Source organism: Dreissena polymorpha, chromosome 14 (assembly GCF_020536995.1).
Source record: "Dreissena polymorpha isolate Duluth1 chromosome 14, UMN_Dpol_1.0, whole genome shotgun sequence".
Taxonomy (NCBI): Eukaryota; Metazoa; Mollusca; class Bivalvia; order Myida; family Dreissenidae; genus Dreissena; species Dreissena polymorpha.
In genome coordinates this window covers 30,187,904-30,259,992 of record NC_068368.1, presented here as the reverse complement: position 1 = coordinate 30,259,992, position 72,089 = coordinate 30,187,904, and the positions used below count along the sequence as shown (strand labels likewise).

Below are 72,089 nucleotides of genomic sequence, written 5' to 3'. Positions count from 1 at the left end.
TACCCGGTAATTAATGTATTCAAATATAGTTAATGTTATTAATATTTTCCTCGAAATCCAATCTTTAAAACAATCATCGGGATATACGAAATACATGTATATTGCAAATTTTGTGGGGAAAATACCTATTAAAGACTTATACGAAACGCTGACTATTTTACTTACAAAAAGATTACTGTTGATCATTATTTTAAGTTACACACATGCATAGAATCGTATTTGTTAAAAACCTTGTATTTTCCAACAAAGTATTTTCCAAAGAAATTTCGGACTAAATATTTCAAACATAAATCGTTCCTGACATGAATTGTTATCTAATTCTCACATTCGGTGGGTATAATAAGCCTAGCGTTTTAGTTTACCCGTTTATAGATACAATTTCAGCTATTTAGCCTCCTTGATTGGACCAATTAGCGCCGAGTTGTGTTCCAATTATGACGTTTTACGCGTCAATTAGGACAAAATCTTGGCATTGTGCGTTCCGGCATAAATTACACAGAAATGCGAACCGCGGGCTCTTCTTGATGGGCTTCAAAATTAACCGTGTTTTGTTTTGGCGGTATCGAGCAGAATTAAGGGCGTAGTTGTTGAAAGGTTAACAAACACAGTTGTTTAACCCATTTATGCCTAGTGAACTCTCCCATCCTTCTAAATTGGCATCTAATGTATTTCCAAAATTATGGATGTCTAGTATAGTTCTTTCTATATTTAGAATATGTATTACAGAAATTTCTTTAAGCAAACAGCGCAGACCCTGATGAGACGCCGCATCATGCGGCGTCTTATTTGGGTTTACGCTGTTTGTCAAGGCCTTTTTTCTGGACGCTAGGCATAAATGGGTTAATAGAATACAAATCTCGAATGTGTCGCATCGATGGTTCACAGGTAGGAGTTTAATGTTGGCTGCTATTTCTCATTGGCGTGGTCTTTGAATTTGTTTGTCTTTGCATAAGAAGCATTTACGTTTAAAATTTACCGATTTTTTTTTCGTTGAAATTTTTTACAGAAGACAGTTCATACGTGTAAAAGTGTTGCAGCTTCCTTGGTTGACAACACATGCCGCCTTTTGTTCTACATTGGATACAAATATTTAAATGCGTTCTTTACATCTATGGATTCTCGAACCCGAATAGGGTTTGGGTGTTTCAAAGCAATAAATGTCACATGAAACAATCATTTGAAACCAGTTAGCAAAACAAAAACAAAACCAGGCTGAGCAATTAATCGATTCGCAGAAACGTCACCGGTGCAAGAATCGAAACCAGAGTGACACTTGTAGAACATTAAACGGTTAAACCCTAAATCACCGCCACCGCAATGCCAAAACAAACGCGCCACTCTCGGGTCGCTTAAGTTACTGCTAAATAAATATTTATTTTAGGAAAACAGAGGGGTGGATTAACACGTCTGTCAAAAACGCGTGGTGGGTGTTGTTTCGTAGTGTTGTTCTTCGTGGTCGAAGCGATGTGTGTCCGATATAATTATGAATTTTAGCCTACGTAACTAGAATATCACAAGTTTATATTCTCAGCCATATTTTAAAGTGATATGTACATTTTTATATAAGAAATAATTTTGAATTTTTTTTTTCTCCATTTAATGGTTTCAAAAGACTTCGCATTTGTGTTCAATATCGCGGAAATATCGATACTAAAACTGTGAAATTAAGTTTTATTTTATTTTTAATTTTATTAAATGGAGATTTGTTATAAAACTTAACTTATGAACAATAATGGTTAAAGATATATACATGAGTATCTTCGTATTTCGCATAAGAATGTTTGTTCTTACTATTACAAATCCATTAAATTAGAAATAACTTCAACGTTGAGTATTAAAAATTCACACTTAATAAAAAAAACACTTTAATTTGATAGCAAAAAAAGGTGATGATTTGAGCGTAACTAACTTCTAATATAGAGACTATTTCTAGCATCTCCTCAAAAATTCAGTGAACAAAAATCATTTTTGCGCTTTATCTTAGTGGACCATCTAATCCACGATCTCTCTAATCTCGAAGTGTCAGCGGTTAATGCCGTTATACGGTGTACGCAGGAATCCGGTGTTTAGGGTGTTAGTGTCTTATCATGATTGTTGTTTTATTTTTCTTGTACGCTAGGAGACGGCGCTTAAGCCCTTATCTCGATCTATGTTTTGAAAACGAATGTCTTAATAATGTCAGAATAAGTAGCGTTGAATGATGTGCTGTAATAAACGACAACAAAGTATGATTCTGTGTGTGCCTATATGATGCTATGAGTCACTAAGAAAACCTAGTGTAATGCAACATTAGTGGAGGGTTTCCAGTAAATAATGTCCGATAAAACGAACATAAAATAAGTATTATGTTTGTGTATGGGATTTACCTCCATTTACTTTAAATAAGTTTTCTTATCTGTTTTTACAAAACTAAAAATAGTAAAAAACTCTTACAATAAACAATTGTGTTACATATGATTTGGTCACGATATGCTCAGTGTATATAGTAGCCATTCATGAACGTAAGGTTATTTTGTCCTCGTACCGTAAAAACGCAGTATACGAAAGTAGTTATTGTTTATTATGTCTAGTGTTCACGGGGTTGTTGTGTGTTTCTATAGAGGCAAAAATTGCTACAATGCGTTGTAATCGTCAATTATTTGAGCCGCGTTCTGAGAAAACTGGGCATAATGCATGTGTGTACAGTGTCGTCCCAGATTAGCCTGTGCAGTCCGCACAGGCTATCAGGGACGACACTTTCGGCGCTTTATGGTATTTTTCGTTTCAAGGAAAGTCACTCCTTACCGAAAATCAAGTTTAGGCGGAAAGTGTTGTCCCTGACTAGCCTGTGCGGACTGCACAGGCTAATCTGGGATGACACTTTAAGCACATGCATTAAGCCCAGTTTTCTCAGAACAAGGCTCATTTCTTCTTGTGTTGTTGAGGTTATAGTCGCTGCTGTTTTCAAAGCCATTCATGCATTAATTATTAAAATGAACATTATTTATTTGTGGGATCCTATTAAAATTTTAGTCCAACTTAAATTATTTTTGTATGAAATAGAGAGAATACATGTGGGTTTCTCAAAGACCACAATGATTGATCCCCACGTTTTTCTGAGCGTCAATTTATTAATAACAAACGTCCGTTTTCATGACACCTTTACAGAATATTTATTGCCAACCATGGACTGCCTACTGACTGGAAATGTAAAGCATGTTTTCTTAATAGTACGGTACAGTATTTTGACACACAGACGCATGTTGTAATGTAAAACAAGCACCTGTTAGCGCGGATTCTCAGTAACCCGTCAAATGTTTGCCAGCAGACATTACGCAGACAAGTTTTCTGAACATAATGCTTTTATTTGCGATTTTGACGCGCACGTTTTATTTCAATCAACATAACTTATAATAACAACAATTTGAATAAATTATTTGTTAACAAATTTGAATTCATATGCACACGAATTAAACAACGAAAAATTAAGTTTGTCCGAACGTTCAAAAAAAAAACTCTTTGCGTACACACAAAAAGGAATTCGATTCAATTAATTTAACTATTTCTAATTTATCATTGCATTGGATGAGACAAGATTACGGAAAGTCTTTCAATAATGGGCCAAAAATAAGTAATCAGATATGTAATCACTCATAGTTTTCGGGTATTTTTTTTTTGATAAACACCCAACAAAACACTGCGCGTATTTTGTTATGAAACAAAGAACTATTGGAATGACTCCTCATACATACATAAATCACGTGCGCAGTTATACATTTGCAATGTAACGAGACATCAAGAAAACAGGTGCGAAAGGTGCATCGTAATAAATTACTTTTACATGCATATCACAAAGGCTCAAAGGATCGAATGGGCCTAGTACTCCCATGGGTTCGATATATGCGGGATAATAGTATCCCTTTGTCGGGTATAGAGAACAAATAATATACTGCCAATTATGTTTACTATATTTGCGAGTGCTTATCAGAGAGCCCTATACTCCTATAATTACATGTAGAAATATTGCGGACTAGAGCAGTTTTGTGTTTTTACGGTGCATTTATAATTACGTACTTAAACACATCACTCAAAACTCGTATTTAAAAGCCAATGCTAGCACTATCATTAAATTTTTCAGACTAATGATGAAAATAATAAACTCGATATCGGGAATTTGATATGGTCTATTCAATAAAATCGCGTGTATCCCATAATATCAGTTCCATTTCCATATACTCTCTTGTCATCATTTGGCAGAGCACACCTAAAAAGAAGAATGTGATAGCGTTATATATTTCAATACATTTTTTTTAGTTGAGTTCCATACATCAATTTTCGTAGTTCTGGTGCAGTACGTGTTTAAATAAGTCGATGATTTAGCAGTGATATTAATATAAATATAAGCTTTTTCATGCACATAGGCTGCTAAGAGATATTTATTTTCTAAATAGCTGATAAAAATACCACACGATAATTTTTAATAATTGCAGATAATATAAAAATGTTATGAAAACTTGTGTATATGACAAACTTCGGAACTAACTCTTTCTAATGAACACAGAATATTTTCGGTGTAGCTGGCTTTGCTCACTTTGGACTTAGATTTCTAGTAATAATTTATGCAGCTGCAATATTGAACGATTGATTTTTTTTTCAAATTTAGGATATGCGAACAGAACATATAGTTTATCTCGGCATATAATTCGTCAATTTTTTTGAAAGTATATACTGTAAACAGAGTTATTGTATTCTAAAACACATTGGACTTTTACGGAGAATTTTAATGTAAAAAAATGGTTATCTAAAACGAAACCGTTTTTAACGATGCACCGATATTCCCCGAATCTGTTAACTCTAATCCCGTTATTAAAAAACATATTTACGTTTAAGTTTTTTTAAAAAGCGTTTGTCGTCTTACAAAATATATATAGAAACATGTGGACACCAGAACATAGTCAGAGATCAGCGCAAACGTGTGTTATGCAGCCAAAATGATATCGAGGATGAATACATGAATCCCAAAGATTTATTTAGATCTCGTCCAAATATGTTCAAGTTTATCGAGCAACTTAATAGTTATAACAAAAAAGTGGTCATAAAAATAACCATTTTGTTTACAATACTTTTAAATGTGAGAAAATGTCTTACATATGTATGATGAAATCATTATATTTTAACTCTTTCAGTGCGGGAACCGAATTTTAAACGCCTTTGCAAACAGTTTGAATCCAGATGAGACGCCACAGAACGTGGCGTCTCATCTGGATCCAAACTGTTTGCTATTCTGATAGCATTCTTTGAGAAAAAAAAATGAAGAAAATGCTTATTTTACCAATTCAGCAGACGACATTTTAGCAGACGACAAATTTCCCAGCATGCAAAGGGTTAACGAAGACGACAAGCTCGGAATAACGTTATACTTGTTGCAATTATCAAACTACGTTTTGACATTATATGTTCACTATGTGTTAACCACAGCCATGTGGCATTTTCACGAAAACATGTTATATTTCATTATTTTTTTAATTGATCTTTTTTTAGAAAGGATATATGTTTTGTATTTAAATAAAAACGCATGCTGTTTATCATAGGTATGTTTATGACGATGAACTTTATCTGCGTAAGTTTAAACCGTTATGTTTTGATATGCGAACATACTGTAATTGTTTTACATGAACCAATAACCTTTGCATGATTCTTACAAACACACTATTATTTAAAACTAAGCAGTTGAAAATACCTTATCAGATATAAGAATGTTTTTAACCTACACAAGAACTAAACACAATTTTGAACAATTTTTTTAATATTTTTGTAATATTTTTGTGGCATATATTTTTGTTTACCAGCCACGAATAATAATGACGAAGCTGACATTGCAACTTCAATTGCAAAATGAACTAACGATTGCATTTCAGTAGTATGAAGCTGATGTTTTAAAGTGGCGGATTTTTGTATTTATAATGAAAAGGAGGAATAGCAAATTAAATGGTGTCGTATAACCTTGTGTTGAAACTGTTTTAAATAAAATACAAAAATGACAAAATAATCAGTAGGATGGTCTGTTGTAAAACATGTCTGGTTATTGTTCTTTGAACCTTGTGTCACATGAACATTTTCATATCAATATATTTTCATTTGACAGGACGCAACCACATGTATGTATCTTTGTATTTGTACCTTATGTAAATTGGCGGAGAAATCAGTGTTTACTTTCAACTATTTAAGATTAAAGCCCCGCGTGTTTGTCTGTCTACTCAATTAAGACGATTATCGTGTTTGTCTTTGATGAAACCCTGTTTCTGTCGGAAACGGCCTTTGATCCCTACACCTCTTAATGGTTTCGCTAATGAGAAGCCCTTATTTGTCGGACTAATTGTTTGATATTTTAAATGAATTACGGAACTTTTTTGTATATTGTTATTTATTATTGCTGTATTTAAAATGTTTCAGCAACATATTATTATTATTATCATTATTATTATTATTATTATCATTATTATTATTATTATTATTATTATTATTATTATTATTATTATTATTATTATTATTATTATTATTATTATTATTATTATTATTATTATTATTATTTTAGTATTATTATTATTTTAGTATTATTATTATTTTTATTATTATTATTATTATTATTATTATTATTATTATTATTATTATCATTATTTTATTTTTATTATTATTATTATTATTATTATTATTATAATTATTATTATTATTATTATTATTATTAATGAAATTTTTTTAATGTTTTTTAACATTTTGAATGAAAATAAAAATATTTATTTGAAATAGGATAATCGTTAAACAAATGTTTCAACGTCCTGGTTTAATGCCCTACAACTTATTTTATTTTCACATCGCATATCGAAATAAGTTTAAACATAGATACCAAATCATTGATAATAAAATAAGAACGTTCAATCATAAGTGTAATTCATATACAATCGAATAATTTGAGAAAAACCGAGGTTATAATTTATTTTTTATCTTGTCTATCAGTAAGACTTTAAATAGATAAACTTAACTAGTAAAGTATTGCTAAACAAAAAGAGATACGGACATTACTTAAAATGGAATGTACCCACATTCTAAAAGCTCAAGTGTTTCGGCACATCAAGAGGATTATGTTCTAATTACAACAGTCTTTATTTGTTTTCACACCTATTACTCGCCGCCATTGTCTTACGTTGCTCAAATTACCTATCAGCTGAACATTTTCGTGGATGCAAAACGGCTTACGTCAGCGCGTCCGATGTTACAAGACTTTTTATTGGTTGGAAATACAATCACGTGATACAATGTGAATCTGAAGCCATTTTCTATTGAAATAATGAATGAACATGCATCATCTTATCATTTCAGATAAGAATTCCCCTGAAGTTGCTGGCAACCACAACAGTATACGTTTCACAAGAATAATTGGACTTACATAGAAATTAATCACTTTTTACGTGTGTTCAAATGATGAAATATTAACCATTTAATCGTACATAAATTTCCCGTGCGTTGTAGTAGTATTAGGAAGTATTAACACTTGTGAGTGCTCTAAGCTCCCGACTATGTTGTATAAAGTACCGGAAGCCGGAGAGAATCAGACCTACCACAAGAAAATAGAAGCTGACGATAGCTACGACAAACTTTACACAAAACAGGAAACGGCGTCACCTGACATCAGCGCGGACACATCGGGTATGTTCTCCGCGTCACTCCCAAACATGACGTCGTCCCCCACTTCTTCACCATCGTATCAGGACGCTCAGTCGGTGAACAACCTCGGCTACCCCAGCTCCATGTACGTCCCGGGCTCGCGCTCGGTGCTTCCGTCCATGCAATACCTCAGCAACACAAATCAAATGTCGTCTGCCTCGTTCTGGGGTATGCAACCATCCGACCTGGGATACTCACATGGCGCTAACTCGGGTTCCCAACTCTCAAAGCCGTTCGCGTCGTTTGACGGCACTCAGACGTCCACCGCCACGTCACCGACGTCGCGAACCGATGGGATGGCGTACCCAGTACCCGGAAGTATCTCCCGACCGAATCCCTATCCGTCATACATGGGTGCCGCCGATATCTCGCCGTGGAGCATGGCGATTCAACAGGGTCTTCACAGAATCGGATCAGGTAAGACCTTATTACTTGTAATGACTGCAACAACTTGAACTTGTACCTTCCAACTTGCAGTTAGTGGATATTATATTTAGTTTTACCCATTTATGCGTAATGGACTCTTCCATAATTCTAAATTGGATCAATTTATATCCAAAATTATGGATGTCTAGTATATTTATTTCCATATTAAGATTTTTTCTTATGGAAATTCCTTTTAGCAAACAGCGCACACCCTGATGAGACGCCGCATCATGCCAAGGCCTTTTTTCTAGACGCTAGGCATAAATGGGTTAACTTAACAGCATTTAAATAAGTTTAGCTAATTAATATTGAAACAGTATTTTGTAGTTCTATGCTTCATATTTAAGCTTTGCTTTTACTTAAAAAGTTTTGATATTTTAAAAATAAAAATTACACAATTCAAAACCAATAGCGTTAAGAACTCATCAAACTTTTAACAACGCACACAAAGTGAAATACTACGCTAATGAATGAGCCTTGTTCTGAGATAACTGGGCTTAATGCATGTGCGTAAAGTGTCGTCCCAGATAAGCCTGTGCAGTCCGCACAGGCTAATCAGGGACGTAACTTTCCGCGCGTATGGTATTTTTAGTTTCAAGGAAGTCCCTTCTTACCGAAAAACAAGTTTAGGCGAAAAGTATCGTCCCTGATTAGCCTGTGCGGACTGCACAGGCTAATGTGGAATGATAATTTACGCACATGCATTAATCCCAGTTTTATCAGAACAAGGTTCAAATGGTCGACAACGCCTCATTCGCAACGTGAAATATATCCTTCAAATATTTTCCGAAACATTTATAATTTAAGACAACCATATATATTTTCAGACGGCCAGGAGTACTTCGCGGATATGGAGGCCCGGGAATGCGTCAACTGCGGAGCGATCTCGACCCCCCTCTGGCGGCGAGATGGGACCGGTCACTACCTGTGCAACGCCTGCGGACTATACCACAAGATGAACGGAGGCCTGAACCGGCCGTTGCTGAAGCCGCAGTCCAAGCGCTTGGTGAGTTAGATTAGCGTAGTGATGTTAAACCGCGCAGTCTATTGCTATCTTTCAATGGGCTGCCCTATTTGCACAGTGGCTGGGTAACGCGTTCTCACATCTGTAACCCGTTTTTAATTCCCTTTCTCGGGGCATTACAGTTTTGTACGTGTTCATCAAAACGGACGGGTGGGGCTCCGGATACTCCGGTGTAAGATATAGCACTAAACAAACCAAAATTAAATATCTTTATGATAAATAAAAATACTAAAAAGCTACAATTCCAAAATCGTCCCAACTTTCGGAATGGGACACAGGTACGGTCCTTAAATACCGTAATGCTGCTCCTTTCATCGACATTTGTACAGATGACATGGCACTAATATTATTGGAAACTTGTGTTTACATGACTGGAAAACGAACAAAACGCACTTAGTGCTAATTTACTTTGTATTTAGAAGGTGCGAATACATGATGTGTATAAAACACAACTGTTGTGCCATGATCTAGAATCATTGAATAATTTGCACAAATGCTACTGCCAGTAGCTTTATTCGATATATTATTATGCGAATTTCAGACAAAAGATATTATTTGATGATGTTGATCATGGGCATGATGAAAGTTGCATCCTTATTTTACTGATTTTGTTTGTCAAAGGAAATACTTTGTAATATCTTGATTATTAGCAACATAGCATATATTTTACCAGCCACTGGCCAATTTAATGAGACGCGTTCTGTGAAAACGGGGCTTGATGCACGTTCATTAAATGGCATTCCACAACAGCCTGTGTAGTCAAGTCCGCTTATAATGGGCGAAACTTTCCACCTTTTTCTAGATTTTCGTTTATAACATACCTTCTTAAAGCAAAACAGTTCCGCCGAAATTGTCGTCCCTGATAAGCCTGTGCTAAAATGAATATATTTCACACAGGGCGACGGCAATGATTACCAGTCGTTCTACCCGAGCCATCCGTACATGACGGGCATGGGGCCGTGGATGAACAACGGGCAGTTTATCAACCGAGGCAAGGTACGTACACTTGGGCAATGAAATAGCCAGTTAAAACCTTATATCAAGTTTCCAAACCGTTTTTTTATTTTGATATAAACCTTGGATCTTTTGTGAAGAAAAACGCGTTGTTTTTTCGAGAACAATACAAATAATTTGTTATATTTTATAATAAAAAGTTTTTGAATCCATACACCTGCGGGCAAAATAATTATTAATGAATGAACATGAACATGGGTATATGAGAACTCAGAGTTTATACTTTGTTACGGTTAAGTGTGTTTTGTTCATCAATTATAATTCCGTTTTGTTTGATTATTATAATAAGTAAATAAGTTCCTAACACCTGTACTAAGTGTTCGGTGGAACAGTGTTCCTGTGTACATTCCTTTGATGCTAAAGATAAGTCTATGTTTTGCGAAGGATCGTAATAACGTCATCATTTTGTTACAGAGCGCATCCCGGCGTGTAGGTTTGGCATGCGCTAACTGCCACACTACCACAACGACCCTCTGGCGGAGAAACAGCGAGGGCGAACCCGTGTGCAACGCCTGTGGACTCTACTACAAACTGCACGGGGTAGGTTTCGTATAAATCTTTCCCGTTTTTGTATATGGCTTTTTTCATTTGAGAGTACATGGACAGATTGCATAAGAGTAGGACTAGACTATCTCATGATATAAGGTCGTTTTAACTCATTCAGTGCTGGAACCGAATTTTGAAGGCCTTTGCAAACAGTTTGAATCCAGATGAGACGCCACAGAACGTGGCGTCTCATCAGGATCCAAACTGTTTGCTGTTCTGATAGTATTCTTTGAAAAAAAAATTCGAAGAAAATGCTAATTTAAGAAATTCAGCAGACGACATTTTAGCAGACGACAAAGTTCCCAGCATGCAAAGGGTAAAGCTGTCTAATCTGACTTAGCAATCACCTGATCACTGAGTATATCGAGCACCTGGCTATTCAAGTCTTTGTTTCGACTTAGTATAACAGTCATCTTACAATGAAGCGAGTAAATTTAGCTTAACCCATTTATGCCTAGTGGACTCTCCCATCCTTCTAAATTGGATCAATTTATTTCGAAATTATGGATGTCTAGTATAGTTTTTTCTATATTTAGAATATTTCTTACAGAAATTCCTTTAAGCAAACAGCGCAGACCCTGATGAGACGCCGCATCATGCGGCGTCTCATCTGGGTCAACGCTGTTTGCCTATGCCTTTTTTCTAGACGCTAGGCATAAATGGGTTAATCTGCATTGTTTCCACTTACCTCTTACATCTAAGCATCAATTGTGCGTTACATTATACGGCTAACAAATCTTATTTGTGGAACTTGTCCTATATATGATAAATGCGACACATTGAAAGAAAACAAATAATAAGATGTAACTGAAGTTTATTTTCTGAGATAATTAAAGGGAAATCTTCAAAATAACTCATTAGAGTATGTAACACGCTCTAAGTCATTATCTCGAATTTAATGACCGCTAGTTAGTTCTTACAACCTTAAACTAGTAATAAAAAAAGCTTAATATGGGTTTGAAAATAACGTTAACGAATCATTCTTTAAGTCAATTTTACATGTTGTCGGATTATGATTTCGGATAACAATGGGTTGTTCACAGCAATGCGTAGGTGTCTCGAACATAGTTGTATATGGGATGCATTTGACAAAATTTCTTCCAATTATAGATGGTGAAATATGACATGCATGTATCGATTTAGAAAAACAAACTCATACTATTTTGTTGACATTTTTGTAAACGCCTAATGTGCAATGTGGTAAAATTCAAAATAATATATATCCTTACTCCCCCAGGTTAACCGGCCACTTGCCATGAAGAAAGACGGCATTCAGACGCGCAAACGGAAACCAAAGAATGTTAAGACATCCAGCGGGAGTGGAGCCGGAAACTCTACCGAGAACGTGACCATAAAAACCGAAAGCAACGGTATGTACCGAATGTAGTATCACGTTTTAAGATTGCCTTTATTTCTAGGCATCGGTACTGCAAATCAGTTCATTTCTCAATAAACAAAGAAACAATTGACAATTATGAATGAAAGCTCTGCTGCAGTATTTCATTTAATTAATTTAGTTTTGCCAAATTCGGTTGACCAGTGTTATTGCAAGGACTCTAATCACTGCCACCACCGCTTTCATGATATGCCTTAATAATTAGAAAATGATACTTCCGAGTTTGCGCTAATGAAGTTATATTGGCTCGTTTTTACACACATCGCCAAAAAATGATGGTGCCAGTGATTAAAGGATGTGTATTGTTGGTTTTATATATTCAAATATAAATTTAAAGAGATTTTTTCTGCAAAGTTCAGTAATGTTTTTAAACACACAAGTTGATATAAATACACATGAATATATATATTATTGTTCAAAAGAAATTTCTAATATGATTTTTATTATGTTTGCGTATTGTATTGGATGCTCATCAAACCAAACAATATATACTAATTGTTGTGTAAATATATGCAAGTTTAATTAAATTGTAGAAAAGCGACACTCAGTTTCCCCGGCTGTAGACAACAACAATGCTTCTCACGACGTCAGCAGCGGCGACAACGCAATTTCCGGCAGAATGCAGCACCACATGGCGTCATATTCGGTCAGCAAAACCGACCGCGAAAGTCCAAAAGCCGCTCACAACGGCTACGCGTCCTCGTTTTTGACCCTCACCCCACCGAAAGGCCTCGGCGACTCACTGGACAAGGACGGACACTACCAGCACTTAAACGCGCATGCGCAGCAACTGTACACGAGTAACCAAGCAACCGGACTAAACATGGGAATTGTTGCGTCCTAAGACGTTAACTTTCTACCGTGCGCACAACTGTTCGAACCAGCATTAGCAGAACATGAAATCTATTGAAAGGCAGTAAACTTCTTCGAGTTTATATTTAATGAAAAGGTGAAAGGGCTAATGGTTGCCACCTATGTTTTCATAATTTCAGATGAACGGAGTTCCAATGCAATGTGCCTACGGATCTGACATTATGTGTTCTTATACTTCAGTATTATTAGTGAGCATCTTTACACCAGTGGCTTTCTTGTTAGATGCACGAGCTTACCTGATGTTAATCCGGAATGGGAGTTTCACGTGTATCTTGTTGTAAATATCATCAATTTATTGACAGCTGCATAATAGTGTCTGCTCTTTGCGTTTGTTTTTAACCCATTTATGCCTAGTGGACTCTCACATCCTTCTAAATTGGATCAATTTATTTCAAAAATTAGGGATGTCTAGTATATTTATTTCTATATTTAGAATATTTCTTACAGAAATTCCTTTAAGCAACCAGCGAAGACCCAGATGAGACGCCGCATCATGCGGCGTCTCATCTGGGTCTACGCTGTTTGCCAAGTCCTTTTTTCTAGACGCTAGGCATAAATGAGTTATATGTCTGTTACTGGATTTATGTATAAGCATTATTTGTTTCCTAAAAATATTATTCAATAGTAAGTAAGACTTAGTAAATTTAATGTCATTTTCAGAGAGGGAATTTTACGTATTGTTCAAACCATTTTTGGCGATGTTTCAAGCTTTGAAACATTGCTAGAAAATAAAAATAATATTAAGTATTGAAGTTTATTGGAAATAAAAGGCAATACAATTTTTCTATGAGACATATGTTAAAAGCAGCGCAATTAACATACTTATAGTATTAATAATATAGTTTAATTATTTGAAAGAGTTCAATAATTTAATTCAGTGCTCCAGCTAGGATTTGAAAAGGGCAGGGGGGCTTTTTTGTCAAAAGGGCACTTTCGACGCGCAGTATTTTGTCAAAAGGGCACTTTCGACGCGCAGTATTTTGTGAAAAGGGCACGTACGAGCGCGCGGGTGTTTCTGGAATGCTTCCTATTGCATGTGAATTTATATGTTATAAATAATTGTATTATTCCCATTATTATTAAACCATTTAGTATAATGTCTACAATGAGGATTAAAGTAATTACATTGTAATAAGAGATTTATGAATAATCATATGTAAAAAATAAATAATTTTTTTTTTTTTTTTTTTTTTTGGGGGGGGGGGGCAGGGCGGAGGTTCGGGGGGGCAGGGCGGAGGTTCGGGAGGGCAGGGCGCGGCGCCCTTCGATTTAGGCCTAGCTGGAGCACTGTAATTATTAACGATACCATTGTCTTTGCAGGTTGTATATAGTAATTTGTTTATGTCGGAATAAATTATGTGTGTGATATAACCTTTGTTGATAGATCTACTTTTCAGATGGACAAAATACTGTATTTGGCTACTTATTTATTGTAGCAGAATACATATGAATCAACATCGCATAACGACGTACACTATGATTGTTATATTATAGAGGTTGAAACTGGAAGAATAAAATGAAAGTAAAAAACATAAATACTCACACGTTGTTGATAAATTCATATACATGTATAAAAATACACGTCGTTTTATTGACATATTTTACTCCATCTATTGATTGTATTGTATTGAATATAAATCGATGGTTTGCTAGGTTAATTGTAATTTCAATGGTGTACTTTTTGTAGAGATTTTTTTAGATATATTCAGCCATAGTTTTGAGAAAATTGTTTTGGAACAATGTAAGAAAACTGTGTATACAGCCGTACAAAGTTATAATGTATATGTTGTTTATGTGCTTGTACTGGTCCGTGCTACAGGTGTTTTGCTGTTTTGAAATCTCATAATGTTTTTGAATGCCATTCTGATACAATATAACTGAATAAAGTAATTAAACTGTTTGACAATTGTTAATTTATTAATCTATTAAACGAGATCACATATATACAATAATGCACTCGCTCGTCTGTCTTTCATGCTGTTTAAGAAGACGAGGGATCTGTTTAATATTAAATGGAAAATCCTGCTTTGAACCCATGGTTGTATTTTCAAAGTGTTTATATTAATACATTCATAATTAATATTTTCTAACAAATCTCTAGAAATGATATGAGCCATGCTCTGTGAAAAGAGGGTTTAACGAATGTGCGTCGTCCCAGAATAGCCTGTGAAGTCCGCACAGGCTTATCTGGGACGACACTTTCCCCTACACTGGATTTTTGCTAAGAAAAGCCTTCTGTAAACGAAAAATATCATAAAAGAGTAAAGTGTCGTCTCTGATTAGACTGTGCGGACTGCGCATGCTTATCTGGGACGACACTTAGCGCACATTCATTAAACCCCGTTTTCACAAAGCACGGCCCATTTATTTTTATCCAATTTAAAATGGCGCACAAGGAGTATGGCTATACACTATGGCTGGGACTTCACAGATTGAAGTAATAGCAATAATCTGGAGGTAACACTAAATTCATCGAATACGTTGCTAATATGACTGGTAAAACATTGCTTCCAATCGGATGATTCCCTAATCTGGTGTGGTGGTTTGAGTGTCTCTTTGACCCGGAGAGCCATGCCGGCTAGAATGTAAACTTCTGAAGGAATCATAAGCTGAATTGTAAGTGTAAGGGACAGACGAATATGAGCCAATTCTCCTTGAAGCTATGAGGTATGAGAAGAATCACTCAGACAGAAGTCCAATTGCGGGAGACACACTAAGGCCATGGCTGTTATGTCTCACACGACAAAGAAAATCTTAAAATAAACCACTGCTGAAGACGGGTGCAATGAGCCTAATGCATAACGACGGCGCAACATGTTCCACTCCAATGATTGAGTTATCGACAAGAAGAAAACTATCTAATTGTTCCCATATAAAGAATGATTTCCTTGAGCTCATAAATAAGTTTATGTCATACACGTATGTATTCGTAATGGGCCTAATGCATAATGACGGCGCAACATGTTCCACTCCAATGATTGAGTTATCGACGAGAAGAAAACTATCTAATTGTTCCCATATAAAGAATGATTTCCTTGAGCTCATAAATAAGTTTATATCTTACACGTATGTATTCGTATATTTCGTATTTATACGAAAACAAGCACGATTGAATGTCATTATGTGTTGTAAAAAAATCACCAAATGACAAATAGATGAAAACGAGCTACAGCAATTAGCAAATACCGAAATATAAGTGCAGTTAATTGCATGAAATATGACATAAGCGTGGATAATTGTGTTATCTTCAATAAATTGTCTTATTTATTTGGGAAATGTTATATCAGAACAGAACAGAATACAGAACAGAACGTTAATTTACGACTTAAGCATATACAGCTCATCGTCACAACAATATGAACATAAAAAAATTCACATGCGTCAACAATACATGTCATTGTATACAGTATATCAGTTATATGCTAGCATGGCTTAATGCGAGAATGTCAGAATAATATGAGATAGTAAGATAGATAGATTTATTTCAGTATAATGATACAACATGATAAAAAATATCTACATACATGATAAAATAGTAAAACAATAAACATGTATGAGAAATGAAACCATGCCAATAACATTATACCAAGGATCACACAAACAAGAGAACTAAATCTCTTATTTCCATTGTGGTCCTTGGATATTGATGGTAGTGACATAGAGAGGCATGAGATGAATATCAGAGATTGGAGTTATAAAAGACAATTATTTGCATTAAAACGTAGATATATTAAAATGTGGACCAATTAAAAGCTATATACATGTAGATCTAAAGGAATGATTACATATTAAGAAGAGTGTGTTTTAACTGACAACTTAAAATTAGCTATACTTGTAATATTCCTAAAGGAGGAAGGTAGTTTGTTCCACAGAACACAAGCATTATATGCAAAAGATTTAGCACCAACACTTTTTACTTTGAGTAAAATATAGCACCCACTTTCACTTGTATGAATGAAGAGTGTCAAAGGGAACAAAGTTTTCACTCATATATTCAGGAGCCAAACCATTTTTGATTTTGAAAACATGACAAAGGGTAGCTTGCTTCACTCTCTTTTGAACAGGTAACCAGTTCAAAATCTTAAAATGTTCATCACCTATATGTGACATATGACCTAGATTGAGGACAAACCTTCTTAATTTATTTTGTGTGACCTGAAGTTTATCTTTCCAATATTTGGTAATACCAAGATACCAAAAAACAACATGCGTAATCGAAATGACATTGAATTAGAGCCATGATCAGAAGTTTCTTAGCGTGGAATGAGAGAAAATCACGTTTTCTATACAGAAACTTTAACTTTGTATTGGCCTTTTTAACAACAGAACTAGCAATGGAATCACCAGACAGAGGCTGATCAAGTGTAGCACCAAGGTATTTGACTGTAGAAATTTACTGAATATGAGTATCATTACAACTAACATTGACAGAAGCACCAGAATTTAACCTAGGTTTAGAACCAAATATAATTGTCTCTGTTTTACCTTAATGGCTCTTAATTTGCTAAGAGTATTAAAATGTAATATATTGACATAACGTTAAATTAATGGCGATATGCACAGTAACTTTTCCGCCGTCATTGACGGTTCAGTTAATATAAAGCTAACTCATTATATCGTGGTCCCAATACACAGTGAAGTACCTACCTAAATGCTACCTAAATCACGCTGTTGTTGTTTTTTTGTAATTGCATAACATAAAAAAACAAATAAATGTTAATGGTTTCAACTGCTTTAAAAATACGACAATTATTCGCCAACCGAAAGCAGACACTATCCTGAGAGCGAAAACGCATTAAACCATTTATGCCTAGTGGACTCTCCCATCCTTGTAACACAACCGATATAGAAGATGAATATCATTTTGTTTGTGTGTGCTCTAGATACCAAACAATAAGAACAAAATATATCAAAAGTAAATACTATATAAGGCCATCAGTTTATAAATATTTAGAATTACTTAAATCCAGTAACAGAGCTGAACTTATTAAAATATCACTTTTTATAAAAGAATCACTTACCATGCGCACTGAAAATTTAAATGCTCGTGATGTATTGAATACAAATTATGTTTGCTGATTTATTTATGTAAGGATACAAATGGAACAATTATTGGAATTTATTAATTGCAGCAAATGCTATTGGCATTTATTTCAAAATTGTTAGCTGTGTTAAAATAAACTTAGAGCAAATAATTGTATTTATTGTATTTATTTAAAAAACTGTTAATCTCATATGCATACATATGTTTTGAAAATTCAAAACATATTCGATATTTGCTCATCTCCACTATAGAAATGGTATGATCATTTATGTTAACTTAACACCTTTTTCACAACGGTTGATTTTTTGTTGTTATGTTTTTGTTTTGTTTTTTTTGTTTTGTTTTTCTCTTCACAAAATACGGAAATATGGATGTCTTAACATGTTGACATATTAGTTGTAAATATATGTGTTTAGACGATGAACTATGTGCAAGTCTTGAATAAAAAAAGTCTGTCTGTCTGTCTTCTAAATGGGATCAATTTATTTCTAAAATTAGGGATGTCTAGTATATTTATTTCTATATTGAGAATATTTCTTACAGAAATTCCTTTAAGCAAACAGCGCAGACCCAGATGAGACGCCGCATCATGCCAAGGCCTTTTTCTAGACGCAAGGCATAAATGGGTTAAAAGGTGGAACATAACTCGCTGCTGTATTATATAGCAGGTCGTACGTCTCGCAACAGACTAATGAAACGCATTACAATAAATAACCAAAAAAATGTTACTTAATCATAGTAAATAATATCCACTGCACGATTGTTCGGAGCTGGGCGGATTTGCCTCTAGCTGTGCGCTGTCAGCCTCAATTAGGGCGCTCCGGTTACCATCAAAAAGGGGCTTTTTAGCGGGCAATGTCAGTGTCAAATGTCATAGATAACTACAGCCCCAATTATCTCTTACCATTTGCTGTAATATGATCATAATAGCGCTGGGCTTATGAGCGGTGTATTACATAACGCTTGTTGTTTATTTAGTGTTTTAACATTTTTATTGCGACATTTCGTGACTGCTGAATTTGCGTCATCATCATCATCATCATAATCATCATCATCATCATCATCATCATCATCATAATCATCATCATCATCATCATCATCATCATCATCATCATCATCATCATCATCATCATCATCATCATCATCATCATCATCATCATCATCATCATCATCATCATCATCATCACCATCATCATCATCATCATCATTGCGGATTTAGTCAAGATATTGTGGACAGAAGGCATCCCTTGGTTGCAGTTGTTCAAACAGCAACCGTTACGTACATAGTTTTAAAAAGAGCGCTTGGTTTAAATCTAAACCAATATTTCCTCAATATTTCATATTCTTGCTTAATTTTTTTCCGATTCAAGAGAACGCTTTTAGCCTCCCGACAGTTAATAAGAATCGCGGATGCACCTGTGTACATAATGTATGAGACGTAATGAATTCGCTAATGCGTGCTTCACATGTATAAACGCATAACAATTAGCCAAATTGGCATTAATGCCAGTAAGATTTACGGCGTATGAAAAATACCAAGATACACCGGCAGAAAATATTCTAGACCCGCCTGTATGACTTCGGGGGGAAGCTATTATCCCATTTCTGCGTTGCGGTAGAAGCAATTAGCCAATCATCTTTTAATTAACTCCCGCCAAGTTAGGATAACCTTTCAACTTTCGCCAATACCAAAATCATTGGCACGGAACCCACCTTCTATGGCAGGTATTTAATAACTGATAACATGTTGTATCGGATTTATTGAAAACATGAGGTTCGTTCAGAAATCTTTCGGAAGAATTGCATTATTTGTGTGGTTTACACCTGACCCATTTATGCATGGCGTCTAGAAAAAAGCATTGGAAAACAGCGTAGACCCAGATGAAACGCCGCGTGATGCGGCGTCTCATCAGGGTCTGCGCTGTTTGCTTTAAGGAATTTCTGTAAGAAATATTCTAAATATAGAAATAAATATACTAGACAACCCTAATTTTGAAAATAAATTGATCCAATTGAGAAGGATGGGAGAATCCACTAGGCATAAATGGGTTAAATTAAAACAACGAACAATTGCTCATAGGTTAAGTATTCAGCCACAATCTACCGGCACAATAATTACAACCAAATTATTTGGACTCAAAGCCGATGAACCGTTTGGTGGGGTAATGAACTGCGGCGAATAATTTAAAGCCAGATAGCTATCATATTTTGCGTGTCATTCGGTTGGCGCGAACGTGTGACATAACGGTCGCGCAATACATCACTGTCCGAGAATATGGCCAGTTTTGTAATGAAGCATGCAGCGGACACGAACGATATGTAGGCCGAGCGTTTCGGTAATTTAGATTAATCGCGGACGTTCCAACGATGTTCATTTTAATCCTATTTTATTGGTTATGTTTGGAAGGCACATTGGCTGCTACTTGCGTTTATATACCGGGAACCCTTTTTTGATTCCTATGCGAGTTTTGTTAGCAACTTTTCCAGAACATTCCGTTATCCGGTTTCTCAAAGCGCAACAATTTAAAAACGGGCTTAAACGTGAATAAACGTATTACAGCAGTTACCAATTAACTTAATGTGGATTTCAATGAATATTTGAATCACAATGCACCTTTTGGACCTCTTATTGGTTTGTGGACGCGTTCGTTTCACATGTATGCCGTATGCACTGAGGTAGAAAGGAGAACCGTGTTGTATGTTCTTTATCAGACCTTTAATTATTTAACTGAGTTCCGTTTATTCTGTATTCTGAAATAACATTACACTATTTTTAATAAATGTACAAACATTATAACCCAATTATGCCCATAGATATGTGATTTATACTATGTTGTCACATGTAAATAAAAATGCGGAAGTATTACATATATACGATCAAAATGCATGTTTTGTGTCAATTTTCAATGCCATTCAAAACACATCATTCTGGGCGGGGTAATATACACACATTTTCAGCATTTTTGTCTTAAGCATTTTTGTCGATGTACAAACACGTATTTTATGTCAATTTCGCCTCACAACTGCACGTCTATTTACGCAATATTGGAAATGTCATGATAAGCCCCGCCAAGTCAAGTCCTGTCAAGTAGCACTGCCACCCACACGCGGTGATTTTTCAATCCTGAAATACATTTTAACCGTACAAACCGTCAAACGAATGGTGACGGAATTAATTCGTTTCTGTTTCCGGATACTGATGATATCCGAATTAACGTAAACTGTGTATGAGTTTTGCCGTTAATCTTTCAACAATCTGCTGAATGTGCGTCGAAATAGGTACCGTTTGAGAATCTTGATAAGAAATCGGTGCTGATAAAGTCCAAAAGCAGTTAGGGCGTGATTTTTTTTATATTATTTATATAAAATTGAGGCCATGGTATCCGAAAAAGAACCATCCGAGAATCATGATTGTCAAAGGAAGCCATACGCCGAATATCAAACTCATTTATAAGGCAGTTAATGCCATGTCGTTTTTTGAATGAATAGATAATGCAATTTTTTTTCGATGTCACTTAACACTGGAGATATACGATTAACACCACATTATTTATCTCATTATAACATACAGTCAATGTGAATCAAGTTTGCATTTGAAAGACATCATACGTCATGTATTGTTATGAGGTAGCATTAATATCAACGATAAATCGAATGCCTGCAATTCAATTGCATGACGTCATCACTACTACAACGTTAAATTGGATACAGGGATGTTTCATTTTGCCGTAGCGAATTAAATGCTTTGAGAAAAAACAAGCAGGTAACTATTTGTAAAATTTATTATTATTGTTTGCAAACGTGACTGTTATATTCAGGCGAACTATAATGCGATTGACGGACATTCGACGAAGCAGTATTGTGTTATTTATTAGGACATATTAAGGCATAATACTAACAAACAGGTACAGATTTGAGTCGACAGAAATGAAAGGTTATCCTTTCATGCCGATGTCTTATTCGGTGCGAAGCTATTAGAGCCGCGTCACGGGAAAAATTGTCATATACCGTCCCGCAGTCTGGTGAAGAGCTGCCATGTCCGTTATAAATCCATGCAAAGTTCCGTTGTGTCATGCGGATAGCACGCAGGGTTGGAGATAAGCTTGTCGCAAACGGCCTTAGACCACTTGTACGACGTCGCTCATTATAATGTATGCACACTCATATTACATGTACATTGTATATACAAATATAGAATGTTGCAAACACCGACGAAGCTTTTGGATGACGACATTGCATGTCAAAAAGCGATTTATATTGATATTGTATACACAGGTGCCTATAAAATATGTTAACGTTTTAATGACGAAACTGAGCTTTCGTTCAAAACATTCCAGCGAGAAGTAAGTAATCGCATCGTAAATCTGTTCATTTTAATAATAAACATTTTTCTCGGAGACTTGATTTAAAAGAAGGCCACACGACCTCTTCATAAATCGGGTATTTTATAACGCGGACTAATACAGATCCTGCTGTGCCCAAAGTGGCTATTAACTGAAATTGGTGATAAGGCACTGTTTGCGATCAGGAAGTTATTACGCGGAGAAAAAAATCCCGGAGAATACAGAGTGTGGTTGGGTTCATTTTTCGTGGCTCCAGAACGCGGTGTCCCAAACCCCGAGGAACGTGTACTGTTTTGTCGTATAAATATACATATTTCCAATGTAAAACTTGTAAGTGAGTTGATATAAAATAATGTTAAGTTTTAATACTTTGTCAAAGGCGTTTTTTCTCTTGACCTTTTTTGCTTTTTTTTCGTTCAGATAATTATGAGAAAACAATTATATAATAAAGTTAACATAAATGATGCCATTTCCAACAAATTGAACAAAATCATTTTGCAGGAATCTATCTCTGGACTTAGGATTCATAAGAACAGTTAGTCCCATTTATGATATATATAGGATATGGCACGAGTTATCATATCATACCATATTTTATAAAACGAGTTCAGGAATTTTGTCAGTAAGCGAGCCTTTGGCGATCTTACTAACGAATTTCCTGGACGATTTTAATAAAATATGGTATGATATGACAACGAGTGTCAGATCTTTTTATAACATGCTTTTAAATGAGCAAATTAAATAAATATTTACGCAAACATACTGATAAATTCCAAATGTTGTTTACATTTCGTGACGTCATTTGACGTTGCAACGTCATTTCAGCAAAATAACAAAATGCGATTGGTCAATAAACGAAAACTAAGCCAATGAAAACGCTTTAAAAAGTTGTATTACACATGTGTAATATAAAAAATATGTAATGGTTGTATTACATGGTCAACAGGGTATAGCATGTGATAAAGCCATATAAGTTTGCCCAGTTGCGTTATCAACCCCAATAAGCTGGTATTTTCCAATAACATAACAGGTAGGTTTGGCGGCTTTTATCGAAAACATTGTTCACGATACAAAAACATATTTATCAATATATATATATATATATATATATATATATATATATATATATATATATATATATATATATATATATATATATATATATATATATATATATATATATATATATATATAAATCGTCAATGACATAAATCGTCCATGTATTTATTCGCATTTCTTTCTTTTTAATTAAACGAATATGACTGTAGCAAACATGATGGAAAACTAAACAGGAAAACACCAAAAAATTAATGGTCGACATTCTTCGTGTTAGTGGAAAATTCAACTTAGACACGCCAAGTGCTTAATACGATGTAGAGTGGACGACTGATTGTTGCTTGAACAACAAAACACAGTAACTGTGACGCCCAAGTTTGTATAAAAAAGACAAGAGCCAAAAGACTGTAACCGTGTTCACTCCTGAGGCGGAATATATGTGGACAATGTGTATATATACAGTTTATAGTTCTTTTCTTATAATGCATTTTTCATTATATGAAAACCATGTCTTGCTATGTCGGTTTAAAATAACAATTCAATAGATGTAAGTTGTTTATTTAGAAATCGAACCGTTATTATGAAATTAACCCGTTTATGCCTAGCGTCTAGAAAACAATGCCTTGGCAAACAGCGTAGTCCCAGATGAGACGCCGCATAATGCGGCGTCTCATCAGGGTCTGCGCTGTTTTCGTAAAGGAATTTCTGTAAGAAATATTCTAAATAACGAAATAAATATACTAGACATCCCTATTTTGGAAATATATTGATCCACTTTAGAAGGATGGGGGAGTCCTACTAGGCATAAATGGGTTTAATGCATCCACATGGCAAACACGTTTTGTACATTTTTGTGTTGGATTACGTCTACACCAAAAAGTTAAAGCTTGTGATCAGATTAAGTATATTATTGCTTGCTCTCATGGCCTATGACAAGATCTTTTAGATATTGTTGGGGTTGTGAATAGCAATGACTGCTTCGTGATGACAGACGAAATTCTGGGAATTTCATTTATTGCCGATATGAGGGAAGATAGATATAATTAGAATTACAGCGAAATACGAAGATCACAGAGAGCGAATCAGCGACATCATGGCGGAATATTTCTCGGGCGCAATAAATTTAGCACGTGACCTATAAATCAGTCACGTGACGACAGCTGAACTAAAATGGCGGCACGTTTATGCAGTTGATAGTAATCAAGGTGTCAGATTCATAATTTATACACGGAATTTGATAGAAATGAACAGAAGCGGGGCAGTGTTTTTGGATTCTGGAACGAGTACAACCAGATTTAGAGGCATTGAGAATGTTAATCTGCCCCATTTGCCACTTTTGTGTCACGAGCTAATGACGATTTACCGTAGGTTTATTTATTCACGCGTATGTTTGGTTGATTGGCTTAATTTACGATACATATACACACTTCTGTTGTGGGATTATTGGCTTAATTAAAATCTCAGTTAAGTACATTAGCGTTTAGACACATTTGATTTTATGTGTGGTGAATATCATCTCTTGAGTTGACAGTTGGTAAAATACATAAACACATTCATAAATACAAAACAGATAAAATATTCTAAGAGCTACAGCACATGTGTCTTCACAAAAGTTTAACGCACTTTGTAGTGTTATTTAATAAATTCATTTCTAAGATAATTTATAGCTACGAATTCAAATGAGAATGCTTAAACGCTTAAAGTTTGAACCAGTCTTTGGCCACGAGACTTTATATCAGTTCTGACTTACATTGCGATGTAACTGTTCATTCACAGTCTATTCCATCGGATATCACAAACATACAGTTATACCTAAAACCACGAGGTTTACAGTTGGGATATAACTGTTCTCTACGAGAATATTAGTATAAGCCGATGTATTTTCCATCGCTAAAACACTTCTACATTTAAAATCGCTTTTCATTCATTCTCTGTCCCAGCGGACAAGTAGTAGCGACCCGTAGGTCGTTTTCCACTTAATCAAGCACTCATATAATAACTGATTCCCAAGAGTACAACCATTGTGCTGCAAATGTTATCAGGGATTCGCTCCAGCAACTTAGCCCCTTTGCCCGTGTGTGTCTCGTGCGCTCCGCGGACGCGCGATGCACGTGAAAAAGCCATCCGCGCGCCTCCCAATGTGTGTTGAATGGATTTTTTGATACTATCAGGGGATCGCTTATCTGAACCTATTTGCAACGCGATAGCAAGGTATATGTAGTATTTAGAATAATATTAAAATTCTCGCGCAATCTCGTTTTAAACAGTATACCACGCGATATATGAGATAATGTACCCGCTACCCGCAGCGGTTTCGAAAGTAATTTCAGTAATATTATCTGATTACATAACCATTCGTTCATTAAGAGCATTTCCCGGTAAAACACGGTATTCCGTGGGTTTCCATCTTAATCTGAAAACAGAGGTGAGAAATATATAATCCACATAATGCTTATTTTGTGTACATATTTGACATTGAAAAAACACTAGTATGTTTAACATCTAATGTATATTAACAGTTGTAACTCAATATATCAGGATTATTTTTAATTAACCCATTTATGCCTAGCGTCATTATGCGGCGTCTCATCTGGGTCGACACTGTTTGCTTAAAGGAATTTCTGTAAGAAATATTCTAAATAAAGAAATAAATATACTAGACATCCCTATTTTTTTAAATAAATTGATCCAATTTAGGAGGATGGGAGAGTCCACTAGACATAAATGGGTTACCGGTAATACTTTATTTTTGTCAATTCTCAATTTGACTATTCAATCATACCCCTGTTTAGTGTTAATGAGGATTCCTTTTCAACGCATATTTCTCTGTCGGTTCCTTTATATTTCTTTAAAATAAGTGTGTTTTTCTTTGCCAACGGAACAATTTGACAAGATTTGCAACCGCTTTTGAGAAGACCTACATATATTAAAAAAACAAGCTACGAGTAAAAAATCGTCTCTGCTGTTGAAACAGACGACATTTCTGGAACGCAGGAACATTTGCAGAGATCGCTTCTGTCTGAGTCTGTTTCGTGCAAAATCTTTGAAATTCCATCCGGGTCTTCGGGGATCACGTGACACGTAATCATGCGTGAAACAAGTGAAGAAAATGTTGGCACATATTCAGAGTTGGGTAGCGTTTTAGGAGAATGGTCTGAAACGAATTCCAAACAACGTTGAAAATTGTGTTTTATCCCGGTTTTATTTGATAAGAGCAATGAGCCATGCAAAACAGACAGCCATCTGCTGAGGCTGATCTGCGTTACTCAGGCGCTCTGCGATTGACAAGGTGCGTTGGTAAATAACTACCCGTGTAATCTGTTCAATGGTGTTGGTAAACTCGAAGCCTTGAAATGGAGGAACAGGCTTTAATAGTTGTGTTACTTCAATTTTTTAAATACACCGTGGGCCATCTTATGTTTTTTTCAAAATACTATGTACTTAGATTAGAAAGTATTTCGAGTTAAAAAACTTATGTAAATAGATTGTAGTTTTAGGTTAACGACTGCTATGTTTGTTCAAACGTTCGCTAGCCTACTGAGTGGCTGTAGGTCCTTTAATTCCTTTTTTTTTCGTTATTTTGCTTGCCTTTGTTGTACCTTACTTTATTAATACTGTTTTAGAACTGACTTGTTAACATGGGAAAATTTGGTTAAGTTTGTAAACGCATCGGGTACAACTAAATAACTTTAAGGCACCATTAAACAATTATTATTTATTTCAAAACAAATCTAAATTGATGGTTATGGTCCATATCATAGGTCCCTGTCTTCAAAGCGAAATCATTCGAAAGGAGCGCTTCTGCCACCCTGGCGGATTCCTCTGTTCGCCAGGTGTCCGGCCCGGCACAACGAAAAGGATGCGGTTTTCAGCGCAGATTCGCCTTGGCGAGATATAGATAGCATTTGAAAAGATAATGTTCAATCACTTTATCAGCCTCTCGGTGATAGGTAATCAGCAGCGTTCCATGTTGCAGATCTCGTCGCGGAAAATGGAGGAGATTACGTAATGAAAATCGTGTGGAACGCCGTATCCCGACTGCATTCTTGATAGATAAGGTGATGTATGGCTCTGGGTGTTTGATGAACAGAATTCGTCCTCTGAATGCAGAAGGTCCTATCAAAAGACGCGCAAGGAAAGCATATAAGACATACTGGCATTCACTAAGCACACGACAGCAAAAAAGAGTACGATTGGCTGTCACGCCATGACGCAAACAAGCGTATAACGGTATTTCATTTGCAGGGCCATATTCTTTTACAAATGCCATCGGTTCGTTAAAAGCCAGAGAGATATTCAGCATCAGCACAAAATAAGCATTTGAATAGGCGATCGATATACCATTTTGGCTCTTAACGCACGATTTCGTAATTAACGTACGTTAGTAAGTTTGTGCGATAGTGTGCGTGCACGTGCTTGTGCGTTTGTGTTTACACGTTTATGAGGTCCGTCCGCGCCAGCGGCTTCATTAAGAGAGGACCCAGAGAACGTACAAACATTTCTTTCTAATTTACTATCAAGACAAATTCAAGTTGGGAGATGTAAATGCAATTTCCAGGTATTAATTCTTGACTGAAATGCATTCAATGATTCCGGGAACAGGCGTTGAACCCGGGTTGCCTATGTGAGTAGTGCGTGTGTACAACCACTGCTAACCGGACAACCGGCAGGGGGATTGAACCCGGGCAAGCGCATATAGCAACCACTGCATATTTTCGAGCATCAAAAGAAGACATTGGCATGTTTGCAAAGCAGGCTGAAAAATCCAGTATTGCTATCAGTGGAGGACGAGCAAAAGAACGGCTTATATTCGGACCTTTTAAAGAAGTCAGACATCGTAAATTTCACTATTTGTACAATATTTTAAAAGGGTCCCATATGTTTTACTTGAGATCGGGATACCTGGGTTTGGCATTTGCGGACCATATATTGATTATTTAAAAATAACATGTTTATCGGGGTTAAGAACGCCGCGTTATTGGGCTACGAAAAATAAAATAAAAAACAACACGGTCTGTGTTTTTGAGATGTATATTTCATTCGCGTTTCAACATGCCTTGTCGAAAATATGGCACGCTGTAATAAACGCACACACATTCAATTAACACACTTTGGTGACCATAGATATATTTTTTAATACTACCTCTAAATGATTTTATACAAGTAAACTATGGATTATTTACGGCTTAATGTGCTCGTTTTAAGCCTACTCGCCTTAACCCAGCTACTACATGTACATTTTGGATTACTTATTTGGTCTTTCAGTTGCCGGTTATTAAGCCCATTAATGCCTAGCGTCCAGAAAAAAGGCCTTGGCAAACAGCGTAGACCCAGATTAGACGCCGCATGATGCGGCGTCTCATCAGGGTCTGCGCTGTTTGCTGAAAGGAGTTTCTGTAAGAAATATTCTAAATATAGAAATAAATATACTAGACATCCCTAATTTTGGAAATGAATTGATCCAATTTAGAAGGATGGGAGAGTCCACTAGGCTTAAATGGGTTAATCAAATAAAGTAAAGACATTCATACGATTTAACTCGTTAAAATGTATCAACATAATATTTGTTGGCAGAATAAAGTTCATCATTTGTTGTCATTTTTTTAAACATAGACAATAAATATAAACAAATACATATTACACTGAAGTACTGTTGTATGCTTAGATACAACGTTCAACAAGTCAACATTCGTTAACAACGATACATAAAATAAAAGTTTAAAATGAAGAAACACAAATTTCTGATAATATCTATAAGATCATAACTCCAACATCGTTTGGACTTATGTGATGCTAATAGATGTTGGATCACGCGAACAATTTACGTCACATTGCTTATGAAATGTCATTTGATGATTTAATAAAGTTGTAACGATTCGATACAAGGTTGGCCAATGATGACACATTTGACGCTGTAACTTCTACTGAAGTGGCCAGCATTCCAAATCATGAAATGAAGAAACAAGTTTAAGACATTGACATATCACTGTTCAAATTTTTTTTTGCCCCCCCCCCAAAAAAAAAAATTGAAGCAAAAACTTGAAATTAAAAACAGTAAACTATTCATGGCATGCAACGTCACATCCACCTTTTTGTCATCAACAAAACGGCGAACGGCAGATAATTTCAGTTATCTTACGATAATTCATAAAACTCGGATTAATTATAAAGAGATGTTTGTTTTGTTCGCCATTATAATGGTATCACTTAAAAGAAAAATATTATTTTCTGATATGCCATACATTCTTACAATATAGAATTTTTTTAAGTATTGTATAAAACAAATACAGTCGAAACCCGATAGGCTCGAACTCGTCGGGATTTTTATCTTCATTTTTTTATTATTTTGGAGTACGTAACCCTCCAATCTGCAGTAGAGAAAAATGGGGACCACTAACTAACCGAGCGCCAACCCAAACAATGTCCGTTTTTGACATCAATAACATCCGGAAAGTGCCGCTTTAGGTTTTCGCCACCCAAGGCGATTGGTGTCCTATTGCGGCCGACATTTGTTTGTTTTAAGTTTTAACTCAATGTGACCCAATGAATTCCTTTATACATTATGCCGAGGACTAAAGATTATGACAGGACCAGATTGCGATTGGTATGCCAAGCAAAGGGTATGGCACCAAGAAACATTAAGTCATGGTTCAACGCATGGCTGAGCAGTGCGAGCTAGACGGTCAGCGCATGACAAATCACTCTGTTTATAAGCGATTGGTTTTCTGCTCAGGGACGAAAACATGACATATGCTGACATTATAAAATTCACTTAAATTGCCATAAACACACCCAAGTTGTGCTCTAAATGATTTATTCATACTTGCAAACAGAGACCTTGAACTTTTTAATGAAAAGTAGTTGTTTCTTGTTACTAAACACTTCGTATTTTATGAAAACAATGCGTATTTCAGCTTGAATCAGTTTATATTATATGTTTACTCCTTTCGTTTTCAGCAAGTTGACGTTTAATATCAGAACTACATGTATTGCGCGTTCCTGCGCTAGAAAATTTACATATTTTAGTTTTTGCGTGATTTAAAATAAGCACGCTTCGCTGTGGGGCCGTCCATAAAGTATGTCACGCTTTTATGACCATTTTTACCCCCCCCCCTTCCCCCTGTCACAAACTGTCACAAAATCTTGGACCCCCCCCCCCCCCTAAAGTGCGTTACAAACTCACACTTTCGAACATATTTTTTTTAATTAATACCTATTTCTAAAGAATTTACTCGCATTTCCAACACTCATAACAAGCCGCGATCCTTTGGCCTCAGGCTTTTATGACTGTAGGGTTGTTACGGTGGGCAGTATGAATATTTATCCATGTGTTAACCTCTAATAAAAACGAAATTATAATTTAGATTTTCTTTCAACCATTTACTAACTAAAAAATGGAACAGTCCAATAAATTATTTCGTTATTTACTAATGAAATTTGCGTGGAGGTTGTGCCTATTGAATAAGCCGGCTCAGCCAAGGTGCCAATCAAAAATTCGAACAACTCATTCAGGAGATACGCAATTCGTCTTCTTTTGACAGAAAACTAATTCAAATGTTTCACTTGTTTGGAAATTATTTTTAAATTCCACTACAGAAATAAAAAATAAGTTAGAAACATTTTTTTTAATAAATGTGTGACAACACACATGGCCTGACCCCCCCCCCCCCCATCCCTCCCCATGTCACAAACTGTCACACTTTCTTACACCCCCTTCCCCTATCTGGAGCGTGACATACTTTATGGACGGCCCCTGTGTAACAATAGCCCAAAACTAACCTAGCGTAATAATATCAAAGTTATATGCATATGTATCCTTAAAACAAATTACTCAGATTTTCCTGTTAAAACTAAGCTAGTTTTCGGATATAATCAATAAAGCAATCGCAGTCTGACTTAAATATATATAGTATAGTGGGTATTTCCTATATCCTGTGTGTGTCTCAGTCTGCAACAATTTTGTGCAATTAATTGAAGATTAAATTTTGTGGAAACTTTTCAGTTGTTAGGGTCAAAATGTATTGTCTGAAGAAGAAACATGACCTTTTTCATATTTGACTTCTTTTCGAAGAGAAAATATCTATATTTAAATTGATATCAGGCCTGCAACATCTGATATAAGGATAAAGGCTAAATAAAGCATGGTTTGAAAGTTCGCCGTGTTATAATAAGACACTTATAAATTGATTTTCTGTGTATCCCGTCTGCATTGGTGATATAACATGTGCGTCTGTCAAAAATAAAATAAAAGTTATTTCAGAGTTTGCAAAGGTCCCACAATTCCGAAACTGTGTTATGGAAACGTATGTGATACTTATCCATTCGTTTCCTGGTGCAACAAATCTCGACGACTTTAGAGCGTGTCGTGCTTTAGAGCGTGTCGTGCTTTAGAGCGTGTCGTGCTTTAGTGCGTGTCGTGCTTTTTTGCCAATCATTAATTGCTGCTCTTGTTATGCTTCATTTATATTTAAGTGGCAGGAGGACATTTCTCACAGTGTTAAATTACTGTTGACACCGGCCTGACACGAGCGGTGTAATCGTAAGAATTAATACGGACATGGCGATAGCGATAGTTCCGGCAAATACATCAACCTGAGAAAAAATGTTCGATCACTTTAAGATTTCGAGTGTGACTCTTAAATCTCCATAACAAAATCGCGATACGTTATCAAACGAGCACTTCTAACCCCGATTACAACCTGTCTCCAACATTGTTAATAGAAAGTGGTCGCATGGGCGATCGAATGGTCGCCTAAATTACCTAAAGTCCCTTTCATATGAATATACGTTTAGAATCGTAATAAAGGCAATAACTCTTATAAAATTAAATAGTAGTGTTCTTATTTGAAATCCCGAATAACTTACAAAAATCATATCATGCAAGTCATACAGTTTGAGACCGCTTGGTAGGAATGGTTCATACAAAAATATATCAGTGTGCAGTTTAATGATCTCTGGAGTATACAATTAATTGTGAACACGGATTAACGTAAGATATCCATATACATCAACAGTTATCGCATTCTGGGAATTAACGATAGACGAAAAAAAATCCCTAAACGGGTCATCAGTAAGATTATTCAAAAGAAGCTAATAGAAATCTATTTGCGGGTTCAAAGCAGGGGAGCTAACCGCTACAGCACAGCTCGGCAAATAGAACAGCGGCAGGGGAATGTCACCGTAATGGAAATGACGGGCTTAATCTGTCACGTGACCCTTGTTATCGGTCGACAGGCACGGGTTATCTCCCGTTAATTAATGGTATTGTTTTACTAATAATCCCGACCATTATTTATTGCTGAGTGGCCAATTATACGCGAATTAATGGTTTTTTTGGAAGCCATGTGTTCTCTCGCCCAAACTTGTTTAATAGCGGTAGAAGTTATTAATTAGTGGGAAATATTCGTTTTTTTGGTTGCTCGTCTTAACAGGATTTCGGTTTGAGAACGCGCATTTTCTTCTCAGAAATAAAACATCAACCAAAAGAGAAGAACTCATGTCTCGCTGTGCCAAATGATTAAATTGTATATTAAGATAGTCAATGGCTTGTATCAAAGTGTTTGCATGAACCAAACCTTACTTAGTTTTCATTTCGCCGCATAAAATATGTCAATATAAATGCGATCGACTAATAGGACAATTTCAATATACGTGTACATTTTTTTCAACGATTTCTACTTCACATATGAAATAGTAAAAGCAAAGGCGCCTATATTTTCTAAGCCGGTAACTTGCTCACAGTATTTTGGATATCTGCATGAACTTTAAAACAATTATTTTCGCTGAGGGACACATTTTTAATACAATTTTGGACATCAGAATTAAACAATGCCGCACATCAACCAGTTACCCTTCTCCCCATGCACGTTATCATATTAATCTATATAATTGTCTACGTCATCATTACGGACAATATCCATATTACCCAATAATCTTCGATCTGCACGTATAATACGTATGACATTAGTCCCCAAATGTGCGTTAACCCATTTAAGCCGAGTGGACTCTCCCATCCTTCTTAATTTAAATCAATTTATTTCCAAAATTAGGGATATGTAGTATATTTATTTCTATATTTAGAATATTTCTTACAGAAATTCCTTTAAGCAAACAGCGCAGACCCTAATGAGACGCTACATCTACGCTGTTTGCCAAGGCCTTTTTTTAGACGCTAGGCATACATGGGTTAAAAAAGACAGTACTGCGGCGTACACGCCAATGGTCGCATTTACCATTTCGGAGACGTGCTCATGTGGATTAACATGGGTGTTTAACTTACAGGAAAAAGGAACAGAAAAGCCAGCGTTTGCTATAAGTGTTTATAGTCTTAAGCATGTATGAGCAAAAGACAGTTGGAAATTGGATACGCATGACGGCGAATACGAATTTGACTCACGCACCGTTTAATCAAGTTCATAAAGGCGCATGAACCAACATGTAGACGTAGTTTGTTTTATCGAACATAATTCCTAAAATATTACGAAACTGAGTAACCGATCCGTATTTATTTTTCAACGTTGCGCATTGTTCCACAAAATGTTGGATTTTACATGTCAAACCATCAAAATACGATGAATTAACTTCGAACGCAAACACGCTGCCATGTTTGTTTGGTTTGTTTAAAGGTAGGTAAAAATAATCACCGAAAGTCTACATCGTTATCGTCTGCAACACAAAACCGGGTAAGCTTTTTGGTGATGGCGTAGATTCGAATTCGACAATGCATTATGTTGGACCAAAAGTCGAAACAAAAGGTTATCGCGCCTTGCGACTATATCTGGTATTGTTCTGATAAATAATCAGAAAACAAACAGATTTAGATTGGGAAAGTTTAAAAGCAATTCAGACCGGACTTAGTATGTGGAACGTACCGCTCATTCAAAATCGCGTGCAATCGAGTTTAATCACGGTTTATCTCGCGTAATCTCGTACTGGGTTCGGCGAGACGATACGGACGTTGATACAGTGATAAAGTACGTCAAAATGAATCTATTTATTGGAATTGATGGCCAAATAACCACCGATATAGCGCGCGGGTTCGAAATCGCTTTCCCTAACAAAAATGAATACTTGGCATGTCAATGAAAAATTGGGACTGTTTACTCAAATCCATGTTTTGGCCGAAAAGCTGTCTGGTATTTTGGTTGTTGCTTTAAATGTTGTTTAAAAAACATACGCATTTCGTAGTGGTCATAACGAAAGCAACACACATCCTCTTAATTAAATATATGTGTAATATTAAATGACAGTTTAATGCTCAACCCATGTCAAATAGGTATTCAATAGGTTACTTTTTCATGTATGATGTGATCTTTTTGATTGAATGTGCTTTGATGATTATTTAAGATGTTATATATTAATACATACAATTTTAGATTTAATGCAATACACCAATTGAATATTCGGCAAATTGTACGTTCATTTATTATTTGTTATTAATTAACTGCACATCTGATCAATATTGAAAATTACGTGTGCATAAAATATAAACCATTTTCGTCATAGCTACATCTCAACAAGTGTGTTTATGTATAATTGTGCCATTGAAATGTTCTGAGATTTTTATCCCACCATTCATTGAAACTTCCTCAAGATTTCCCATGCTCCTATATTTCGGATCACTCTCATTCGTTAATTAGGCATTGCGACGTCTTTATCGAGCGTTATCGTTATTGCAACACAATGCGCGATAATTTCCGAGTATTCCGAATCGGCTCGATAAGGAAAAGATAACTCATCGATAAACCTTGTTCCGGAAGTGAGAAAAAAATCGCATTTGATCGACATTTTCGAAGGCAAGATCCATTCTCAGGTAAAAAAGTTAACGGGGAATACTTGTTCGGTATTTCCCAGACACACACTTTTGTATATGATTGAATGGCAAAATAAACATACAAAAGGTATATCCTTAAAATAGATGACATGTACTTTTGTAGAACAAGGCGAAGGAATAAATTTTGCAGCATCGTTTATTTATATACGTTTTGAATAAGCCGTAAAAGATGAGTGTTGACTAATGATTAGTTTATTTGAAAAGACTCAGAAAGCCCGTTGCAAGAACGTTTATACTTCGTAAACGCGTATCGAATATGTCATTTATTCAGTCATGGTGTATCTGTATCTCATGGTGTATTTTAATATGAAATTAGATTTTAAATAACGAAGCACCCAAACCGACATCCAACAAATGAGCAACACGTCGTCGTCATGTTGCAAGTTTTTGTTTGTTTTATTTTACGGTGCGTGAATAAATCTAACTTAATTTCGACTTTTTTCATACAAGTCATGTATATGATAGGAAATAAATTACATTCGTAATGATGACGAAAGACCGGTAGATGAGGCAAACCCGAATGTTTCCGTATCATAGGACCCAACAGGATGATATATTTTTACAAATAAACCCACTTGCGTTATTTATACATGCATATTTCAACATTATCTACCGGTAAGCTATAATGAAAGAAGATATGTGCGTTTTGAAATCCATATTACATTACTCTTGATATGCAAAATATTAAGCATCGAATACATGCACTTGTTCATCAGTGAATATGAAATTCAACTGTATCATCGGAATAATTTCCATTCAAAGAATTAAAAAACGACCAAATAACGAATATAATCGAGAATCGATCATGGTTATTTAATTTAACACAAAATTGGTTTACATGCGCACCAAAAATCATAATGGGTTGGACCTAAACGAATACATACACAATTTTATGCCACAAAGAAAACTTTGATGCAGCATGGGAATCCACGCAAACAACATAAAAAATAACGGAATCATATTTATGAGAAGTATAAATAAAAGTTCATTTAATTACACTGACCAGTGTTCAAAGCGTTATCTGCGCATGCCCAAAGCAATCGCCGTGATGCACTGCGTCCCTAGCAAAGGCAACGTCACGCGCGCAATGGTTTCACGCCCAGGAATGAATTTATGACAGACTCAAGGTGTCTGGTGAAATTGGGCTGGAATTTATTCATATTTCATGGCGGAATGTTATCAACTGGAGGCATGAAACCATTAATTGATGATGAACGACGCGCAGTTGCGGCCCATTTCAGACGAGCATCGTTTAATAATGGCGGAAAGGTTATTTATATCAATCCTGAAACTCAGTCCCCATTATGCACGGTTCTCATCAAACGGGCGGCGGATTTCGCACGATGTTCTGCGGTTTGTGCGGGAAAGGGCGTTACTTGTCCTCGTTGCCCACAACAAACCACTCCGCATACACGTATATTTTATAATTGCATGCACTGTGTTATACGGGATACTGCATATGTTACATTGCAATAGATATATTTTTAGTAACTTTTTGAGTACCGGTATTTTTTATTTATAATTATTATGAAATGCAAATAATATTATATATCTGCAATCTGTTTCTTAGAATTGCAGGTTTAATATTAGTTTATAACAATACATAATTATACAGATTACGTTCTTCTGTAAAAGAAGTTTTATCTTAATGCGTTCTGCTATAAACATTTTGATGGGCCAAATAATAACATAATGGGAATAGTGTACAAAGTAACAAAAGCAATACATCGTCCATACTTGTTTATTGTTATACCAATGTTTTGACGTGTTTTTCTTAGAGCGCCCAAACGATCGCGTTTTGACTAAAACCAGTCCAGTTCCGTGACAATGATTGTCCTGAGTGTTTATTTACCACAACAGTAAACCAGTCAAAAGTTTGGAAACAAAGTGAGTCTGTGTATTGTTTCTTCTTGCAATGAAATTCTTTAGAGAACAAACGGATGTGACCATAGTTTTTTTTCCCAATAATATTCAATCCTATTAAAACATTGTTTTAGCTCAATAATCGTGCGATGAATTGGGTTTCTCAAAGTGCAGTGAGTTTTATTGATTGCGCGTCAAATTCTAAAAAAGTTTTCGATCGATTAACCAATCGCATTTTGTAATTTTGCTGAAATGACGTTGCAACGTCAAATGACGTCACGAAATGTTAAAAAAATTCGGGATTTATCTTTATGTTTGCGTAAATATTTATTTAATTCGCTCATTTAAAAGCATGTGATAAAAAAGATCTAACAATCGTTGTCATTTCATACCATATTTTAATAAACTCGTCCAGGAAATTCGTTAGTAAGCTCGCTTTTCAAAATTCCTGAACTCGTTTAATAAAATATGGTATGATATGACAACTCGTGCCAGATCCTATATATAATATGGTACAGTAAGGTTTCTCCCCATGTGGGTTTAGCACTGCGGCATCGCGGTGACTGTACTTCAAAATTTATTTCGTCGCGGCGCTTGTTTTTCTGATGATTTCGCCTCGACGCTTAATTTTTTTGTACTGATTGTATGTTTAGTTAAAACCTATTTATTTAAACTCGATTGCGACGAAAGTCTATAAGGCTTATCAACATGCTCTTGAGTAATCGATAATATGGAGACGATTGTGTCAAGAAATTTAAATACGGCGGTGACGAAATTACAAGCACATATCCTGAGCAATCAGACTGGTATAAACTTGCGGCTCAGACATAGCATTTTTAAACTCACACAATGATTAACTGCAGCACATAAAGGTGAATGTTCAAATTCGCCAAAGTTATAAGCAAAGTAATATATAATAGTTATATTTATAACTTGACCGTTCCAAGGCGGTGACCCCAGCTTTATTATTTTATGTGTTTATGTTGTTTTGCTTTGTGCTGTTTTGTACTGTTTTGGCAATTGGTTACTTGCCTTAAACAAAGGACCAACTAATTGTATATAATGAGAATGCAATACTGCTCCAACAGCTGGAGTTTCTCTTCTTTATATTGATATTAATATAATGAACATATTTGCAATATATGAAATGCTGTATTTTACCATGTTTTGTAGCATTTATATAATGCTTTAGATGTTGCATAAACATAAACAAGTAAATATAACTCGTTATTTTGCCGTGACTTCGAAAATAATATGTGATTGGGATTTAACATGTATTATTTTGTACTCTCTCTTAATTTAATAATTATTTTATTGATTACAACGGCATAATGGCATACTTAAACGGACCCATATATATCTTAGTACAATGTTAACCTTAGAGGCACAACGATTAATGTTAAAATATCTGTTAAGTTCTTCCGTAACTAGACTTATACTTTTTCTGCAATATCCGTTTTATAAATTCATGTATTAATATATAATTCTAGAAACTGTACAGTGAATGTCTAATAAAACTATGTTCTGTTCTACTCTTTTCTCTAGTCAACGAAAAGAATGTTCGAAGAATCGCTGAACGGAATCAATCAACACACAATTTGAAAATGTGTGAATGGTTAAGTTTTTGTGTTATTTAACACTTGTATGCCTAGCGTCTAGAAAAAAGGCCTTGGCAAACAGCGAAGACCCAGATGATGCTGCGGCGTCTCATCAGGGTCTTCGCTGTTTGCTTAAAGGAATTTCTGTAAGAAATATTCTAAATTAGAAATAAATATACTAGACATCCCTAATTTTGGAAATAAATTGATCCAATTTAGAAGGATGGGAGAGTCCACTAGGCTTAATTGAACCTTATTGTCATTTTTGAAGTGTGCAACATACGTTGTTAAAATGCCGTGCATGTGTATAAAATACCTTATGTGTTTATTGATATTCTAGTTACTTTGTAGAAAGTTCATCTAGGACTCAACCGGTTGTAATTATTCACAACCCAGGGAAAGCTTTTTTACATCCACGGATTTCAAATGAACCACACTCAAGCCTTTTGACGAAATCATTTTGCAATTTTCTTACACTTTTTTTTATCCTATCCAAGTATTTGCTGTGCATCATTTTCTGTAAATGTTACCAAGCAAATTACTTTCAAAAATCTAACAAATGGTATTTTTGGATAATGTTCTACTTAAATTAATACAAACAAAATTGGCAGAGCTTAGAACAAATATGACTAAACTAAACAATAATATACAAAGTACTTTAGTATTTTGTCCCCAAATTTAAATTGTTAGCACATGGGAATGTTGCTGTCATTGGTAAACCACGTGTCCTCTTTTTCAAATGATGTACAAACAAAACTGACCTTAATCCGTGGGGTAAAAATGTTTTATTCAAAAACTAGCATGACCTCAAAAATGATGTCAATGTTGAATATTTATTGAAAACAAAGAAACAAACGGTGATACATTATTTGTTACAGTATGTTACTATAGATAAGCGGAATACCTTTCTTTAATTATCGAATGCCTGTTATTGTGCGCCAACGATTTTCAGGGCAATTTTTGTTATTTTACTCAAGATGGACATAGTGCTCACGACAGTCATACATCTCAACGGGAATGAAATATTTAACAAGGAAAATGATGAGTCGATTTATAAACATTTCTTTCACATTTTTTGCAGAGGACGCCATGGATGAAATAAGTAAATTTTTAACTGTTGAAAATAAAGTTATGAATGATTGTCTGTTCAACGTGGAATGATTTTTGTACCAGTATATTTGCTGCTAGACCACACTAATATGTACGTCATAATTTCGTTTTGCATTATTGGAACACCGAAATGGCACCAGTATTTAAAAATTAAACCTCAAATGATAACCACAATTAACTCTACTAATGCACATTAAAGCGTCGATAGGAGTGATTTCCTTTGCATTCAACTATTTCAATCTGTTGTTCCAAAGGCATCAAACATCATTGCTGCATGTTGCGATTGAAACATATGCCCGAAGCGTATGCGCAAAAAACAGATAAAATCGCATGTTAGAGTTGACATCCGATGCTCTTTGGAGTTTAAAGGGAGATATTGGTGTGTAGCCCTGATACTGAGGTGGCGGTTTCAGTGATCCGAAATGGAAATGTTATCCGAATTGATCTTTCGGGATCAAAAACGTCAATTCGACTGTGACAAGCCGCATTCCATCGGACAGGTGTACATTTCTGGCTTTCGAACAAAACTCTAAAAAAGCTTTCAACAGTTTAATGTGCAGCGCAGTTAACTGGGAAAGGTTTCTGTATTTGTTTTAGTTTTATGACATTTGGGGAGTGATCTTAGACAACAAAAATGGTCTATCAGAGTTGTCGTTCACAGTCCCCTTCATTATACCTCTGCCAGGGGAACTGCGACACGAATGTTGGCAAAGCGTAAAAATTTAGAATTTAGAATTTTGCATCATCATCAGTAGCATCATCATCAACATAACCATCATTTTAATCATCATGATCATCATCGACCGTTGTCTTTGTTGAACATCACGCATCCTGTCATTTAATTGTCTAATACGTCATAGGTCAAAGCAATTTTGGAACAAAACATAACAATGCGGAATAGTATCATAGAATTTATTGTAATCATAAATATTTTAGCAAATCATTTTTCACATAACAACTCACGATCAAAATATATATTTATGTACAGTCATACATACGGCTATACAACCATAACTTTGTTTTATGTAAACAGTGTAGGTTAATACTTGTTAACATATCAAAACAGCATAAAATATATCAACCTTCATCTAAATGCAATCAAGTGATTAAACCTATAAATTTGTAATCAATGTAATTAAGTTTATCAAATTATTTCCAGCGCAGAATTAATTGACGTTAAATAGAATGTTGGTTATTGATTTTACAAATACACACATCACATATTATACATACAATAGACATTAAAAATATGAAACAAAAATCAACAATTTACAAACATTAACAATAAAAGTATAATACTGTTGACTATCTACCAAAAATTGTTACTATTTTTAGACTACTGGAGCATTTTGCCTGTTGAGGTATTCGGGTTTGATGACGTCTGATGGGTGAAAGTCACGCGTTACAAGTTTGTTTTTAATGTAAACGTGGTTCGAGTCAAAACATAATAACATTTTTTTGTTCAATGAAATACACAATGATAAATCATGATATACTTTCTTAGTATACGATTTGTTGTAAGTTTTGGATATTTATCAGGATATTTATCAAGTAGTTCAAGTAATATATAGACCTACAATGCATGGATAGATACTATATGAACATAATACAACATTATGATTTTCAGTTTAAAAAGTTATCTTTACTTTTTGAAGTTTCAACACGGATGAGCACTTATAAAGAACTTCTAATTGGTTATATAATAGTGTGTTATTTCGTGAGGCGTTTAATAGTTATGAACCAATGTGTATCCATACATCAAAAAAGTAATTTACCAATTCACATTAAGTTATCAGCAATGGCACTTGAGCGAATTTTTTACTGCATCTTAATTTAAACATAAAAATAAATAAATAAGAATTCGCGCAACGACAAAACAACACAACTACATTAATGCGTCACATCCGGATCATAATGCCGATGCATTCACAAGGCAGAAATAACAATGACAACAACCATTCGTGACACAAAAACACTCATAAACATGGAATGACAAAATAAGAATATGGCATTTGAATATAATATTGGCGTCCTAAAAGCACACTAACAAAGTTTTAACTCTTCTATGTATAACGTATGTTATCTCTTACGAAACGAAATATGTAAGACGTTATAATAATTTGCGTGATGGCAAAAGTATTGTCCAACAGCGTTTATCAAGCACAGCACATTCACTTTCGATTGCAAATTTGTATGAATATATGGTAGCACATACAACTAACTTATGGTTGTCTTTCGATACGTTCCTGCTTTACATTATCCTCAAAGTAGCATGATTTGAGACGTTCATACAATGGTGCTAAATGATATAATACCTAGGTCATCACATTGTTGCGCAGAACTTGTGCGCGCCAGTCTATAAGTTCGTGCACTACGTCATTCAGTTTTGAACGTCATCTGCAGATGCCACACTATAATTGTAAGCGTCACATGAGTGTTTCGTAAGAAAAGGGACCTTGATAAATGGTTTTAATAGAAACCCAGCCAATTATTTCATACTAAAACACAGCACGCACTACGTGTTGTTGAACTCGTAAAACATTTTGATTCGTGTATGTCAAAGATCCCACGCCTGTCCAATCAAAACCATACGTTTAACAAGCTCCCACGCTTAAAGTGTCGTTTTGGGAAAGTCCCATACTATTTATAGAATGGGAATGCCCATGCATGTGCTCGTTGTCCAATCCCGAGTGGTGTTTTCCTGGGGAAGGGGATCCGTAATGCGCAGGCGCACTGAGGTTTTCGGGACTTTCAACCTTGACCGGTACGGAATCGGACCTAACGCTCGGGTAGGATGGCAACGACTGGTGCTGATATGTCATACCGGAAATGCCGCCACTGTTCATTGAAGGAAGTGTCGTCATACTATACGGATTGTGGTTGGAGTCGACGCTAGTGTTATGGTTGGAAACACCACCCGGGGAACTGACTGGCTTTGAATCTGGTGACAAAAATAAAACGTATTTCTTATTTGTAAAGTTTTTTATCAAACGCGATGTAACAAAATTAGAGACGTATTGTTGACGGTTTAGTTTAAAGGTATTCTAACAAATAAATATTTATAACAGTGGTCCCTATGTCGAAATTGATTTGAGTTGATAATTGCACACTATCAATACATATTTCAGTAATTGTATTATGGTGTATTAAAATTTAGTCGATGATTTATTTGTTATTATTTAGTTTCACAGTGCGATTCTAGTAATGATGTACCTAACTTTTTTAACGTCATGCATGCAACTATTACCTTCGAGGGATTCCGATTTGGTACCGGAGCTGGAACTGACGTTGTTGTTGGGCGTGGTTGACCCAGTTTTCGATTTACTGCTTGCACTCTTCGGCTTCCGTTTCCGTGTCTGAATGCCATCTTTCTTCATAGCCAGTGGACGATTAACCTGGTAAAAAGAATCATATATATATTACGTTTGACTGCTTTTTGTCTATGTTTTGCAATTTTATAATATTGTATTGAAACAACAATTAAGCAAAATGTATATGTTATTTTGACGAAGCCAATATCATCAATTAGAAACAAAATCCGCAGAGTTCTAAAAGTCGACAAAGGCGTACAGTAAATGGTGTGCATAGAACGATGGATGTGCAGTCCGCACAGGCGAATCAGGGTCGCCATTTTCCGCTTTAATGATTTGTTTATCGTTTAAAGAAAGTCTCTTCTTAGCAAAAATCCAGTTAACGCGGAAAGTGTCGTCCCTGATTAGCCTGTGCTTGCTGCACAGGCTAATCTGGGACGACACTTTACGCACATGCGTGTAACGCCCTTTTCATAGAGCACGGCCCAAATACAGTAGACATGGTTTATACGACACCTACCCCGTGCAGTTTGTAGTAGAGTCCACAGGCGTTACACACGGGTTCCCCCTCGCTGTTTCGCCGCCAGAGGGTCGTTGTCGATGTGTGGCAGTTGGCGCACGACAGTCCCACGCGACGACTGGCAGACTGAAATATACAAAACATTCACTTGTATCAAACAAGAAAACAAACATGCTCCAGCCCAGAAAGTGAAAATAAATATGATTATACAATTGCGTCAGACGTGTATTAGAGAGTCACGCCACGCAGCGCATATTGAAGAAGTTAGTGTATAAGTTTGCAGTTATACACTATAAACATTAAGTACATATGTACACTATTCCACACATTCTAGATACAATGCCATTGGCTTGAAATGAATGAAAAAAAATCTTGTTTGTAAGTTATTTATTTCGGGGTGGGCCCAAGCAATTTAGCGTGATCAAAACTTATTTCAATTTTAAATAGTGACAGCGGCTTTCAATCACAATCTGCAGATAACAACTGCTTCCATCTCATCATCTCTCAATCAGATTGCACTCTCTGAGATACGTTTCCTGTACAAATGCATTTGCATTTGTCATCAATGGATTTTCTAATTCCCCACCCACCGCGCCATTTTAAGTGGATGTGGATTAGCGAAAGCGCGTGTATTCGCAGATAATACATGATTTTCTGACAGACTAACGGTGTTTGTCTTTCAATAACCATGACGACCCGTAAAAGCATATTTCTGTTTTCTCTTAGAGAAAGCAAACACGATTTTCACGATAAGCACATATTTCGATGACGACATTGAGACCTGTCGAGATTGTTATTTCCGGCGGAACGTTTAAACGTTCAAAAAGGGAAATGGTGTACAGATGGCGCCCTTACGGTTTGAGACCCTTAGTGTTGGAGGAATCTGTCCAGAATTAGAACTTTTACGCATTTAACTTGAGTTTAAGTTGATTTGCCAAAAAAGTAACGCAACTTACATTTTTTTTCACGCAATTGAAACGTATGTATTAGGAATGTTCTAAAGAAAATACATGCAAACTATTGATGATTATCTGGGTCGTGATACGTGTCAAAAAAGCATTTTTTACTTTAATAAATATAAGATTGATGCATTGATAGATAACCGCCCTTGTTTAACGTTTTACCTCTGATTGGACATGTATTACCATTACCGTTCTAATATTTCAAGGACGTGGTTGTGTGACACAGCCGTTTCTCAACATTATTGACCTCATTGCAACATAGAATTGAAATACTTTGGCAATGACATTTTTTCGAGAAATATGTTTAAAAATACGCAGTGCATTCATGTGTGTACTAAATATAAACACATAAAAATTGTCCTTTACTAAATTCGTGTTAATGTTAAATTTACATATATCTGCCAGTATATGCATTTACTGCAGAAGGTAACTACTATTTGGTGTGATTAATTGTCACTTCCGTCAAAAATGCTGTTGTTTTATCAACCTGTCAAAGGAAAATACGATTTATTCCTTCATGAAATAAAATTAATATATATTAAATGAAGCATTCATGTTATAATATTATAATGAACACGAGATTGCCGAGCAATATGGTCCCCTACCGGTGAAACTCAACCATTGTCAATTTCTTTATATTGCTTTTTATATTTGTTGACATAGCAACCAGAATTCTTGACGTAGGAACAAAATGAAATGACTTCATAACCTCCATATTGCCGTCTATCCATGTTTTAAGTTTCATGAAAAAATATGAAGAACTTTTAAAGTTATCGCAGGATCAAGAAATGTGTGACGGACTGACGGACTGCCGGACTGACAGACTGACAGACTGACTAACGGACAGAGCGCAAACCATAAGTTCCCTCCGGTTTCACCGGTAGGGGACACTAAACAGCAATTACAAATGCACAACCGTTGAATAACATTCCCTAGTGTTGTTTGTAGAAAAGGTAGATATACTTTCTTTTTATTTAACACATTGTATATTTGTTGTGTGCATAACTCATCAGTAGCACGCGCCTGTTCACTACACGTGAAATGTCCAGGCTGTTACATACAGAAACATCCCAAATGAAAACATCCACATCGTACGCAGGCCGCAAACGTATTTGTTTCAGTCAAATAGCTCGAAAAAAATCAAGATTTTTCCCGGATATACAGAACACAGATAACGACTGTGTTCCCAACTCTTATAAACCCATAATGTACGAATCTGATGCGTCTTATCGCCCACTGATAAGCCAACGGCGGGGTGGAACGCACGACCAGATATAAAGCCTGGGGAATTCTTGGCATATACTTTGACTCAAACGTCGTAATTTCAATCGTCTTTAAATAAATGTGTTGACATCAATTTATAATTGTTGTTCGGGCGATTTTCTGAATCATTTTAGCTAGTGCCAACATAAAGAAGATGTTTGTTGTATGTCCCATCTAGGTTACATACATATTGATTTTTTAACATTAATTTCAGCGAAGATTGTGTAAACACTGGTGGTAGAAACTCAAGTTTTAAATGAACAAAGGCTATCATGATGCAGGACTATGTAATTTTGATCCACCATTGAACTTGAGTCAGCTGTCCTTACTTCTACCATGTTTGGTAAAGACTGGATTAGCTGTTTGACTTCCGATACATGTCAACGTTACAATGCCTTATGTACTTTGGAAACAATGCATGTGCGTAAAGTGTCGTAAGGCTTATCACGGACGAAAATTTCCGTCTAAACGCGATTTTTGCTAAGAAAAGACTTTCTTGAAACGAAAAATATCATAGAAGCGGAAAGTGTCGTCCCTGATAAGCCTGTGCGGCTATATATTCAATACTGCTCCAGCAGCTGGAGTTTCACTTCTTTACATTGCACAAAAGGATTGAAACAAACATCTTTTTATGGAGGGTTATACAGATGCATCACAATCACGTGGCTTTGGTCTTGTCAACAAGACCACGTGCACGTCCCTCTAGTAACTTAACATTCACAACATTATGCACCCGTACACATGTTTTTGAAAAAAAACATTGATCTGTTCATGTTGGTATGACCTTGACCCTATAATGAAACCCCTCTGTGTGTGAGTTTTGTTTTATTTTAGATTCGTCTGATCTCTTATGTTCTGGTACTGTATGCAATTAATAAAACGCAAACAGCTTGTTGTTCACGTACTTTTGACCTTGACCCTGTCATAAAGCCAGTGTTCATGTCTCGCCAGGGGTTCATCTGCCCATAGGGATCGCTCTGGTAGGGGAGCATCTCACCAAACTCGCCCTACAATACACACAACAGATAGAATTAGTCTCGGGCGAAAAAAAAATCACGCGAAAAAAATAATTAATTTTGTCGAGTTACATAACACACACACGCAAAAAAGATTTATTTTGTAACGAAATATAAGAAGAAAAAAACAAAGAACATTTCTTCAATCAACAGCACACACTAACGAGGGCATACGTTTTCGACAAAAGACACTTTGAATTAGATAATTATTATGTTAAGACAAATTAAAACAGTTGAATTTTGCTTATATGTAATATAATTTGTGTCTCACACAACTTTGTTATAAAACACGTTTACTTCTCATGATTAAGGGTGAATTATTAAAAGGACACGTCAGCGTTTTATGTGGACGAAATATTGTGCAAAACGTGCGAGTTGGAATGAGCACAGAGTGATAGGTGAAGGTCTTAGGCATATATATCAAGGTCAAGGTTACTGGCAGACATGAACATGGGCTCCGGGGTGAAGGTCGTGTGAAGGTTAACAAGTGACTATGCAAGTGTAAAATGTTAAACAGACATTATATTCATTCAAAATCAAAGTGGTATTTCTGATGACGTGCAGGAGACTCATGAGCATGTGTCGACAGCGACAAAGTGATCAACGAAATCGATGCTGAAGGTTCCAACATTCTAATTGGAAATCACTTTTTGGCAACATTTTTCATGGAATAAAAGGTATTGTTTTATCGTGAAGTCTTACGGTGCCAAGATCGATCGAGGTTAATAGTACCTTTTTTGAGAGACAAGTATCCATTTGTCGTATAATAGCTAATAGCTACACGGATCTCACTAAAAAGCAAATTGTAACTCAACGCTTACGAACAAAAAATGCAAATGGTTTAGGAATTAATTGCACACTGATGCTTTATAAGCAAGCGTCACTGCTAAACCCAAAATCATTTTTAAAACCGAGAGTAACGTCTTCAATGACGTCAAGGTTTAATACGCTTACCAGTCGACGTTGTGGCTTGATGAGCGGTCGGTTCATTCCGTTCATCTTGTGGTATAAGCCGCAGGCGTTACACAGGTAGTGACCCGTACCGTCCCTGCGCCATAAGGGCGTGGAGATCGCCCCGCAGTTGACACACTCTCGACCCTCGAGATCCGTGAAATATTCCTGACCATCTGAAAAGAATTTATCTATTTGTTCTATGCGTTTTGACAACTATGAGTTCTATAGGCCTACGATTTTATACGAAAATAGTTTTGTCGTCGAATATGTATCTACATGTTATGTATGAGCCTATTTGGCTGAGACGATTTAATAACATCGATGTACCGGTACCCGGATATGTGGCTAAGATGCATGTCTGCACAATGCGTATAAGCTTATTTGGCTAAGGACATAATATATCTGCATTATGCATATTTAAGCATATTTGGCTTATATCTATCTACATATACGTATTAGCTTAGCCCATTTATGCCTAGCGTCTAGATAAAAAGGCATCGGCAAACAGCGTAGACCCAGATGAGACGCCGCATGATGCGGCGTCTCATCGGGATCTTCGCTGTCTGCTTAAAGGAACTTCTGTAAGAAATATTCTAAATATAGAAATAAATATACTAGACATCCCTAATTTTGGAAATAAATTGATCCAATTTAGAAAGATTGGAGAGTCCACTAGGCATAAATAGGACATAAATCTTCATTATGCGCAAATGGCACATTTTTGTCATATAAGTAAAATAACGTAAAATTACGACAATAAGAAGACTTTCAAAGTTTTATGATAAACTTCGCGATAGAAAAAAACTGGTTTCGATAGTGTTTGTTGTTAAAACTATATATATATATATATATATATATATATATATATATATATATATATATATATATATATATATATATATATATATATATATATATATATATATATATATATATATATATATATATTAATGCTAATTTTAAGCAAGAAAGACCTATCGCTAGTTCCTGTCGTTCCATTTTGGCAACGAGAATAATTGTAAAGTCGTTTTAAAATGATGCTTACCAAGAAAACAATCATCTATAACGAATACAGTTTCATAAAAATTGATATTGTGCACTCAAACTTGGGCGCTTGACAAGTAAAAAAGCCCGTGTCGTCGTGTGTACTGGGTCTAGGTTAACGAGTTTTCGCGGCACGGACGTGCGCTGTTACCTGCGTAGTTACCACGTTGTGCCACATAATAGATCTATGAACTTAATGTTCTTTATCTTATCAAAAGAAGTGTTGTTTTCTTGCATATAACACTTTGAGACCATTTTGAAGATTTCACTATTGATAGTTAGGCATTAAATTTTTGAAAGCATAAATTGACGGTGTGATTTATAATGGTACCGGTAATTTGTTTGATGTTCTTCGCGGAAAAATGTTGTTGGAAGAACTGTTGCTGCTAGTGTTGATGATTATGAAAATTGCCGAGTTATTTCGAATATCGGTATAGGTGTTTGCCTTAAATCGTTGCACATATTTTTGTCATTGCAGTTAATAAAACAGTTAACTTTGTTTGATTGCACTTTTTTCTGAATTCATGTAGGTGTTCAACTCGTAATATCTTTAAAATTTAATCCGCGATTATTTTATAAAAGTTGCATTTCTCTGGTAAAAAAGAACACATAGCTTTAGTACCTAACTCCACCGTAAAATAAGTATCACATCTTCAAATTCATATGCAAAAATTAATAATATATATGATAAGATACAATCAGGGGCGGTAAAGCAGTCCTGAATCGATGTAAATCTGCAATAACTTGATTTATTTAAACGCACGCTTCGCACGCGCCACAAAAGCTTTAAAATCTCGACGCGTGGAGCGATAGTTGAAGATATTGTCTGGTAACTCACATGTTCATATAATCCGTTTCACTTAACCATACAGTAGTATTTAAGTTTCCTTTATTTCCCGTACTTTACCCCCATGTCGCGTCTTTTACGACTTTAAAACACGTTTTACGGTAAATATCCATTGCGTCGCTCTTCGGATAGCATTAATTCGGATACTAATTTTGCCTCGTGTCTGGCAGGCGTATATTTCAAAGATAAAACGCCCTTAAAGATAAACTTTCGATAAAAGACTATTAGATTTGATAAGAAAAATGTGCTAACTCTGAAATTCCATGATTTTCGCGTTATACAATGTTTGCAACGCTGCTGTTTAACTGTTTTTAATGTCATAGTTGATATTAAATTCTTCAATTCGGTATGATACGAATCAAAATAGTTCCCCGTTTCAGTTGTGAACATAATTAAACAGGAATGTAAGTTAAAATCACATAACGGGATGCCTGTGACTACCATTTTGTGTTTTTTTTTTGCTTATTTGCTTACAATTTCATCATTTGGAGAGGACATGCTCTTTAGAAAGATAAGTAAAGGAAACACAGACTAAAGCGATAATGCACTTTACAAATCAGCAAACAAACATACACACACTCATGTTAGGGTGATACATAATGGTCTACCAAACTTAACCCATTTATGCCTAGCGTCTAGAAAAAATGGCCTTGGCAAACAGTGTAGACCCAGATGTAGACCTCATCAGGGTCTGCGCTGTTTGCTTGAAAGTATTCTGTAAGAAATATTTTAAATATAGAAATAAATACACTAGACATCCCTAATTTTGGAAATAAATTGATCCAATTTAGAAGGATGGGAGAGTCCACTAGGCTTAAATGGGTAAAATTATGTAAGGTCTTAGAAGGAAGTTTGGAAATAGAAAAAAAAACATATCAAAATTTAATATCCATGGTAGCAAATGTATTTATCGTCATGGTAATGGGAATAAAATAGTTTCTTGACTTAAAATGGGTAAAGTGGATACACACAAAGCAATAATGCATTTTATTTATATAAAAAAAAACTAAAGATGAAATAAATAGATAATCAAGATCGGTTAATAGAACAGCCCAACAGCTCAAAGTTTAAGCCTGTGTGAACGGTTACATACACCACATTACGATTGTAAGAAACACCACACACAAGCACAGAAAATGTTACATAAAGTATGAATGAAGGAACGTACTTATCATAGGAAAACAATAACCCCAGCAAACAATGTCACAAGAAAACCACTTATAAGAAAAGTAATTTCGTTTATCCGCGGGCCCGGGTATGTACTTGTTTGCAGAAATAAATCATATTGAATTAACCCATCTTGTTCTTCAGTCGATATCAAACGAAGTTCGGAGCGATTTTGAAGAGTTTTATTTGCAAAATCGATGCCCTAAGTGTCGTTGAGAAGGTAAGGTCAAAATCTTTTACAATAAAGTTTGTAAACAAGCCCACCCCTGTGTCGGTTTAGGTAACTGTGTCGGTCTGATGTATCTATAGATATGGGGTTGTACGCTGACGATGAAGACGACGACGACGAATAAGAAGACTAAGAAGAATATGATGATAATTATGACAATGATGATCCACACAGCCATCATCATCAGCAGAATCAGCATCATCATCATCATCATCATCATCATCATCATCATCATCATCATCATCATCATCATCATCATCATCATTCATCATCATTATCATCACAATAATGAGCATCAGGACTGACGATGACGATGAAGACACTGATTATGTTGATCTTTATGATAATTACAGCGACAACAGCAATAATTTTGGTGACGACGACGAGAAAAAGAAGAAGAAGATGATGATAATGATGATGATGATGATGATGATGATGATGATGATGATGATGATGATGATGATGATGATGATTTGATTTCTTTTTTTAATGTAATACTCTAGACAGTATAACTATAAAATACGCGTACATTATTATGCCTGTTTAAAAAAGTGCATTGTTTGTGTGTCTGTTTATCCCCATTTTACGAATGGGTCTTACTTTGAAATACTTTTAGCATGCCCGCGATGTTTATTTAAGGGCTGCCTTATTCGCTAACGAATACCTTCCGAGCAACATCGTTGTCATCGAGTCGTTATGACACACCAACCAGTTTTATTCTCAAGAAGATAATTGTTTACTGACTGGATTAGATATTAACATGGACAAACAAGATCGCGGCATTGGATTAAGGTCTATATGACGTTTGTGCCGTTCTTGACGGACAATTTAGCGAGTCGGTTCCACCCACAGTGGGGACCGTGTCATTTTGGTGCGTATTGCATAAGTTTTTATCATCATAGTAGAAACATATTTTTTTTAGAAGTGTTGCTTATATTTTAAAATGTTTACAAATGGCTAGTTAAATTACAATGACGGTTGCGATATAAGTGCATAACATTGATAGGTTTAAAGCTCGAACGAACAGTCAGCGCTTTCAGATGGATAAATCGTAGTCATAGCTTATTCTTTTGGAATTTACCTGCTTACTTTGGGCCCTTATTCATAGTAAAACTGTGCAACATGTGATAAAACTCATATTAGTATGATAAATAAGATTATCGTTTATGTCATAAGCCGCGCCATGCGACACTGTGACTTGTTCCATACGCAGCCAGCGTAGCAGCCTGTGCATAAAGCGCAGTCTGTCCAGGAGCTAGCATGTCCGCTATTGAAAATACAAAGCCTGTGGCGACTTTTAAAGCCCCATTACTACTCAAAATCAATGAAATTTTCGTACAATATTTCGTCAAACACAGTTAAACAATTAAAAATCAGTGTTCCTTACGGCAATTGCCGAAATTTCAACGCTAAATGTGGTCTGGTAAAATAGATGTTTGTGTATACAAAATGGTCGTTTTAATTATTGTTTTGCATATTTAATTCCATTTTAATTTTCCGCAACGATATCTATTCATACGACACATGAATACTAACATGGTTCCATTTAAGTGTTCGTGTGTCGTATGAATAGATATATAAGCGGGAAATTGAAATTGATTTAATTTTGTCACAAATAAATAAAAACGAGCATTTTGTATCTGCACAAATCTATGTTTTAGCGTTGAAATTGTGGCTATTGCTATAAGGAACACTGATTGTTTAGGTGTTAACTTTATGTTACGAAATACTTTACGAAAGTTTCGTTGATGTTGAGCGATATAAAGGCTTTAAGCAGACAGTTTAGCTCCTGATCAGACTGCGCTCAAAGCGCAGGCTCGTCTGAAGCCACACTGGCCGCTTATGGCATAAGACATATTCTCCAAATTTCTCAAGTACATTAAACAATTAATGAAAAAAATATTGTTCATATTATAAAATGTGATATGTGTTATGTAGCCGATATTTGTGTTGTGTTTTGCCATTTTAAGTTTAAATTTATTTGGCACAATTTTGGGGCTTCGCTCAATGATTGACGTTTTAAAGTAAGTGCAAACCTATATATGAGTACTGTTTACAATTTAACAAGCCGAACTATGAGTAACACGTACAGCGATCTCTTGAAAATGTACGTAAGCATTAAGGCGAATCTCCACATTTCTTACATTGCAGCATTGTCAAGACGGCAGAGAAAGGTCAAGAAGAAATAAATCTCGTAAACCTCTTAAAATTGAATTCTTTATTTACACACGAAAATCCGCGGCACCCCGACGTTTCATTTGAAAACACCGAGGACAACCGAATCATCGGTCGGGTCTCGTGCGGTTTTCTCAAGTCTAAGAATTTGAACGGAAATAAAACCGGGTAGGGCTATATGCAATGTTCGTTCAAACGGACTTCAGGTGAGGCACAATTTGAAAGAAATTCCATGTTCATCGCCGAATTACTCGGGTGACGAGATAAGCCGTGGAATTCAGAATAACTTTGGTCAAGGGTCGCGGAAAAAGGTGAAAAAATCGATTATAGTGTAGTCCTTCTTAAAAGAATTTCATTGAACGAAAATGTTTAATATATGGCTTTCTATCCAAATTGCGGAGGTTTATCGATAATAGAAAAATTACCATAATATCGCGGATTACTTTTATCAGAATATTGCAAATAATAAGAGTTATAAAGACGCCCCTGTAATCGAGTCGATGTAAATGCAACGAGCGGCTTTTCGAGATTTCTTTAGCCTCTAAGTAGGGCTGGTCTTCAAAAAATAAGATACTTAAAGTATCTTAATTGCTCGAATAAATTTGATAAACGCTGATACCATGTAAACTATTAATACAGAATTGACGATGAATTGAGGATGAACAAATACTTTACGAAAATACAACAAGATAACGAACATGGTTAGCACAACAGTTAGATGATAAACTGTAGTTGTAAATTACGGGCTTTCACAGCAAACGGTGTCATTGATACATTAAATTGAAGCACGCATTTATTGCTGCACAGTCAGGAATGTGTACTTTTGAGAACGTTAATAGCAAAACGTGTAAAGCTTTAATATCAAGGGTTATCAAACATAACGGACGGTAGTTATATTAATAACAATATAAGCATGAATTACTTTTTTTCTTTATTTTTTATTTTTTATTGCGTAAACGGTTAGTATGTTCCGATCCTAAATAATATTATTTTCACATATTTTTGCATAATTTGCTTAATGAAATTATATTGAAAACGAAAGGTATACGAGATGACCAACATATATATGTTCCAGAAATTAAACTGCATATTTTACATGCCCATTATGTCCATACATTGGGCACTTAATTAACCCATTTATACCAAGTGGACTCTCCCATCCTTCTGAATTGGATCAATTTATTTCCAAAATGAGGGATGTCTAGTATACTTATTTCTATATTTAGAAAATGTCTTACTGAAGTTTCTTTAAGCAAACAGCGCAGACCCAGATGAGACGCCGCATCATGCGGCGTCTCATGTGGGTCTTCACTGTTTGCAATGTCCTTTTTTCAGGACGCTATGCATAAATGGGTTTAAACGCGAGAAACATTGCCTAAAAAGCGATTTGTTTACGACATTTGCGATCAAATGCGAATCTGTTCGCTTAATGAACACTGCTCGATCTGCGGAATGATAAGCCCTAACAGGCTTTCATTTGATGACAAATGCAGGACAGATCATGTTCATTTGCCGATTGTTTTCCGTTCTAATTAACATTTTACGACATTACATTTGCTTGCCGTTCTTTATCGTCCGCCATTTTGATCATTATCGTGCCTAAGACGCTTGATTTATATCGCAACAGCGCGTGCCTTGCAAGCGTCTTCTAGCACGTGTGTTCTTTCATTCCATCGTTTGATGGGCAAGTAAGACACGTGCAAATTAATCAAAACTTTCGAAATCACTCTAAATAACTATATGTGCTATGTCGTTTTCTCTTTTAAGAGAAAAAAAAATGAATTTAGAAGTGTATTTTTGTTATGAAAAAGATTAAGTTGTATGTAAGTGAAATAAATATAACACAATACAGAACATATACAATTACAAACGCAAATAAACAAACGATCATGATTATTATAATGATCAAATTCAAAAATAAAGATATTAAAATTAAAATTAAAATAATAATAATTAAAATAATGTTTACATTTATAACAATAATAATAATAATAATAATAATAATAATAATAATAATAATAATAATAATAATAATAATAATAATAATAATAATAATAATAAGGTGATAATGATAATGATAATGATGATGATGATGATGATAATGATGATGATGATGATGATGATGATGATGATGATGATGATGATGATGATGATGATGATGATGATGATGATTTAATTTACCTGATTCTTATCTAGAGAATGTTCTAATGAAAACGAATGTAAACATACACAATTCAAGATGTATTGGAGAAAAAATTCAAACAGATGTATTAAAATCACAATCTCGCTTCTTACATCAAACGTACAAGGCATGTTTTTCGTCAAGTTATAGATAAAAATCACTACACGCATCAACTGGATTTGCATCTTCGTTACTTTGAAAAATCTGCAAACGAGGCAACAGCGCGTGCAGACAGATATTTTGGAATTTCCGGAAATGAGCACCGAATCGGCTCGTGCTTAATAAATGTCAAATTTTGTTTCGATGCCGAGAACTAATAAGACTCGTATTGAACTGAAAATGATAAAGTTTTGCTTAGAAAGCACAGATCCAGTGATTTATATACATTGATTACTAAATTCGAGAAGACGAAAACGCCGTTGGAATGACAAGTTGTACAGAAAAAAGATTCATATAAATTTACTTAAAAGATCCCTTGGAAAAAAATGTACTGAAAAGGGTGAATGAAAGACGCTTCATAAGGTTTAAATGGTTAATTAAAATAATACCGTTACACTATAAGAACAAAATATTCAACGTCTGATTTCTTTTTTGTACATGTAACCCGGTTATTTCTCCAACAATTTACTTTTAGTGAATTCGAATAAGGCGCTGTATCCGAAGATAGTACAGCTGTTGAATTATTTCATTGAATGAAGAAAATATTCTTAATTGACCTTTTTATTTGGCGCGAATAAACTTCCAATTTGGTTTAACCATGCATTTATGGTACATACGTTTTCCGTCTTATAATCAAGTGCTGTCAAAATGGCGAACGAGAGTCAATCAAGCAAATTAACCCTTATTCAATCTAACTGTGAAGGTTATTAGAGTGACAACTATAAGAAAACGCGAGCAACTTACCAGGACCAGTTTGTCGAAGTCCTTGCTGCAAAGCCATCTGAAAATTCCACGCTGACGTTATTTCCGGTGTTCCCATGTACGTCTGGTACGGGTTGATTCCGCCGGAACGGGCCAGGGGCGCCGCGAAACCGCTGTCACCTCGCGCCGTCGGGTTGGAAATCGGCGAGCTCGGGGAAGGCGCGAATGCGAATCGTGGGCTTACAGACGCGTGGGGGTTTGACACGCTGTATGACGGGTCCCCATTGTTCATCTGCCACATTGACGGCGCGTTCGGAGACGACACTCCTTGAGAGACACCAGTTTGTCATGTACGGCATCGGCGGAAGCACGGGGCGCGTCGTCGGAACATACACGGGGTTCATACCGGAGTGGAGCGACGTCATAACGCCGCTTCCGACGCCCGTAGCGTCGTACGTCGGCGTCGAGCCGGCCATTTGCATGGCGTGCATAGAATTTTGAAACATATTGTTATCGTTGCTGCTGGAATCGTTCACACTAGAGTTATCCTCGAAGTTTCGCGAAGAACGCTCTATTTTGTCAAGAAAGTCTTTACTTCGAGTCTTGAGTCCTTCCGGTGCCTCGAGATTCTTAAAGAACACTTCAACGTCCTCTCCTTGCAAAAGCGATTTGTTGTCTTGAAACTTCAAGCCCGGCTGCATTGCCCGAGTGCGGGCTTCGGTTGTGTTTACTTCCGGTGCACGTGAAACGCTTGTGCTCGATGAAACCTTTGCGCCTGTTGAATCTCTCTGCTGATGACGTAAATATCGTTTCCGGTTGCCAATAGGACCTCACTACGGCCATGAAAACTCCATGAAGATAATATGGAAAGGTACTTAATGCAGATGTTTATTTGGATTTTTCAACTCGGAGTTATTATCTCAGCGCTTTTAATTACCTGACGACTTGGTCTTTCAAACTGAAATATAATGATTTAATTAAATAAGCTTATACCTATTAGTTACATATTCATTTTGTATATTTAGAGAATATACATGTAAGAATGTTATGCATGCAAAAACAATTATATTGACAAGTTCTTACAAAGATGGCATAAGTTACGATGTAAAAGTGTGTATACTTTATCCAAGCATTTAAAGGTAAATCAATATGTTATTTACTTTAAAACAAATGTGTTAAAAATACTTTTTTTTTAAATAAAAAACAAAACAAAAAATAAAATAAAACAAATTCAGTACTAAATATTTTAAAATACGTGTTTAATTATTGTATAACACTATTTAAAGAATTAATAACTATTCAGTTTGTTTATATGTATCTTTCAGTGTAAATAATCGTACATTCTTATGATCTCTCAAAACATATATCACATTTAGCGTAAAATTATCAAACATAATCACCCTCCAATGTATACAGTTAATGATTATCCGAAACGAATGCACTCTTCGTGTACCGGTGCAATCATCATATGACAATTAATTCGGATAAATTCGGTTTTATATCATTGAGTATAACTATATTTATCTCCTCGTATCACGTTGAATATCGCGGAATATCACGCATAATCGGTCGTTTTATCAACGAAACACTGAGTACTGTTCAGTGTTGACTGCTCGTTTCTTTAAAAGTAGAGACCTAACACAATAATAATATTCATAATATTAATGATATTCATATATTATCGATATTGCCATAATAATAATAATAATAATAATAATTATAATGATAATAATAATAATAATAATAATAATAATAATAATAATAAAATAAAATAATAATAATAATAATAATAATAATAATTATTATTATTATTATTATTTATTAATTAATAATTATAATATGAATAATAATAATAATTATTATTATTATTATCATAACTGTAACAACTATTATAACAATTATTATTAGTTCAATAACAATGACGATACTATATGAATAATATGAATAATATAAAAATTGTAAATACATGTATCATGAATATTACGAATATTATGAATATCATGAATATTATAAATATTATGAATATTAATATTATGATTATTATTAATTTTATAAATAATATGAATATTATGAATGATGCTAATAATATTTAGGAAACAAAACTGAAGAAACAGTGCCAGTTATGATCATCTGTCGATGGAGATTTTCTATTTTTGTATCAGTTTCTATTTTTGTATCAGTACACTATTTATAGTGAGTAGTTTTTAGCAATCACTGGAACAATCAACATATTTTCTGTGAACAAAGGGTTCCATTCTTTTTCTAAAAGAATATTTAGAGTTTATTTATAACTTCTCAAATTTAAATGGACAACAACATGTACTGACACGCCATTTTTAGGACATGCACGTGGCAGACATAGAATACGTGAATCGTGCAAAAATGTAGAAGATTGCACAGGCAGTGCACGTGTTTATTAGACACGTAACAATAGTTACTTGTTATAGAAATTGCAGTTACGAAGATTTATGTTCCTGAACTAAAAATATACGTATTCACCTATGTATGACGCTATGTAATGTATTCACCTATGTATGACGCTCTCGGTGTATTTATGTCGATATTTAAGGATATCCATCCTTTTCGCAAGCATAAGCATTTAAAAGATTTTGTTGGTCTCCGGTCGTAGTTCGTTTTTTTTCTTGATATATTAATGGCGTATGTTTTGCAATGTTCAGGGTTTGTGTTTTTCGTACAAATTGCCAGTAATAAAAATAAATATGATCACATTGTTTTTTCTTCTTATAGGAATCTTCTTATAGACAGATTTCATGTTGTATCAGCTATATCTACATCATTCCTATTTGTTTCCAATACTTTTTAAGTATACTTATGTTTACGCTACATTTCGTTGCTTATGAATACATGCATGTACATAAAGTTTGTAGCTCTTATTTAAATTAATGTTCATGGTTAAGATTCATTGAATGAAGATTAAAAACAAGTAAAATCAATCAATCTAACCGTTGTTTTAGTGCCCAGCAATATAATTTGGTGTGTGTGTGTGGGGGGGGGGGGGTGTAGGGTGGAGAAATTCAAGTGTAGATACATTACCACATTTTCTTTGTTTTTGTGTGTGTTTTTTTCGTAAAATGATAATACTCAGGCATGATCGTTTACCCATTTATGGCTAGTGGACTCTCCCATCCTTCTAAATTGGATCAATTTATTTCCAAAATTAAGGATGTCTGGTATATTTATTTCTATATTTAGAATATTTCTTACAGAAATTCCTTTAAGCAAACCGCACAGACCCTGATGATGCGGCGTCTCATCTGGGTCGACGCTGTTTGCCAAGGCCTTTTTTCTAGACGCTAGGCATACATGGGTTAATATATTGACTACATTTTGGGATAATCTCACAATCGCATTAACTGTTTTATAATATACCTGTTCGGTAATTATTTATTGCTGTTAAAATGCCTCGTTGACAATAAGATCACATTTGTTTCAATATAAATAATACTTGGCTATAAAATTGTTGTAACCGAACATTATGTATTATAAGTATTGTTACTATTAACGCGACAACAATATATGTTATATGTTTAAAAGTAAAAATATGTTTAAATGATGGACGCGAAAGTGTTCAGTATCGTCTATCTCTCAACGACTATGGATGCTATAATGCAGTTAAAACAAAACGTGATAAAGAACAAAAGACAATCGGCAGGTGAAAGTAAATTATCGTGACAAATTATAACGACCCAAAGTTTTCTTTCAAGAAACGTCTGCTCCAATCGCGATTACGTCATATCACCGTCATATCACCGTGCCTCACGCGCTCGATCCCCAATTTCACCTGCGAGAGTGTGTTACCCATTTTATCACGATAGACAGGTGACACGTGATTGATTGGGCATCAAGAAAAGTGTGAAATTCTTTAAGCATTATTTTTATTGAATCAACAACTAGGTACATGTATTACTTCGTTAATACACTGTCGTACCAGGCTTGTTAATATATAAGATAAATCGGATGCAACTCTTTACTGTTGTACAATTGAAAGCATCACTTTCATATTTCAGTACACGTTTGCTAACACTATCAAATATTTTAGGAAACTCGGAACTTTTTTATGTGAGGATCTAAAAGAAGTTCCTGTTTCATAAATTATCATGTCTATTAACACGGCAATATAAAACAGAACAAATATATACACGAACAATTTCTCATAGCTTAATAAAGCACCACTGAGAAAACCAATTTAATGTCTTGTGAAAATATGAATGCATACAGCTACTTTTAAATACTGCGAAATATCCGATTAAACAAAAGCATATTGTGGATATTGATGATTTATTTTAATATTGTGGATATTGATGATTTATTTTAATATTGCAGATATTGATGATTTATTTTAATATTGTGGATATTGATGATTTATTTTAAAGGTGATAGTTTTAAAATAAAACAAACGGTTAACCGATCAATAATACAGTGTGTGTATTATATGGCCACTATTGTTATAATTATTGTAAGTACATTAATTTATTTACTGTATTTTCAATTTTAATAATGATTATAAGTTAGATCATCGCCGGATACCCACGTTCGACCCATTCCGCTACCCTCCATTTATTTAATGCTGGAGAGTAACGGAATGAATTAGTCGTGGGTATCCGACGATGAAGTTAGATATGTGAGGCGAATTGTACCACATGTGAAAGAATCTGTTCGAGGTTTTGATATTCCTATTTTTTAATGCCCATATTCCTTTGATTATTAACCTAAATTATTACAACAAACATATTTATATTGTGAGATCTTTCTTAAAATGGTCGTATTTAATTAAAAGGACGCCGAAAATGCGTTAAATGCTCCACTATCTTTAATTGTCAGTAATTCTGTTTGTTGCTATACATCAAACAATACTTTGTCCATAAGCCGTTGTGTGGAATCCCTTTATCTATCTGTGTAAACTCAAGAATACCTTTGTTTATACCCAAGATGCTGATTAAGAATTTAATCGGATTACGATTGCGAATGGTTTTTACTGGAAGCTGTCTGAAAATCAACGTGACGTACTCCTAATGAGGCTGTGCATTCGGGGCCATAAAACGAAGCCAATAAACGTGGCCCCTAATTCTATGACCGGTTTAAAGAGCGGCAAATACAGATAAGGGATTTAGGCGATTTAGCGATGTTTACGTAAAACGGACAACGCAGTTCAAACGGTTGCTATGTAAACTGAATTTTATAAATTAGTTCATTAACAGTGGTACGGATTTTTTTGAGCAAATAAACGAAATCCCGACTAGACATTTGACTTTGTATCTGTAATTGTTACAGCCGATACGATATCTATAAAACGTAAGTTGAATATGTGTATAAGAATATTTTAAAAGAAGTTATTGCATGGCGTTTTCTTAACCGCTTAAGCGAAAACACGATTATTCAAGCTTTCAAACTACTTGAGAATATCATGATTTTTATTTTCTTTATAATTCTGTTTTCTTTTAGTAGAACAAAGGCTAAATTGCCAGCATAATGGCAAATACACGTGTTTTTTTAATATGACAATGACCTTTAATTATTAAATTATTATTAAAGGAAGTAAAACAAAAAAGGAATCCAACTATTCGAAAATATCAATAATGATTCTCTGACCAAATGTCAATAAACGATTGGACAAACATTGTTTGCGTTTCGAACGGTTGTCAAAATCTGTTTGGATTCCAAAATTTGACAAATGCGTGGTAATGTAGACACTGTGATTCCATCTACACTCATATGTGCGTCTATAGGTCCAGAGTAGGCGACCTTTCTGTTTGCCAAGCAGTTACTAGAGTGCCATAAAATAGCTCCGAATATGACTTTATAAGTTGTCAAGATCACGTTTATTAATATCCGAAAATTAGACAAGGCCGTTGTGTCAACAGTGCGGGTAATAAAAGCGCCGTGGACCCTGGTATTCACCGGGCCGTAAATGTCAAAATAAGGCTCTGTAAAATACACAAGTGCCATCTTGTGACAAATTCGCTAAGAAGGTTAGTTTTATAAGACATCTAAAGCGCTCTTTCCTGCAAGTATATTAATAGATGTAGTAAATAATCGCGTCAAATTTCAAAACGATATTTACAGGCCTATTTACGAGCTTCTTTCTTTAAATGCAATATGTCTGGCGAAAGTCGTCTATTTATCAATATTAAGTAAACGCTGATCAATAAGACTATTCTTATAATCATTATAAAGGTAAATACATTTATAGAAAGTATTTCAGAAATGACCTTCACATGTCAATCACATTGAAATGATTCTGTTTGTATTTTGATTTTTTACTGAAATGTCCAGTTAGAGCAGTAAATACACATTTCACGAAATATGTACCTTCTCATATATATATATATATATATATATATATATATATATATATATATATATATATATATATATATATATATATATATATATATATATATATATATATATATATTAATTTTCAATAAATACATAGGATATTATTAATCCAAAAACTGCGTGAAAGCTATATTCGTATCTTTTTAAATTTTCACATCAAGAATGTCGCTTAGCGTATTTATTTTTAATACCAGACTTCATTCACAAGATTGGTAATCTTTGTTTGTTATACATTTACATATTGTATATTCCGAGAAATGAATGAACTTCCGGCGAATATGAAGTATGGAAGTAGCATAATTCCGAACTGCATTTTAGGAAGATACCTTTACTATTTCCATACAAGAGGTTGCAGATATCACAGATCATTCATCGCAACCCGGCATGTATAATGCCTAATAATTGAACACCGACCACGGGCAATTCATTACTCAGAGCGTCAAATCAACGTTTAAAATATCATATCCTTTGCACATAGATGACAAAATATTAATTCTTAAATCCATTCATCGATGTGTGTAAAGTCTTCACACGAAGCCCAAAATCACAAGCGAAAATGTTAATGAGACTATATATTTCAAATGTACAATTAATAATCTACGAGAGCCCGTGGCCTATCGTGCATAATCGCTGAATATCGTTGTGTATCGCGTTCGTATCGCGGCGTTCTCGCCTCCCCCACAATAAAACAGAATCTGAACCGATAAAACAATGATAAAACACCCTATGAGGAACTAAGCTACACGTTTTTAAAGAATTAATAGTTAAACTCCCGAAATGTTTTCCGATTAATTAGCAAATTAAAATATAACAGATAGTAAACGATAGTGAATAGTTTTGACGTACCTTTACAGTCTCTGCAATGGAATCCCGTCTTTCGCTCTGGTACTTTATAATTATCGCATCAATTCGCGAACTATAACAGTCGTAGTTTTTATCTGAATGTTTCTTTAAGGGTCACTTGATTCGGTTAAATTTCTGATTTGCTATCCACTATGTAATACTTCCTATCGCACTTTAACCGTGTAGTAAATGATAAAAACCCGTGTTTACCTGTGGAGCGCCATTGTTGATTACGTATTGAGATGGGCGGGGCTACGTACGGATTAAAGAACACACGTTTACTACCCGGAAACACATTCAGGGCGTGATATGAGCACGGAATAAGCGCAAGCTCATATTCTGCATAAAACGAGAGTAGCAATATGACGCCAGATCGTTTAAGAAATTTATTTTCGCCTTCTAATTGCAGCAAAGCGATTTATGGGTTTATGCTAATTAAGTCACGTGCCCCCACCTGTCACCTTAATCAAGCAATTAAGACCGCCCTCGTATCTGCCCATTACTAGATAAGGGAATGATATTTACGACCTCCGATTAATAAACTGGCTGGTACGTTTCATATAGCGTTACGGGTAAAGGAAAAAGTACGAAGGCTTATTATTCACATTTTCGGGAAAAAACTAGTATTGTTTTGTTATTGCTTGGTATTGTTGATGTAGTTCAAAACAGCTGCGGCGTTAGGTACCGAATGCACAAGCCAAAAAGTTTTATTCCGTAAACGCTATTTTGACAATGCATACTCAGCACTGCATTTGTATTATCATCATTACCTTGTCAATACTTAGTGGCTTACATTCACCAATGACAATCTGCTAAATTCGTCCGTATAAACAACTTAAATACGATAGTTAGATAATTGCTATTTCTTGGAATGAATGTGATAGAGGACCGGTCGCTTATTAACAACTGATTTGATAACAGGCTGGCAAAATGATGTGTTTTTTTTAATTTAGAAATTGATGGATGTGTTTCCCGTTTTCTCGTGAATTCGGCAAGCCAAACAAACAGCTTTTTTTGCTCCAGGTCTCGTGTTTTGAAAAATATCCTCATCCTCCTCCTCCTCCTCCTCGTCATCGTCATCGTCATCGCCATCGTCATCGTCACCGTCATCGTCATCATCATCATCATCATCATCATCATCATCATCATCATCATCATCATCATCATCACAATCATCATCATCATCATCATCATCATCATCATCATCATCATCATCATCATCATCATCATCATCATCATCATCATCATCATCATCATCATCATCATCATCAATATTTTTATTTTTATTGTTATTCTTATTTTTATCATTATTTTTTTTTATTATTCTTATTATTATCATTATTATTATCATTACCATTATCATTTTCATAATTAATAGCAGTAGCAGCAGCATTATTATCGTAGTAGTCATCTTTGTTTTATGGTCAGGTTTTCTCTGAAGCAACGTGATTTAACCATTTCATTTTCTGTTTAATCGCATTCACAACAAGTTAGAACTTCGAACATTAGCTCGCAGTAATAGTATTAGTCTGTACCAACTTTTCGGGCTCATATCTGAACCACTCGGACGTTGAAAAGTTTTTGGTCAGATAAGATTGTAAAAAATCGGACATTGGACGGGGTAGACGGAGATTTGGAAAGTTATCAACCATATACATGTACAAATAGTTGATAAAGAATGCAACGGTTGAACTTTAATGTTTAAGATATATAATTACAGAATTGATAAAATGTTGTTTTGGTTTCATAGCCACGATTGCAGAAACACGGTAATGAAACAGAAAAAAGAAGGACCTTAATGTCCGTGGCAGTGTCATGTTAACAATTTCCCGTACAAAGGCCTTTACAGAAATGCGACAAAGGTTGTACAACACGAAACACTGGGAAAGAAGGTTGAGACAACCGAAATTATATCGCTCTTAAGTGAATACTGCATACATTTATGCTTCAAATTTGTTTGAAATCCTTAGAGAATTTTATTTATTCGTTCTATATAACAGAAAACATTGTATTCAATAAATATGCGTAATACTCCTTAGTTATCGAAAACATAGCCAGAAGGCAGCATCCAATTATTCTGTTCTGTTTCGATCCCCTCTACAGATAGTTGATAGTGACCTTGACCTTTGATAAAGTAGGATCTAGGGAGTATTTAATCAAATTTCAGGTTCTGCTGTTATTGAAGGTCGCCGTGGTGTTATGGAACTGGTGTCCGTGTAGGAACCGGAAGGTCACGGGTTTCATCCCCACTGTCGGAGCGTTCTTTGAATCACCCTCATGGACACACAATACTGAAAGCGTTTTCATGAGCCTCAGGCAATCGAGTGTAAAGAGGTTTAAACTAGACGTCGTTCCTTTTCCATACATGTCTTAAGAAATTAGCATTATCGTACTTAATCAAGTTGGATGCATTTATTTTTAGTCCATTGTCGTTTTAATAGCTTGACAGATTGGGGGATTACTCTATGGTGCTATAACAATGTTCCTCAAAATGTTATGTTCCTATTCGACCGTTACTGTTTCGTCTGACCATTAGTATAGAAGCAGAAATACGAGCTTTTCAGATTTACACATTCAGATTACCGATCCGAATCGATGCTGAAAACAATATATTGGCAATCTTCGCTCTTCAAATAAGTAAAATTTGCATCGTTTTGAAGATCCCTATCTTTCTCATTTTCCTAGTTGTTGGTCAGTAGGCAAACACCGTAAGTATGACCAGCACTTGACGACTGCGATTAAACGTGAAGTTTTGACTTATTTATTGCCAAATCGGTAGATGAACGCTTTTGATGAAAACGTCAATACCGGGTATTCTCAAAGACTTTTTATTAACTAAATATATCTTTTGTCTGGAAAGGAGGTCGACACTGGAAAATCGCCGATTGAAAACCAAAAAGAGGTAGAACGCCAAAAAAGGCATAAAAAGGTCAACAGCATCCCCTGTATTTCAAGGGAAGTAATTCAAAGGATGAACTGCTAAACTCAAAGCGGACAGTACAGTCAAACACTTTATTGAAGTGATCACGAGATGAGAATTGAAGAAAATTTTGAAATATTGTCTGGCCGTAAATAAACCTTGACATTGTTTGTATATGTACACAGGATGACATTTTAATGATGGGTCACGCCGTAAAGACAATGCAGCCTCTTTCCGAAGGGGTTTTATGGTCATTTTATGGTGGCGAACGGCGTTGTCGATCATAGAAAGATGATTGAAATACGCTGATTGTGATAAGGAAAAAGGTCAGTGGTATATGCCAACGCGGTGTTGATGTTGCCCAGAAACTTTCCGAAATTCGTTGCTATTTTGATTGTATCATTTGGGCACCATTCCTACTTTTTGTTTGGATGTAACGTGATTATAAATAATAGTCTATATGACAGAAAGGAAATTTGTTACTTGAATTATTATACTGTTATAAAAATTTAAAATATCTTAGCATGGCATGTTTATCAATTATAATAAATTTACTTCTGAATGTCAATTTATGTTAAATTATATCTAATAAATTTGGTATGTTGTACAAGCACAAGTTAACTTTCAGCAGCAAGTAATATAGTAATATAACTTATTAAATGCGCTTTAATACCTATTTGAAGTTTTTGAAGGAGCGGATTTTGTTCACAGATTATGTATGCTCCAGATGAACAACAATACCCGCAATTAGTTATGGCAAAACTGTGCGCAATTTGTTTTTTTGAATCGTTTGAAGTAGATTCAATTTCTGTTACATAAATAACAACAACAAATGCACGCATGGTTCGCTGGTAAAGATTAAGCATTAGCAGACGACTCAAAAGTATAACAGACTTCAGAAAAAAAGAAACATGGTTTCTTTTATAGCCCGCAGACGAAATGTCGCACTGTAAATGATCGTTTATTTGAAAATAATTTTATCGAGAAGGAGCAATAAAACGCCAAAATGTCTACAGTCGCTCCCTGGTTACCGTCGCTAGGCAAGCACGCGGCAATTTATAGCCATAAATCATTGCGCCGTCAGTAAATAGTCCCTGCAAACGTGTCGAAGGTCACGTGATTTGATAGCCTAATAATGGACCGAAAACAAACTCTGATAACGTAGATGGCCATTTGCAAACATGAGCTTTCAGTCGACGCGGGACGGAACTTGGCGTTTAGAAAACCGCTATTCCGCAAGGGTAAACAAATAAATAATTATTTAAGCTCCCCTAAATTTCCGCCTGTTCTTTTCACGCGCTTGGACTAAGGTGCCTGAACGCTCATTTATCTAATGTCCCCTGTCACATTTCTTTACATATATTGGTTACGTATCCTCGCTTCCAAAATCCATTTGTTGCCACGCTAAGGCCGGTCCTACAATTCAATAGCGGAATACACAATTCAAAGCTCAATGTATACACGTCAACAGTGCACATAAATTAGATGTTAAATGATCAATTAAACGGACAAACGTCGTCGTGTGGTTGTGGGTGATCTTTTAATTTAAGACGCATATCCGGTCAATTGCCACATGGGAAAGCCCCACACGTCAAATACGTCAACAGGGGCAGTGGCCACAAAACTCATAAGGAAAGTCCTATCCCGCATCATGCGGCGTCTCATCTGGGTCTACGCTGTTTGCCAAGGCCTTTTTTCTTGACGCTAGGCATAAATGGGCTAAATTTAAAAAAAAAACTTACGCAAACAATATATGAAATATCCACATCACTTATCCCCGAATACTTTTCGAGGTGACCAAATGATTTATGTCAAGTTCCCTAAAGCGAGCTTAACTTATAAAGGGCCTGACAAACCAAGGCCAGTGTAATGGCGGAAGATTTTATTTAATAAGAAAGCGATGTATCGTCCTTGAGAACATTGAAACACGTTTGAGTCGTGCTCTGTGAAAAGGGGGTATGCTCCACGTGCATAATGTGTCGTCCCAGATTAGCCTGTGTAGTCCGCACAGGCAAATCAGGTACCACTTTTTCCGCCTAAACTAGATTTTTGCAAAGAAGAGACTTTCTGCAAACGAAAAATACCATAAAAGCGGAAAGTGTCGTCCCTGATTAGCCTGTCGTTAAGACGACACTTTACGCACATTCATTAAACCCCCTGTTCACAGAGCTCGGCTCATTTATATTCGTTATTGTCATACAAAGCTCAGTTGTTGTTTTGTTTAACTGCACCCATATGTTCAGTGGGTAAAAACAACGATTTTAACATTCAAACATCACGTAAAGAATGAGACTAATTAGTTTCAGGACTTTGGTTATACTTTATTACGAATGTGAATAATAAGGTCAGCCAGCACCTTGCGGATATGATGCGCATTAAAATTCGCTCAATAGGAATAACAATTTCTAGCAACGCAGTAAAAAGACATACTGATAGAATATGTTATTATACTTTAGTTTTAACCTATTTATTTATTGCATCGGGAGCCTTAGGAAGATTGAAACGCTCTTGAGTCAGGGGACTAAAACCAGTACTTGTATTTGGGGAAGGTCGATGGAACGCTCCCAGCATGGAGCGGAAACCATATCCACTACGCCACTGTGACATGATTTTACTTTGTATATCTATATATAAAGAGCATACATGGCATCGCAAATAAAAGCGCAATAAAATATCTTATGTTGCTATATTTTTTAATACTGTATGATTTATTATCCACATTGCTATATAATGATTATAATAATAAATATTATAAATAATAATAATAATAATAATAATAATAATAATGATAATAATATTATTAATAGTAATAATAATAATAATAATAATAATAATAATAATAATAATAATAATAATAATTAAATATTATTATTATTATTATCATCATCATCATAATAACAAAAATAATAACTATAACAACAACAACAATAACAACAACAGCATAAATACTTTTTATTATTAAATTTTTATAATCAATAAAGAAAGAACGAACGAATGAATAATGAATAATCGAATAAGTATATGAATTAATGAAAAGAATTGTTAAATGAAATATTTTATTAATAAATACAACATGCGTGTGAAAAGTAAAATCAAATTATATTTTAAAGAAAAAAAAGAAAGAATTAGAAATGTGTGCATGTCGATGTAAATAAAAAAGTATATTAATAAATAAAAGAGTGGATAAATAAATACAATAAAGTGGATATATAAGTAAATAATGAAAAAAAAAGAAAAAAAAGAAAGGAAGAAAGAATGAATGAAAGAAAGAAGGAAAGAAACAAATGAATGAATGAATAAATAAAAAAAAAAAAAAAATAAATAAATAAATAAATAAATAAATAAATAAATAAATAAATAAATAAATAAATAAATAAATAAATAAATAAATAAATAAATAAATAAATAAATAAATAAATAAACAACGAACGAACGAACGAACGGTCGAACGAACCAACGAACGCACGAACGAAATAATGAACGAACGAACCGACGAACGAACGAATGCTAATTGAATGAACGAACGAAAGAATTTACGAACGGACGGACGGACGGACGGACGGAAGAACGAACGAACGAACAAATTAATATATTAAATATAAAATGAAATAAAATCCACACTGAAAAACGAATCGATAAATAAACGTAGTCCTTCTTCATTTACTTAAGTCCACTGTCCGAAGAACTTCAAATGCACGTTTCGGTATGAATTGACTTTAAATAGCCTAGTGCGGCGATATTTTATTATAATAATCATTTACTATCACCGAAATATCAGTGATTAATACCAAGTTATCCCATTTAATGGCGGATTATCAGGAACTCTATTGATATCATGTCATATATTGTCAAGCAATACACACAGCATACAGATAGCTGTTTTATTGGAGGATAAGGAACGTGGATATTATTTTTGAAGGATTTTTTGCATGTTTTACCACCAATGCGGAATATGTAGGAACTTATGCAATCCGTTGAAAAAGGTTTCATTGCAATATAAGATGTTTTAACTATTGCACTGCAACCAATTATCAATACAAAATCTAATATAATTTACATAGCGTCAATCTGACTAAGTGTTTTGTTCAATGGTCAATTAAATGATGCCGATAAACATATTGTCCGTTGAATTAAGATGGATTTCGTGTTATTTATGTTCTGCTATTTACTGCTTGTATATTTAGTGGCTTAAGTTTTAGAAGAAATTAAACGCGTCTATGATTATAAAAGGCTTATGATTGAAGACATAGAAATTCAGTAAATAAACAGCTTAATAGAATTTAAAGGTATTGATGTTATATTAGTTGGATAATTAATATTTGAAACATGAATAAATTATTTATTGCATTATTTAATGAATATCAATATTAATTGGTTTATACAAATAACTACAACACTTCTACGTATGAGCACAATTCACACGGAAAGGTCATTCATGACTTAAAAAATAATATATTTCTGGCAATTTATATTGATGTATATGAACTAAAAAGTACCAGTTTGCAAAAGTGTGCATAAGATCGTTTACTGATATTGATTAACAAGGCTTACGAAACATGAAAAACAAACGTTCTTCTCTTAATCGTGATCAGTTTTTGTATTACCACAAAGTGTGACAATCGAATATCTTAAATAGCACGAGGCAGCATATTAAAACAAAAGCAAACATGGTTAAACTGTGAGGCGTTCGATTAATCCTCAATAATTCATAGCAAACAATTGCACCATTGATAACAGCAATCATTTCCAGCTTAGACCGTCAAAAATCGCCGGAACCTTTTGACTTTTCGAAGAACAACGCTGAAGCCGACTTAAAGCCTTCGCAATTTTATCGTGAGCATGTAATACAGCTAATTCCACCGTAAGATCTATTGCATAACACTGGTTTTAATCTTAGCTTCTAAGCAACCACAGAACGTCGTGTTTTTCTTCGACGAACGAACGGTCACCAAGACGTGACAGCGTTAGCCGAATATAACGCAAGGATTATTTGTATATAAATATGCCATACTTTCTGTGCAAATACGGGCCTTGGCTATTGCGCAATCGCCTGATAGCGGCCGATAACTCCGTGATAGCGTTGTCCGGTAAGTCGCGAGGCTTTCTATTCGGAACGTCTCGGACCCGATTTAACGTCATTACACTGGAGTAAGGCTCAACGACGATTAAGATAGTCCCACCCTTGGATTCACAAGTTGCAGAACCCTGAAATCTGTTTAAGCAGGGCCGTCGTAGGCCGTCGGCCGATCAGACTATAGCCTGACCACTTGTTGACAAAAAAAGACAAAAGAAGGTTGAACTAGGACATGAATTGCTTATTGTCCTCTGGATCAGACATATTTTATCATGCTTCCTTATTTTAAAAAACCCGCCGACTTTCAATACAAAACTGATGCTGTTGCAAAAGTGATAAAATCCCGGTAGTTCTATCCGTTTCTTATTTCGTTGTTTTCCGATGGTACAAACGAGCCACCGTACACTCCATTTTCCCTGATGTTTATAACGGAAGATGCAGACGAATTTTTTCCAAGAAACGATGAAAGACGTCAAAGTGAATGAAATGATAACCATCGCTATGTTTCAATGATAAAATACACGAAAAATGCTA

At 35.1% G+C, this 72,089-nt stretch overlaps 2 protein-coding genes across 3 annotated transcripts in view; one reads left to right on the top strand and one right to left on the bottom strand.

The window, feature by feature from the left end:
- The window catches only part of LOC127858074 (transcription factor GATA-4-like), a 16,401-nt gene extending 2,283 nt beyond the window's left edge, over positions 1-14,118 (top strand). The window contains exons 2-8 of one of the 2 annotated variants that reach the window (XM_052394960.1): positions 5,320-5,392; positions 7,357-8,118; positions 8,955-9,133; positions 10,049-10,147; positions 10,580-10,705; positions 11,949-12,081; positions 12,641-14,118. In XM_052394960.1, coding sequence (XP_052250920.1) covers positions 7,554-8,118; positions 8,955-9,133; positions 10,049-10,147; positions 10,580-10,705; positions 11,949-12,081; positions 12,641-12,951 — 1,413 coding nt within the window. In that variant the 5' untranslated portion in view covers positions 5,320-5,392; positions 7,357-7,553 and the 3' untranslated portion in view covers positions 12,952-14,118. The remainder of the gene's footprint in view (positions 1-5,319; positions 5,393-7,356; positions 8,119-8,954; positions 9,134-10,048; positions 10,148-10,579; positions 10,706-11,948; positions 12,082-12,640) is intronic. The other variant, XM_052394959.1, reaches the window with a different exon arrangement.
- Positions 14,119-40,725: 26,607 nt separating this feature from the next.
- On the bottom strand, positions 40,726-63,318 carry LOC127857883 (transcription factor GATA-4-like). The gene is given in 8 exon segments (XM_052394602.1): positions 40,726-42,768; positions 43,075-43,222; positions 43,659-43,784; positions 46,789-46,890; positions 47,854-48,026; positions 56,401-56,698; positions 56,700-57,316; positions 63,045-63,318. Coding segments are annotated over 7 exon segments (1,554 nt in total). The 5' UTR covers positions 57,060-57,316; positions 63,045-63,318; the 3' UTR covers positions 40,726-42,421.
- Between the last annotated feature and the right edge of the window lie 8,771 nt (positions 63,319-72,089).